This window comes from Notolepis coatsorum (assembly GCF_963971535.1).
Source record: "Notolepis coatsorum genome assembly, chromosome: 5".
NCBI classification, from domain to species: Eukaryota; Metazoa; Chordata; class Actinopteri; order Aulopiformes; family Paralepididae; genus Notolepis; species Notolepis coatsorum.
The window spans coordinates 38,300,825-38,372,913 of NC_140169.1; positions in this window are offsets into that span (position 1 = coordinate 38,300,825).

The following is a 72,089-nucleotide window of genomic DNA, read 5'->3' on the forward strand; positions in this document are numbered from 1 at the left end:
AAACTGCCTGAATGTGAGCTGAGGAGCTGGCTCACATTTAAAGCTGCACCTGTGAACGATGTCACCCCTGAAGGCCACTTTGACGCTCTCCTAAAATTCTTTAAAAATGAAGAAGTAGTCCTTGAGGCGTTGGTGCAGCTAAGACCCTCAGAAGTATTCGAGAAGCCAAGCAAGCCAGAGTGGAAGACGTTCACACGAGCCACAGGAATGGTTGCGACTGGAGAAGAATGCAGAGTGTGTGGAGATGAGGAACACTGAGGCAAGATTTTCTTCTGCAAAAGGTTCAAAGCGCTCAGTCTGGCTGAGAAGAGAGACGTCGTCGAAAGGAATGAAGCCTGCCAGAGATGTTTGACATCTCATCAGAGGGATGGAGAATGCAGCGACAGGTTCCTTTGCAGGAAGTGCTGCCAAAAGGGAGAGACCTCCGACCACCACTACCTCATGTGCTCTGCAGGAGGGCAAAAAGGAGAGGAGAGGAGAATGGGAAAGCAAAGGGTGGAAACAAGCGGCATAAACACGGGAACACTCTCAGACGAGCAACAGAAGGCACTTGCTAACGTCTCCCCCGAAGCAGCAGACCAGATTTTAAGGGCATTCACCAACCAAACAACGGTGTCAATGAGCGCAAGCAGTAAGGGTGGTAGTCTCCGTGAAAAAAATTGCCTGAGGGAGCATCCTGTGCTTATGATGATCATGGAGGTCATGACAAACTGAGGGCAAACTATTGGGACCCTAGTAGACCTTGGGTCCGACACCAACTACATAACCCACCAAGCTGCCAAAAGACTCAGACTGAGAGGGGAGAAGATAACGTTGGTTGTGCATAGAGTTGGTGGAATGAAAGTGAGTCAAGAAAGACAGAAAGGTACCTGCTCAAGGTCAGGATGCGTATTTCAGAGGACACATGAAGTCCCCACCAGATAGTCTGTTATGGCCTGGATGAAATCGCCCGAGCAGGCAGAGTCGTCTGCTCGAAGCAGCTTAAAAGATTCTTCCCAGAGGTCAAAACAGAGGAGCTGGTCCGGCCAGCGAAGATCAAGCTCTTGATCAGCCACCGGGAGGGTCGGCTTGCTCCACAGCGGATGAAGAGAGTGGGAGACCTGGTGCTGTGGAACGGCCCACTAGGGAAGACTGTGGGGGGAAAGCACCCTGATCTGTTTGAGGAGATGGAGATGTCAATCCACAACTCTAAGACTAATTTTGCACACTCTGAGAGCAATAGCGATCACGGTGGACGAGATCTCCTGCAAGCTGGTAACCACCAAAAAGGGGGCTCAGAAACTGGACAAGGTCACGAGAGGAGTGGAAGAGATCCTCCCCGCTGGAGGCTTCTCTCTCAAGCCATGGGTTCAGTCCGGTCAAAGTGGGAGGCGTGAAAGAAGTCAGCCCAAGCAGTCTGGTGAGGCTTCGAGTCTGGCGCTCGAAACCCTGGTGTTGCCCAAAGCCAGAGAGGCTGTGTGTAAGCTTCAGAGGAGGGCATCCACAGCGGTTCTTCTTACTCGAGCCCAGCTGAAAAAAATTTCAAGTTCGTCCGAGAAGTCTCTGAGCAAGGCTGACAAGGCTCCCAGGCTCTCTGAGAAAGGAGGAAAAGAATGGCGCAGCCATCATCAATCTTACTAAACCTGAGAAGTTCAGCAGCTTGGCCAAGCTCTGTGGGGGGGGGGGGATCAGCTGGGTCAGCAGAGCGGTGAACAAGTGGCAAATCCAAGATGGAGCCATAGAGAGAGCAGAGTGGGAGGCCAAGCACTTGAAGCAAGCAAAGAGTGTGCTGATAAAGATTTTATCATTGTGCGGTTGAGAGTGTGCTGACCTACGGTGTGTATGTGTGGTTCTCCAGCTGCACAAAGGCAGAGCAAGAGGCTCTACAGAGGGTGGTGAAGGCGGCAGGCAGGATCGTCGGGACTCCTCTACCAAACATCACCTCCGTCTTCACCTCCCGCTGCCTCCACCGCTCCAAGTGTATCATCAAGGACGAGTCTCACCCAGCACATCACCTCTTTCAACTCCTTCCCTCAGGGAGGAGATACCGGTCCATACATGCCAAGAGTTCAAGATTTAAGAACAGCTTTTTCCCCCAAGCAGTCAGACTGTTAAACGCTCATTGACTGTCCCATCACATGCACCATGCACTTACCTGGACTTGATAATCACTGTTACCACTCATCATGCACTTTATTATTTAAAATATTCTGTTATGTACAGTGTTATATGTGTTATTCATGTATGTATATATTGTACTACAGTCTGTGGGAGCTCCCCTGAAATTTCGTTGTATACTGTGCAATGACAATTAAAAGTATATTATATTCAGAGTCAGATAAAGTGAGAGAGGCAGTTAACAAACATCATTGTCTACACAATGAATTGCAAGCCAAAGATGAGCAAATCAACTGCATCAACGTTCAAATAAGTCAAAGAAAGGAATTACTTGCTGGACTCAGTCAACAGCTGAAGGAGAATGATGCAGCCATTGCCCATGTCATGGATTCTGCCTCAATTGAAAGGCTGAAACATGCTGAAGAGAACAATGGTCTAATAGCACAGTTGGGAAGCATGGGATATGAGCACAGAAGCTCTCTGAAACAGCTGGAAACTATTCACTTGACTTCATAAATTGGTGAGCTGATGGACAATGGCCATCTAAGCAGAGCTTTTCAAGCTATCTAAAGAAAAAAATGCAATGGAGAAGAAACTTCAAGCTGCTCTCGTTGTAAGAAAGGATCTGTTGAAAAAGGTTGAAGATCATTGTAACTGCAATTTTTCATTTCCAATGTCCTGTTTTCTCTTGCCCGTTACTTCGCGGGTATGGTAGGGAGTGATCTTACGCAGTAGACACAGCAATGATGGATGTCCAGTCGTGATTCCAGGTTTAGGGGTGTTTATTGCTGAAGTTGCAGTTGTACATTAAATTTATTGCCAGTGTGGGTTCTGTAGGAATTATATGGTATTCTATATTTATTTGGTATTTCTTGGCTTCTGGTTGCTGAGCTGCTGAGCTTCTGTTACTGAGCTACTGGTAAGAACGGTGTGCTCCTCACTACCTGTGTCCCTGCTGATTACTGCACCTGTGACCTTCTAAATACCTAACCAGTGCTGTAAAATCTAAAACCCACCACCAGGTGTCCAATAATAATATTACAAATAATAAAGTAATATGCCACCATCATAATGGCTCCTACAATCATGAAAAGCAACAGCCTGTTAGCAATGGAACTGAGATTTCAGTTTTACAGAATAAATGGAAGACATTACATCTCAAACTCAAGCTGTAACAAAATAAATGTGACATTTTTGTCCTTGAAGGGGCATTTCTTCATCTTCAAAAAGAGGGTCTGTCCTCGATGCATGGGAGCTTGGGGCCGCCTTCCGAGAACTTTGTTTGGCAGCTAAAAAGGGAGTAGCATTCCCTGAGTAAACTCTGAACAGGCTTGTGTCCACCACCAAGGGAGAGTGTTTATCTGTTTGTGGTCTCCTTGGGTCTAAGGACCAGGATACCAAGTGGGAGGTGTGTAGCTTTCTATGGGGTGGTGGAGTTTAGGTGCACTTTAGTTCTGTGTGTTGTAAATAAGTTAATGTAAGTGTTGTTTTTTTATGCTGTGCGTTTAAGTGAATGTTGATTAGTGGTAGTTGTGCTATGATTATAATTATGTTTTCATTTCGGATGTATGGAGGCGCTTTATGCTGTGCGTTTTTGTGAATGGAGATGTATTTTTTATTCACGTGTGATCCGGGGCCTTAGCGAGGAGTGGGCTGTAATTGGTCGAGATACGTCACGTGGTGTCAGTCAAAGTTGTAAACAGGAAGTTGCAGGGAATTTGACAGCCAGAGAAGGGAACGAGAGGCAACTGGTGAGTGGATGTGAGAGTAAGCGACTTGTTTCAGAATGATAGTAGTGTTGTGGTGGTTATTGACTGAATGTGTGTTTTGTTTCAAGGTTTCTAACCTGTTGGAGACAAATTAAAAAGGCTTTCGACAACTGAGTGGCATCCTGTCCATCCCTTCACCCCAGCTGCGGGCGTATAGCAGCACACTACTCCAACTCTCCGCCCTCCAGCTACTACCAATTCTAAACCCACTCCTGCTCCTATCCTATACCCAACTTGGACTCCTGCTTCTCCTACCGTTTTTCCCTTGGATTCTCACTCCCCCCCCCCCCCCCCCCCACCGCCTCTCATATACTCCTGCTGATCTTCACTCGTTCAATAACAATTACCGTCTCCCTGCTGCCACTGCTGCCAGAAATGCTGGCATTCACTGTCGCCGTCGCAACATCCACCGAGGCCCCCGCCTAAATCGAAACCGGACTCTCCACCTCCCTGACGGCTCATACATCCCCTCTTCCTGGACTACCTCTCGCCCCCCTGCCACCCCCACCCACCGCACCGCTAACCTCGCTAACCTCCGCTCCTTCCTCCCTGCTCCCCCATCCATCTCCCTTGCACTCCTGAACACTCGCTCTCTCTCAAATAAATCACCCCTGATCTCCGATCTACTACTAGACAACAACCTTGACCTACTCCTCCTCACTGAAACCTGGCAACAGCCCTTGGACTTCTACTCCCTCAACCAAGCTACCCCCTCAAACTACAGCTACATCGCCAAGCCCCGCCTCTCTGGCCGAGGGGGGGGTCTTGCCGTTTTCCACAAACACTCCCTATCCATTACTGAACTGAACCTAAATCTCCCTCCCATGTTATCCTTTGAATACCTCGCCTTCTCCCTCCCCAACTCTATCACGGCACTACTTCTTTACCGCCCTCCAAAGCCTCACCCCTCTTTCCTAACTGAACTCTCTGATCTACTGACTATAGCCTCCACTCTCTCCACCCGCCTCCTACTCACCGGTGACTTCAACATCCATGTTGACCAACCTAACTCAAACCTCACACCTGACTTCCTCTCCCTCCTTGACTGTTTTAGCCTCACCCAGCACATCAACTTCCCCACCCACAACAAAGGCCACACACTCAACCTTGTTTGCTCTGCCTCCCTACCCATATCAAATCCTCACCCTATCCCATTCGCACTCTCTGACCACTACTGCATCCTTTTCTCTGCTCCCCTTCCCCCACCCCACCACTCCAAAAAACGCACCATCTCTTTGACACTCAAATCCATTGACCCTCTCACACTGTCCCAGTCCATATCCTCTGCCTTTCCCCCTGACTCCGCCCCCTCTAACCCCGACGACTATGCCCTCCTCCTCAATTCCACTCTCTCTGACTCCCTTGACTCACTGGCACCCCTGAAAACCATCACAGTCTCATTCACCACCTCCTCCCCCTGGTACACTCCGGAACTCCTCTCCATGAAGCAGACCGGCCGCCAACTTGAACGCCTCTCACCATCCACGCCGACCTCCACAAACAGCACGTCTCCTCCTACCGTGACGCACTTCAAGCTGCCAAATCCGCCCACTACTCCACCATCATCAACAGCAGCGACCGCAACCCCCGGACCCTCTTCACCACTGTCAATAAACTCCTACAACCCCCCCACAATAACTCACTCTCCTCCCCTGACCTCTGCAACTCGTTTCTCCTCTCCTTCAATAACAAAATATCTCAAATCAACAGCACACTGACCGCCCGCATCGCCAACTCCCCCACCCTCGCCCCCCCCACTATCATTTTCCCCCCACCTGACTCCATCCCTCCCAGCCCTTTTACTGCCTTCGCCCCAGTCGACTCCTCCTTCATCATGGACCTCATGACCACCTCCAAGTCCACTACCTGCTCCCTTGACCCCCTCCCCACTACTCTCACCAAGGGCTGCCTCCCTGCTCTCATCCCCCACCTCACCGCCCTCTTCAACCAGTCACTATCCCTAGGCCACGTCCCCTCCCCCTATAAATTCGTCGCCGTCACCCCTGTCCTCAAAAAACCCACCCTCGACCCATCCAACCTCTCCAACTACCGCCCCATATCCAATCTCCCTTTCTTCTCCAAAACACTTGAACGCATTGCTGCCTCCCAACTCCACTCCCATCTCCAGTCCAACACCCTCTACAAACCCCTTCAATCTGGCTTCCGCCCTGCTCACAGCACTGAAACTGCACTGGTCAAAGTAATCAACGACCTCCTCATCTCCGCTGATGCTGGTGCCCTCAACATCCTGATCCTACTAGATCTTAGTGCAGCCTTTGACACAGTGGGTCACTCCATCCTCCTCCAAAGGCTGCACCAACTGGGTGTTGAGGGCACAGCACTTGACTGGTTTTCTTCCTATCTCACTGACAGACATCAATTTATCTCCCTCTCTGGCCACACCTCATCCCCCTCCCCAGTCACACAGGGGGTCCCCCAAGGCTCAGTCCTAGGCCCCCTGATCTTCATCTGCTACATTCTCCCCCTCGGTCACATCATTCGCAAATACAACCTCAACTTCCACTGCTATGCTGACGACACCCAAATTTACATCACTACACAATCCCCCCACAGCCCTCCCCTCAGTCACATTGAATCCTGCATCACTGAACTACAAACCTGGATGACTCATAATCTCCTCAAATTAAATAGCGACAAGACGGAACTCTTCATCATCGGCACAAACACCACCCTCACCAGATCCGGACCCATCACACTCACCATCAATGACTCCACCATCACCCGCTCCCCCCTAGTCTGCAACCTCGGTGTCATCCTCGACCCCACCCTCTCATTTGACCCACATGTCCGCTCCATTGTCAAAACTTCATATTTTCACCTCCGCAACATTGCCAAAATCCGTCACTGCCTCTCCCTTCCTGCTGCTGAATCCCTCATACACGCCTTCATCTCCTCCCGCCTGGACTACTGTAACTCCCTCATCACTGGCATCACCTCCCGCTCCCTCCATAAACTGCAGATTAGGGGTGCACCGATGTATCGGTCGGGTATCGGTATCGGCCAATAAGTGCCTTGTTGACTGCAATCGGCCGATAAGCTCGAATGTGCCGATGGCAGTAGCCGATAAATATCCATCAATTTGTGTAGCGTCAAGACAAAAAAAAGTTCACTCGCGACCTGCACAACGCCGTCCCCAGTCCCCCCCCCCCTCCCCCACACACACACACAAGCTACTGCATCAAAGTTACTACTTATGATTAACAAGGCATTCGTTTTGTGGCATTAATGTTATATAGTTAGTGTTACACGTTCAATAACATCAGCATATTATTTACCCGAACGTAGCAAGCGTTCATACTAGCTCAGTTCCTTCCGTTGCTCACAGAGCCCTGAGTTTTACCCATTCTGCAATCTGTTAATAACGTTTTCAATCAGACACATGTATAGAAAGGCTTTGTTTTATTATAACATTAGTTGCAGTAAAATCATTATGCCTCATTTAAGTCATCCTGCGGAGCTAAAAGCTAAACGTCAGCCGCGCCGCCATTGTTGTTGTTGTAGAAAAGCTCTCGTCAACTCAAAATCAATGGCGGACAAAAGCCGAAGTAAAAAATGTATACGCGCTTGCCGATTGGTGGTAACAGCAGAGGCGGGTGCAAGCAGTGTGTGACGTAATTGGCAGAATCGACTGTCAATCAAAATGTCATTGGTTGAGACAATAGTATCTAGCTGCATCCCAGCAGGTAGACCATGCTGGGAGAACTAGTATCTAGCTGCAGCCCTGCAGAACATACTGGGAGAGAGATAGTGCTATTTCTTGATGTTTCCTTTTTTTAAGTAAGTAAAGAGGCCTATGTTCATATCGGTGAGCACAATTTGTAACAAAAATATACAGTAGTTTCATAAAAAAAAATAAAAAATATTACAAAAAAAGAAATTAATTACAAATGTTTTTTTTTTTAAATATTTAAAAAAAAAAATTTGCCACAAATATCGGTATCGGCCGATTGTATTAGTTGAACAATCGGTATCGGTGGCAAATTTTCATATCAGTGCATCCCTACTGCAGATGGTCCAAAACTCAGCCGCCCGCCTCCTCACTAGGGCTGCAACTAATGACTATTTTGGTAGTCGACTAATCTGTCGATAATTTTTTCGATTAGTCGACTAATCGAAAAACAATTATATTAAAAAAAAATTAAATAAAAAAATAGATATAATTTTTTTTTCACTACCTATCTTTGTGAAAGTGGCTTCTCAGCTCTGGTCCAGCTGAAGACAGAGCAGAGGAACAGATTGGACATTGAGCATGACCTCAGAGTTGCTTTGAGACTCTTGCCAGGACCAAACAACATCCCCAGTTATCCCATTAGTTCCCCCAAACTTACTGTCGGTCTGTTATGTTAAGCTAAGAAGTCTTCAGCTGGCTGGACCAGAGCTGAGAAGCCACTTTCACAAAGATAGGTAGTGCAAAAAAAATAATAATAATAAATAAATAATTTTTTTTTAATGACTAATCGACGCAACAATATCTCGTCAACGATTTTTCGATGTCGATTATGTCGACTAATCGTTGCAGCCCTACTCCTCACTAACACCCGGTCCCGCGAACACATCACTCCTGTCCTCCACTCCCTCCACTGGCTCCCGATCAAGGAACGCATTAACTTCAAAACACTACTCCTCACCTTCAAAGCCCTCCATAGCCTGGCCCCCCCCTACCTGACTGACCTCCTTCTCCCCTACCGTCCCACCCGTTCCCTCCGGTCCTCTTCCACTCTTTCCCTCACTGTCCCATCATCCAAACTCAAACGTTTCGGTGACCGGGCATTCTCACGAGCTGCACCCCGACTCTGGAACTCCCTCCCTCAGACCATCAGAGACTCTCCCTCACTCTCTACCTTCAAATACAGATTCAAAACCTACCTGTTCTCCCAAACATTCAACCTTCCTTACCCATAACCACCCTCCTCCAACTCGCCACCATTTCCCCCTGCCCTACGTTCTCTCCTCTCCTGTCTCCCCTACTCACTCCCGTATTTGTTATCCGTTACTCGTGGTTTTATGTTTCCTGTGTATTGTGGGATAAAATCAATTTATTTATGTCCCTAGATACATGTATTCATGTCTTCCTATTCTGTGGCCAAACTGAGGTGTCACAATCTATTTGTTACCGGAAGGGTCAGTGCAGCTGTTGGTAAAAAGCCACACAGCCACAAGAACTGATGATGTGACGGTTTTGGCTGACCACTGACAGGGAGCATTGTCAGGATCTAGAATAATGTATAATACCTATGAATCAATCCATTTATCAATTATAATAACCATAAGATATCTACAAATGTCTGTACCATTAAAATGTGTTATTATGATATGGTATTAAAACAGGCATATGTGTCACCATGACCCCAGCTGTCTGAAACTACCAGGAGACAGATGTAATTCTAGACCCTTGTCATTTCAACTGTTTACCTTATATAGACATTGTTTAAAGTCCTGAACCTTTCTTCATGCTAATTTGGAAGAACACCACCTCATTCGCTCAGAACACCAACCAGCTGACTATAAAAATGACAATGTGATTCGGACAAAGGAGACTTCTGCTCGGCCTTCACCAAAGCTAAGTTGAACTCTCCACTCTCAGCTGTTTGTGTAAATACTCTGTAATATTGAATATTCACTCTGTAATAAATATTTGATTGCTAACACCCTCTCCTCATCTTTCAAGGTCAATAAAAGAATATGCCTTATCAGATGGTGACCCTGACGTGATTGACCTTGACGTTAAGGACGGACGAAAGGCAACTGGCAAACACTCGTAGAACGGATCCATTTAAAAACGGTGAGCCAGAGCCTGTTTAAACTCAAAATCTGCATAGATTAACTATTGTACATTATAATCTACGAGTGTTGGTCAGAGGCCCTGTCCGTGGGGTGATTTCTATAATTGGCTTAAGCAAAATGGACATATCAGCAAAGGAGTGAATAGACAATATTACAACCCCGGGTTTTCTTATTTTCTATTTTTAAGTCCTGTCGAAGGCCTGCAGCAGTACAATTAAGAAATCTCTCCAGAGGTCTATAGGAAAAGACCATAGTGTAAACCGGTAACCAAAAGACCTTAGGGCCTGGCTGTAATACAGGGACTTGAATCCTGCCAGAGTTATTAGTAGACAAAAAAATAGGATTGCTGTTCTGAAATGCGTTGGAATTACGAGCAGATTACGAGCGAGCGATTGATCTGCCTCGCTTAGTCCTGTATTAGTCTCTAAATTGCGTCAGCCAACTGCAATCCTAGTCTGCAAAATAAGCTTAGTCGATTAAAAAGGTTAGTGATAATCTTGATAATCTTAACTGCATGACGTGTAAACAGAGAGTAATTGGGTAGGTATTATTATATGTTCTGATGGTGTGAGCAATGGCTCAGAAGCAGTGGTTTTTAAACCTAACAGTGTCTATGCCTTGAAAACTCATGGAGTTCTCAAGATCAGGTTACATTGCAGTGATTAGGGAAGGGTGGGTTAAAAGACAAATCTCAACAAGAAAGACTGGATGAAATAGACATTCTTGATGTATTTGATTCTATCAAATATTAGAGAAGAAGTCAAAAGCATTCAGAGGTGTCAAGATTTACACAGGGGAAAGGGGGGAATAGCATAGGCTTGACTGGCGAATTGGCATAAATTGTTGTCTTTTCTAACAAGCAAGCAAGCAAGCACGCACGCACACGCACACACACACACACACACACACACACACACACACACACACACACACACACACACACACACACACACACACACACACACACACACACACACACACACACACACACACACACACACACACAAAGGGCATTATTGCCCTTACTAGCCTATAGTGCAAACAGATTACATATAGGAACACACATCTATAGCATGACGGTGAGATTCATGAGTCTGGAATGCATGGTGAGTGTGAATAAATGTGGAAATTGTTTTTTGTCTGCCTGTGTTTGAATAGAAGATCCCGGGAACAATTTAGTCGTGAATGAATGTAAAAAAGCTCCTTAGTTAATTGAATAGTCACTAATCAAACCTTGTTTTATTAGTTATTTTGAGCATGGCTCAGTGCAGTAAGTCAGTGTATACACTGTAAGCAGGAAAAGCAGTTATTTGCGCCACAAGTAATACGATCTCATAACAGGGAGTATCAGATGTCACTCACCTCAGACACCTCACACCTCCCCTGTATTCTTCAAAATCACCCTTTCACAATCGGTGTAAGCAATGTTAATATGGACTTCTGTTATGTGTGAGTCAATGATCACACCCGGGTTGTACCAAAACGTACATACATGTCCAAAACACTCGCTTGTTAAGAGTCCACACAACTGTTCGCTTGCGTATATACAACAACAACATAACTTCCGGTGCCCGTCGTAACTTTTCACGCTGTCACACTTTATTCTTCAAACGTACTTCCACTCTGACACAAGGCAGCCAAACCGGAGTTTAGCCTTGCTAAATTGAGCACACAGCAAGCTTCCGGTTTAACAAAGTAAAAGTCCCATAGATCATTACACCGTATAACTAAAACATTGGAAATCTAAGTTCCTTTATAAAATTATAATTAGGAAACTAAATTGGATCCTTTACAGTCTGTAAATAACATTGGTCCCATCACTCAAAACATTTATTTCCGTCGTATCTAGACGCCCCAATAACAGAGGATGAAATAGCAGAGGTTATTAGGAAATTGCCGTCCGGTAAAGCGCCGGGGCCTGATGGTCTTACAGCTGAGTTCTTTAAATGCTTCTCAACAGAGTTGACACCTCTACTGCAGAGTATGTATATTGAAGCTTTGGATAGAGGCTATTTACCCCCCACCCTATCACAGGCCTTGATATCTTTAATATTGAAAAAAGATAAGGAACCCTCCGAGTGCAAGAATTATCGTCCAATTTCCCTGATTTCCCAGGATGTAAAAGTGCTTTCCAAAATACTGGCAAACCGTTTGGATGGAGTAATATCCTCCCTGGTGCATCCTGACCAAGTTGGGTTTATTCGCAAAAGAAATTCGTCTGATAACGTCAGACGCCTTATCAATGTAATGTGGGCAGTCAGTAGCGATAATGAATCAACGGCCGCCATCTCACTGGACGCGGAAAAGGCGTTTGACAGCGTAGAATGGGAGTACTTATTTTCAACCCTGGAGGCGTTTTGTTTCGGTCAGACCTTTATAAAATGGGTGAAGTTGTTGTATAACGCCAAGGTTCGCCCCTTTCTCCTTTGCTCTTCTGTTTAGTGCTTGAGCCCCTTGCAGCAGCTATACGTAAGGACCCAAGTTTCCCTGGAGTTACAGTGGGGGGCACGGCCCAAAAACGTATGCTTTATGCAGATGACATTTTGCTTTTTGTTACAGACCCAGGCAATGCTGTACCCGCACTACTCAAGACAATAGATACGTTCTCAAGATTTTCAGGGTATAAGGTTAATTGGTCGAAGTCCTACTGCCCCAAATCACTATTTAAAGATGCCTCCTTTCAGTGGCCTGAAAAGGGTATTCGGTATCTAGGGATTCTTTTCCCCAAGCAAGTAAACGACATTGTTAGTGTCAACTTTGACCCACTACTAGGCAAAATCTCAGCGGATGTGGAGAGATGGGCTCCCCTTTAAGATTAAAAAAAGATTAAGATTTGTTTATTAAGGACAATGCAAATTAATGAACATCATTTACATGTGTATGCATAACATCACAGCATGATAAGGACGTAAATATGCCGGGAATAGCACAGGGCTAATTTCCACCTGTAGTCCTAACATAAAACAAACACAAAACGGACCATACAACGTTCATTCATAAAAACTGACATCACTGACATGACCACACTAACATGACATTCAGTCAGTACAACATCACTAACATAGCGATTACTTGTCACTATGGGGCAAGGTTAATGTTCTTAAGATGATGTTCTTAAAATTGTGTATATGCAGATCCCACTTTATGTGGAAGGAATGGATAGACAAAGGCATCCTCACCCTGGGGGACCTCTATGAAGACGATGCATTAAAATCTTTTGAAAAACTGATTCAACAATATCAGCTGGCCAACAATCAATTCTGGAGATATTTACAATTGAGGCATCTTCTCATAGGCACATTTGGCTCGCCACAGACCCTCCCCCAGGGTACAGACCTGCTGAAAAAGATTTTGGCTATTTCTGGGTTGGGACTAGGCTTTGGCGGTATGCCGGTATCACTTTTTTCATACCGTTATACCTTGATTATATAATACCCCGGTGTACGGTATTGAACGGTATGACTTTCATTTTCATCAGCGGGGGTGGGGGGGGGGGGGGGGGGGGTGGCGGCAACCCGTGTTACCAAGTAAACAAGTCGCGGAGATGGCCAGTTAGCCCGCAGCATCCGAGTGCTACTATCATTAGCTCTCAGAATGGAGCCACTAGCCAGAAGCCCGCAGCATCCTAGTAATACTAACGTTAACTCTCAGAATGGTAGCCAGGAGCCCCGCAGCACCCTAGTACTAGTAACGTTAGTATTGTGTATTCAAAAACACACCGGACTGCGACGTAACGTTTTACCGTTTATTTGCTTGTTCCACCAGTCCACAACAACACACACTCTCGTTACCACAACGTTTTACGGTATTTTCACAGCACTGTCGCAACATTACCGTAAAGCGTGACCACCGTTGTGATACACATACACAACAGTTAGCTCTCAGAACAGCCAGTTAGCCCGCAGCACCAGGCAGCAACGGTAAGCGTGTCTCGACTCTCATTTAATTTCCAGTGAAGTGGGGTTTCCCCTCCTCCTCCTGTGTACTCCTCCTGTGTATAGACAACCAGCTCTGCGGCTCGCTGCCTCGCTCCACTAGTGACTCGAGGACTGGTCTCGCCCTCTGCTGGCGCGTGTGTGCAGTGCACTATAACCAACCACTGTTAAAACTCTGTTTCACTGTAATATAAACTGAAATGGATCTGTGATTTTGACGGTATTGATTTTCAATACCGTCGGTATCTCTAAATACCCCGGTATACCTTAATACCGTCATACCGCCCATGCCTAGTTGGGACATGAGGCCTCGGTCTACTATTCCATGTTTATCGACAGGGAGGGCAGTGGGATATCCTCTGCTCTCAAAATAGTCTTGGAAAAGGATCTAGGGGTCACATTTGAGCAAGAGGACTGGGATATAATCTCGGGGATCCCCAAACAGGTGTCCAGGGATATTAGAACAAGGCTAATACAATTCAAGATCTTCCACCGCATTTATTGGACCCCCTCTAAAATGTATAGACTGGGCCTGAAAGAGAACCCAGATTGCTGGAAATGTCAGACAGGGGAGGGGGACCTAGTCCATGCACTCTGGTCATGTCCGAAAATCAGAGATTTCTGGAGTAACATACATGACTACATCACAGAGGTCACAGGGACGGAGTATGATTTCTGTTCTGGTTTATATATCCTGGGGGATCCCTGCAGTCTTAGCCATATCGCAAAGCCCCTAGCTGATTGGATACAGACTAGTATTATGATAGGCAAACAGATCATAATGAGAGGCTGGAAGGCACCAGAAGGCCCGTCATTCCGAGAGTGGAGTGGAGAACTGGGTAGGGTAGCTGCCTATGAGAACATATCTTTTAGTTTAGGAGAGAAAGGAGACAAATATATTAGCAAATGGGGGAAATATTTGCAATTTCACTCACTATAAAAGGAGGGGGGGCACACTTGTCTAAGACAGCGACGATGCACATGAGTATATAATACCTGACAAATGCACCATGTTTATGTCGACAAGAATGACTATGTTTTAATGTAGTTTTTTTTTTTCGATTGGTGTTTTCTTTTTGTTTTGGCATTACTTCCCATTATATTCTCGGCTTAGTCTAATTTATCTTTCTATTTTTTATTTATTTTTTGTTATGGTAGAATCTTTCGTTTATTTAGGTTTACTTATTCTAATGTCTTTATTTTTATTTTATTTTTCTGTCTTCCCCCCCATATGGGGGTTATCAGTGTAACCTAGACGTTAGGGGTCTAGGTGTCTATGTTGTCCTTCAGGACTGACCCATGCTGATGCAAAATATGTCATTCATTGTATTGTCCTGAAGTACTGTGTGCAAAAAGAAAAAATATGCAATAAAGTATAAGTCATAAAAAGACATTATTCGTTTTTGCAGCTGAACATTGGCTAATTAGCTATCATGCTTCATAACACGTTTCAGACCCTGTTGAACTATCGCTCTGACTCAATAGTATCTGCAGAACGTCAGCCCCAGCACTCTCAGGCCCCACGCTGAATGTGATTTGACCAAAGCAGAGTATACACACAGACAGTGGAGCTGTTTGCAGATAGCGAGCATTTTGACTTGTTGCATGGTGGCGATGTCTTGCAGACAATAAAACTACAAGTATAATTATATAATATATATATTTTATAAAAAAAAAAAAAAAAAAAAAGATTTTTTTTTTATAAAACCAAAAACCAATATCGGCAGTGGTGCAGTCGTAATATGGGAACTGCCCAAACGCCACGTGCACGGTATCGGCCGATATGGCTCATAGACGATCGGTGATCGGTGGCAAAAAACGTGATCGGGGCATCCCTAGCTACAGAGCTGCTAGTTAAAGGCCTTAACCAAATAAAAATATGATAACTTTTCTTTCTAAGGGGGGGGGGGGGGGGTTATTTGTGTTGAATGTTGTCCAGAGCTGCCAGACTCATTGTTTAATTTTCATTCTCAGGGTATCTGCAGGTTTAGCCTAGTCAGATTTAATGCTTTTTAAGACTTTTTAATGCCACTCAGAATTCAATTTAATACCAATTTCACAATAACAAAATGACAAATCATGCAAGTTTAGGGACACATTGGTCCAAAGATGTTTATTAAAACATAACTTGGAAACTTAAAAATCTTGAACTTAAAGGAGTAACTGGATTGGATGAATTTCAACAAAGGGGTGACCAAACATAAATAGCAAATATAGCTATACAAAATATACCAGGGGCCAAGCAGCAAGTGCAACAGCCACTGTCAGAACACATAACTATTAACACCCTCCCCAGGGTATCAAAAAAGTCAACCAACAAACAAGATTCTTGTGCCGGATCTCCTCTCTGGTAAACAAGAATACCCTGAAGACTCTGGCAGGAGCACTCATTCAAGGGTACTACGACTATGCTTGCACCTCATGGTACCAAAGCACCTCAAAGGCCCTAAAAACAAGATTACAAACATCACAAAACAAACTGGTCAGACTACTGCTTAACCTCACTCCTAAAACCCACTTTACCCCTGCCCACATTCAAAACCGCTCTTAAAGAGCACCTACGGGAGGCTGCAATTAGAAACTGGGCACCGTAAATGTCCAACCCCCCCCCCCCCCCCCCCCCCCCCCTAATGTACAGTCTCCTCCCCATCATATGTATATATTTTCTGTTAGGATCTCTGGGTAACAGTACTGTATATTTGCATATCGTATATGTCACAATTGTAACACTACAGTACTATATAGTATACCTGTATGTCATGTATGTCCCTATGCCATAAATGTCATGATGTCATGTATGTTGAGTATGTCATAAATGTCATGTCACTATAATTGAAAATGGGGGACCCTGATGTAAACAAGACACGCGTCTTTCTCTGGTCTGCATCCCCTTAACAATTGTGTGTATTGAGCCGTACTGTATTGTACCCATTCTGCAATCTGTTAAATAAAGTTTTCATTCATTCATCCAGTTGTTTTGTTTTTGAGGTTTTGGTTGAATGAATGAATACTTTGTTTAACAGATTGCAGAATGGGTACAATACAGTACGGCTCAATACACACAATTGTTAAGGGGATGCAGACCAGAGAAAGACGTTTGTCTTGTTTACATCAGGGTCCCCCATTTTCAATTCATAGTGACATTTATGACACTCAACATACATGACATTTATGGCATAGGAATACAGGTATATAGTACTGTACCGTTACATTTGTGACATATACGATATGCAAATATACAGTACTGTTACCCATAGATCCTAACATACATGGGAGGATACTGTACGTCATTAGGAGGGGGTGGGTGGGAGGAAAAAATACATAGTGGGTGAAGCTCTCATCGAACATAAACACAAACGTGTCCTTGTTTACATCCGTGAATAGATTATTTTCAAGTTAAGACCTCAGCTTCAAGCTTTGGCATGGAGCTGAATGTTATCCGGACTTCTGTTGGTGCAGATGTTATAGTCCTACCTGATGGCGCAGCTGGTGTGGAGGCAGGCGGGGCCGAAAATAAATGCGAAATAGTAGTTTGCACAGGCGGGTTTTGCAGAGCGCTCAGCATGTGCGACGCGACTGCTCTTTTTTTTTGTTGCAGCGGGGCTTGTAATGGTCTTTGACTGGGACCAACCATCGCGCAAACAGTGGATTGTCGAGCCAGTTCTCGTTAAATTGGCACCTTCCCATATTAACGAGTGCAAATGCTAAACTAAACTAAACTAAACGTAACGTTAGCGTTATCGCTTCGCCTTGCTAACGTTAGCTAGACTCCGTTGCTGAAATGGTTCCCCGGCCAACACATTACACAAGGAGTTGTGTTGGTTCCGCCCCATTCCGGTCTGTGTGATTCTACAACACGGTCAATGAAAAGTCAAACTTTATCTCCCGTTAACCGTTTTCCCCCAGATTTCATAATAAAACATAAGATGACATGGCATTTTATCTTTCCTTTCTATGGCATTTTTAAGACCTCTGAAAATGGAATTAAGACATTTTAAGACAAACTAAGGCCTTAATTATTGATAAACAAATGTAAGACCTTTTAAGGATCCGCGGACACCCTGATTCTAGTGTGCTTTTCCAGGCTGTTCTCATTATTTCAACATGTCAGGATCCACTCGTATAAATCAGACAGATATGAATAACATAACGCTGGTCTCGTGGAATGTACGCGGTCTTGGGCAAGCTCTAAAGCGGGGCAAAGTGTTTGCGCATTTAAAGTCTCTTAAAGCTGACATAATGTTTCTACAAGAAACTCACATAAAAGCTACAGAACAGAGGCGACTGAGGGCTAAATGGATATCTCAATACCTTTCACATCCAAAGCTAGAGGTGACGCTATTCTTTTTCGCAAAAATATCCCATTCCAGCTTTCCTCAATAGTCACAGATCCAAATGGCAGGTATATTATGATTACTGGAAACATACATTCGTTCCCCATCACGTTATTGAACATATATGGCCCAAACACTGATGATCCAAATTTCTTCCGCAAAGTATTTGATTTAATTCCAGACCTAGGCACCACTAATCTATTAATGGGTGGAGACTTTAATTGCTACCTTGGCTTGACCCATATCTTGATAGACTCTCCTCCCGCACCCCAACAGCCATAGCTTCTGTCCTAACATTAAATAATTTAATTAAATCTAGAAACATAGTAGATATCTGGAGACTACAACACCCAACGGACAAAGACTATTCGTTTTTCTCGCATGTCCATAAGTCATACACGAGAATTGATTATTTTTTAGTGGATGCAAAATTAATAACTAACATTGTGAATAACGAGACAATATGCAAATAAGGTAATAATAATTCATTTTATTTATAAAGCACTTTTCATTCATGCAGAGTTCCTTGTACTTCTGATTAATGCGCTGGTGTGTGTGTGTGTGTGTGTGTGTGTGTGTGTGTGTGTGTGTGTGTGTGTGGATCTGAAAAAGTGGCCAGCAGACATGATGCTGGAACACGTGTGCACACACACACACACACTTGAATAATTATAATAATAATAATAATTATTATTTATTTATTTATTTGGTTCCACAAATATGTACAGGTGTTTGTACGCATTACATCAACATCCTCATCCTCCTGGACCTCTCAGCTGCTTTCGACACCATCTCACACTCAATCCTCCTAGACCGCCTGGAAAGTGTCCTTGGCATCACTGGTACCCCCTTGTCCTGGTTCACATCCTACCTTACCAACAGGTGGCAGTATGTCTCCCTCGGGGGGTCCAGGGTGTTCCCCAGGGTTCGGTGCTAGGTCCGCTCCTTTTTATGATCTACCTCCTCCCACTCAGTGATATCATAAGGAAACACGGCCTCCACTTCCACTCTTACGCAGACGACACGCAGCTTTACCTCCACACCAAACCCTCGGCTCCCCTTCCTCCCCCCTCCCTCACTGCCTGCCTCCAGGACATAAAAACATGAATGACCACCAACTTCCTTCAACTCAACAGCAAGAAGACCGAATTAATAGTTGTAGCCAGGGGAGGAAACTAACTTTTTGGCTTACCAGCCAACTGGCGAGTATCCGATTTTTTTTACCAGCCAAACAGATTTTTTACCAGACAAAAAAAATCGCTAATTGTGATAATTACTTCTTTGTATGTCAAGCCGTGTCAATGTTGTGTATGCATCTGGGTAGGCACACTGTGCCTTTAAGACAGCACGGTGGTCTTACGACAGTGCTGTGAAGTACCGTCAAGTGTTGTGGTAACGTCAGTTGGGTTGGTGTGCTGTTGTGCACAGTGCACTGGTTGAGCTAGCCCCTTTCGTGACTGCGATGTGCAAGCCAGGGGCTTTTGAGCATGAAATAAAATGTCTAACCATACGTCGTAGTCCGGTGCTTTTTTGGAAACATTATAGTCATAACAGATACACCTAGCTGGCTGCTTTGAGCACACGGGGCTAACGTTAGCTAGCTAGCAGCTATAGCTAAAACGCTAACTAGAAGCTAACCACTGTATACAGTTCCAGTAGACTAACATTACACCTCTGTGATTTAAATGTGTCCTTAGTAACTTATACTCGAGGGTTGTACTAGGGTTGGATGCAGTTCCCCGTTGGTCAGTCTGTCTGTTTTCCATCTTCTGCTGTGTTTAACGTTATCTGTTTGCGAGTGCTCCTGATAGCTAGCCTAGTACCGCGGGACTTTTATTATTATATGTCCGCGGGTTGGCCAGTACTGCGCAAACGTTTATTAAACATTATATGTCCGCGGGTGGTCTTGTGCAGTGCTCTCGTGGCACTGTCAACTAAAGCGAACACTCAGAAGACGCGCACCGTTTGCCAGTGCAGTGATTGCAGAATGTTTTATTTTTTTGTATACTCGCCAGCAGGGGAGGAAACTAACTTTTTGGCTTACCAGCCAACTGGCGGGTATCTGATTTTTTTTACCAGCCAAACGTAAAAAATACCAGCATTTGGCCAGTAAAGTGGCCTAATTTCCTCCCCTGGTTGTAGCCTCCCCAGCCCTCCTCCAAAAGATCGACCACCTTGTTCTCTCTGTGGATGGCTACTCCATCTGCCCCTCCACGGAGGTAAGGAACCCTCTCATTTCACCCTCACGTCAAGTCTGTCACCAGATCCGCCTTCTTCCACCTGAGAACCATCTCCCGCCTCCGCCCCTCACTCTCTGACACCTCAGCGGAAACACTCATTCACACCTTCATCACTTCCCGCCTCGACTACTGTAATGGAATCCTTCTTGGTGATTCCAAGAAGGTTCTGGATCGCTTACAGTACGTCCAAAACTCTGCTGCGAGGGTCCTCACGCGCACCAAACCCTGGCAGCACATCACCCCCACCCTGCAAAAACTCCACTGGCTCCCCATCAACTACCGAATCCCCTACAAGATCCTCCTCCTCACCTACAAATCCCTGCACGGGTTGGCCCCTTCCTACCTGACCAACCTACTCCACCCCTACACTCCAGCACGAGGCCTCCGCTCCTCCAACTCCGACCTCCTCACCATCCCCCGCACCAGGCGTTCCACACTGGGAGACCGAGCTTTCGCTGTAGCTGCCCCCAGACTGTGGAACTCCCTCTCCCCCCCATCCGAGGCTCCGACACCATCAACCTCTTCAAAACCAAGCTAAAAACCCACCTGTTCACACTTGCCTTCACGCAACACAGCCCCGCTCCCAAGTAGCCCACCCCTGACTCTTTTAAGCCACAGATTCTGTTGTTTTGTTTTGTTGTTTGTTTGTTTTGTTTGTTCATTTCAACCACTTCATCCAATTGGACAGCACCTTGCTTCCTTTTCTTTTTATCTCTTATCTTATTTGTTTTTTCCTGTTGTTACTATACACATATTCATTATTTTGTTTTTTTTATCTTTTATTTTTTTCAAATTTTTTATTTTTCCATCCTTTCCTTGTACAGTGTCCTTGAGTCTGAGAAAGGTGCTTCTCTCTTAAAATCCAATCTATTATTATTATTATTATTATTATTATTATTATTATTATTATTATTATTATTATTATTATTATTATTATTATTATTATTATTATTATTATTATTATTATTATTATTATTATTATATCTATTTGTTATGTTGGTTTCTAGGTGTTTCTAGGTTGGTTTATAGCTTTCCCTGTAATCTGAGTCCACACCAGCGCTGCCTGGTCTCAGACTGCTTCTGTTATATCGGTTATATGGTTGTCCTTGTTTTTTTTGTTTTACATTATGGGCAAATAAAGAAAGAATTTGTCTGAAAGCATTTCTTGTTAAAGTTTGGATTTTGTGTGCCCTGTATGCAAGATGCATGTCCCTTGCCAGTCACATACCTATTTAAGTAAAGAACTGCACTACTTGTGGTTGTTTTTAGAGATTTTAGAGACGTTTTATACTCGTGCTACAAGATTTTGGCCTGTGCTACAAAACTATCAACCTCTGTAGCACCAGTGCTATGTGCAAAAAAAGTTAACGTACAGCCCTTAACCACAGTATTACATTAGCTACTGAGCTGCTAGTTAAAGGCCTTAACCACAGTATTACATTAGCTACCGAGCTGCTAGTTAAAGGTCTTAACCACAGCATTACATTAGCTACTGAGCTGCTAGTTAAATGTCTTAACCACAGTATTACATTAGCTACTGAGCTACTAGTTAAAGGCCTTAACCACAGTATTACATTAACTACAGAGCTGCTAGTTAAAGGCCTTAACCACAGTATTACATTAGCTACTGAGCTGTGTGTTTAGATTGTACTTCTATAGGTTTTTTACTTTACATACTGTATTTAAACATTACATTTAAACAAACACTGCAAGCTAAAGTTTGAAATCATTTTAATCGGTTTTATACAGCACACTTTACAATCCTGAGCGTTTGTTAACACTTGAAGGTTTTTGTTTCTAACAATCTGTACAATAAAAGTGTTTGTCTGCTTAACTTTTAGTGGTGCGACTTTATTAAATATGTTTGATAATCATTTAGAAGAAATCTGTAAAATAACAGTGTTTCTCTGCCGAGTTTTTAGTGCCATAACTTTATTGAAGGGGTTTGATTGTAATAATTTTGGAAAAACCTGCCAAATAACAGTGTTTCACTGCTGAACTTTAAGTTCGGTCACTTAATTGAAGGTGTTTCATCATAATAATTTTGGAAAAACTTGTGAAATAACAGTGTTTCACTGCTGAACTTTAAGTTTTGTCACTATATTGAAGGAGTTTGATTGTAACAATTTAGGAAAAACCTGTAAAATAACTGTTTCACTGCTGAACTTTAAGTTCTGTCACTTTATTGAAGGAGTTTGATTGTAACAATTTAGGAAAAACCTGTCAAATAACAGTGTTTCACTGCTCAACTTTGAGTTCTGTCACTTAATTGAAGGAGTTTGATTGTAATAATGATGGGAAAACCTGTCAAATAACAGTGTTTCACTGCTGAACTTTAAGTTCTGTCACTTAATTGAAGGTGTTTCATCGTAAATGTAGGGAAAACTTGTGAAATAACATACGGTTATCCTATAACCATAGTTATATGAGTATAGCAAGTGGTGCTCATCCATATTCGGTCCGGCCACTCGCTATCGTACGCGGGACTCGAGCTCGACACACTGGAGCGATCCGTTGCCAATAACTCGATAAACAACATGATTTGGACGTATATATTATTATACAACCTGGAAATGGATCGTATATATCAACATCCCATAATCGCAAACTTTCTGCTCCACGCTGACCACCCAACGGTCAGAGGAAGCTGCGGTAAGTTTCAGCGTGTTTGAATATTATGATCCATATAAACTGCTGTGATCTATGTATCGCCCATACTACATGAATGATTTAACGTCGGCCACGGACTTATAAACCCCCCCCCCCCCCCCTCCGGTCACCAGCAGATGATGAGGCATGATGCTTAGGACCTTGTTAGGGATGGGTACCTTTCACATTTGAACCGATACCGGTACCTGTGAATCGATACGGTACCCAACGGTACCTTTTTTCGGTACTTTAGTCTCAAGAAATTTAATTTACCTACCTCAGTCGTGAAAAAAAAATCCAAACTTCAAATAACTACAATTTCGTTCGGCTTGCCATTTCTCCGACTGCTTTGTTGTTGAATCAAGTCAAATCCTAGGTAAGCATATATTGTGCGTGTGAACGTTGACATGAAAAGAAAAAAGTAAAAAAAATAATAATAATTTATCTCACTTGATTCGATACTCTGTAGTACCGACGTGTTTCGGTTCGGTACCTCAAAAGTACCGAATTCGGTACCCATCCCTAGACCTTGTACAATTGAACATTTTACTCAGACGTCAATCGGTATCAAACTACATTTGATGATGTAATATATGTATTTAGGGCTATAAATCACGTTCTGCAGAATGCTGCAGAAAACGATAAAAACATATTTATACTTTAGACCGTATTTTAGTATGAATATGTGAATGAAAAAGTAGAACGTTGCTACATCCTAAACAATAGATACTTGACGTTGAATGGGCCATAGTAATGTCAATTTAGCAATACAATTTAAAAAGTTATAGCCCTGCAAAGAAGGGGAACATCTCCATAGACTTACAGTACTGGCAGACATTGGATTAAGATCAGAATAATCCCTGGCAGATAAAGGGTTAACAAAGAGAGGCAGAGTTGATTTTGCAGGTAAAAAAAAATAAATGTTTTTTTTAATATATATATATATATATATTCAAATAAAATTTTCCCATTCGAATCCCATGCCCATCGAACGAAGCTTCGGAGCTTCGAAGTATTTAAGACAGCCCTAAAGTAGTATATCATATTTCACTGCTTCATGTGAAAATGCTGTTTATGTGAGAAATGGCAAATGGACAAGACAAGCTGAATGACATAATTCTCCAGGGATCGTTTAAATCTGTTGTTTTGGTGCATTAATTTAGTCTACGATAGTGATTGATAAAACAGCGAGATGGCGATCCCATTCAACGCAGTGTCAGCCGAAGTGAAAGTATCCACACTTGGCACCAATGAGCGTTTATGTACTACACAGTGAAGTGATCACCCTTCCTTCTTTTATAGTTTCCTAGTTGAGAATAAAAAAAATGTGTCTTGTTAAATCCACGAGGGCTCAGTCCACAGGTCTGTTGCTTGGACATTGAATTGGGATGTAGCATTTTCAGGCCCAGTCCATCTGCTCTAACTGGGGTGTCCTCCATCAGAATCTCTCCAGAGGTAAACTTCTGCCTTCCATCTTATCTTGTTTTATCTTCACCTTTTATTTCTTTGGAAAGCTTTTCTTGCATTTATTTTTTAGATGTAGGGCTTGGATTTCTTCTTCAAATGCGTTTACCAATGTCCTTAACATCCGTCTTTGGCTGGCTACTCACACACTAACAACGCGTGACTCACAAGAGGAGTTTTCAAGGGGCAACGTATAATCCACTGTCCGTGGTGCTGAACTGGACAGTGGAGAGGTGCTGAACTGAAAAGTCTAATTTCTCTCTCTCCAACATTCAATTATACAAAAACAAAGACTGAAACTGATATTTATCTAACAGAGAACGTTTAATTCTCGTATCATAGAATTGTTGTGCATTTTACTAAATGTACTTGCCAATTGGCAATATTTTTATATTGTGTGGACCAGATGGTAAGCTTTGCCACGGGCTGCCAGTTGACATTGCATGACCTAATTAGGGCTGTCTTAAATACTTTGAAGCTTCATTCGATGGGCATGGGATTTAAATATGAAAATATAATTCTAGGAAAAAATATATATAAATATATTCATATTTTTTTCTTTTGCTAAATCAACTCTGCCTCTCTTTGTTAACTACAACAAGCAATGCTGTTTGTTATTTAAGATGAGGTCGGACTCGGCACTGACAGATTTGTCTTCATTGTGCTGCTTTTATAAAGCCTCAAATGACTGCTTACAATATTTCATGGAAGCAAAGTGTTTAGTTTGTCTAAGATTTAAAAAGGTTTAAACGTTACAGCACTGACAAAGTTGAACAAAGTGCTGTACAAGTCCCACAACATAAAAAAATATATAATAATTATATAAAAAAAAGTATTATTTTTTTTATTTATTTCGAAGCTTCGAATTAAAATCGAATCTCGGCCCCGAAGCTTCGAATTCCAAAAAAAAATATCAAAGCTCAGCCCTAGACGTAATAGATCCACAGTCACTCACTCGCTGCCAGTTGACATTGCATGACCTGTCCTCATGCTGAGTCTGTCCCCTCTATAACACTATGGATCCTTGATGAAAGAGTAACACAACCGTCCATGTGGAGGGTCTAACAAACTTTGAAGCGGACAGGAATTCAACGGCGTGTGTCAAGCTAGCAACAACAATAAGAGTTCCGGTCAGAATCTTTCAAAATAAAAGCTGCAACAAATATGTATTTTCCGCTTTTTCTGGATGATAATATAATTCATTGGTGTTTTTCTTAAAGCAATGTCGTCAGTAGAGGAATTTCAATCAATAAACCTACATTTTCTCACAGCGGGTACAGCGGAAATTATATTTAAGAAAGCATGCTAAGTTGTTGCATGAGAACACACAGTTTGATACAAAAAAAAGATTATAGGAGAGAAAGTTATATACAAATATACTGGAGCAAAGGAAGGAGAACGAGAGAAAATAAAGATATGAAAGAGAAAAGTAACATACTGATATCCTGATGGTCTGTGGGCTCCTCCTTCAGAACAGTGGAAATATCCTGATGGTCTGTGGGCTCCTCCTTCAGCACAGTGGACATATCCTGATGGTCTGTGGGCTCCTCCTTGGGTGGGTCTAGCGGGTCCTGAGCCTCTTCCTTTTTAATCATCAGTAGGTCGCTGGGTGGATCTGGGACAGAGGAAGACAGACACTAAGTATTTATATTGTGCCAGGATTATTAACTACGTATATTCATACTCTAGTGGTCCAGGGTTTTTCCTGCATAGATAAATTCCCAGGCAGCCTCCATACAAATAAATAAAATAAAGTGTAATCCTTACCATCAGAAAAGCCCAGTCCTCAGTGCCTGAGAGCAACAGTCTAATGTACATTCATGAAAGACAATGTAGTTGCTTTGATGAAAAATATACAAAAGCAAATTAAAAGAAATAAATAAAACTTCAAATGAGGCAAGTTTAATAATATCATGTTAAAACTTGCATTTTGTGGAGATTTACACAATACTTTCTTTCTCTCTCTCTCTTTCTAACACACATGCACAAACACACCATTTGTCCCTCTCCTTCTCTCTTGCTATCACACACACACATGCACAATTGCATACACATAGCCTTCACTATGTACACACACTACCCCCCCTCACTCTCTCTCTCTACACACATATGCACACACAAAGCTGTCTCATAAGTACGTCAAGTTCAAGTTTCAAGTTTCTTTATTAGTTGTCATACAGAAATACAGAATACTTTTGCATGAAATGCTTCTTTCTGTTTTGCTCCTGAGAGTGTGCTAGATAAAATAACAAGATAGTGTAAAATAGTATAATAGTATAATATAAGTATAAAATAGAAAGTCAAGTACGTAAACAAGTGTAAACAAAACAAAAATGTCCAATATAAATATATACAGTATATAGTATATGTAGAGTTCCGTGGGACGTACCACTAGAACATCACCAATTTCACAATTTTTTTTATGACAAAGAGACATCGAGAGGCTTCGTTTCTGACTTTTATCGCCATTTACTTATGTCCTCATATAAGGACTAGGGCTGTCGCGGTATGACATTTTCCCACTGGTGTGCGAGTGGCTAATCACCGCGGGATGCGGTGGTACCGCACTTCTATATATATAAAAAAAAATCTATTTTTTTTTATATATCCCATTAGGACCCACCGTGACACAGGTGTCACATGTACTTTACATGTTCTGGAAATTTCCATATAAAGCTTTATCCTTGATTTGACCTCATGAAGTGCCAAAGGCGTGAACACTTTGGGCAACGCACATGTACTTCCGCGTTTCTCTGATTGGCCAGCGCTCTCCTTCGTGAATACCAGCCGCTCTACGCTCGTTCCCTACGCCGGAGACATTTTTGTGGAGAGCCTCCAACGAGTGACGCGTCTCTCTTCTGACCAATCAGTGGTCTGCAGTGTTTCGCATGCGCTGCCCAGTCTTGTAAACAATAATTGCGTTGTGAAACCTGTGGTGCTCAAGTGCAACATCCCTATATACTATATACTCATGTACCATGTTCTACAGTAAGTGGGGAGTGTAAACGCTTATAGTTAAAGACAGTAGAGCTTGCGTTCTACAGTAAGTGGGGAGTGTAAACGCTTATAGTTAAAGACAGTAGAGCTTGCGTTCTACAGTAAGTGGGGAGTGTAAACGCTTATAGTTAAAGACAGTAGAGCTTGCATACGTTCGATAGGGCTTTGATTCAAACCGGTGCATGAGATGAGGTTCTATATGTAGAACATGGTACAGTAAGGCGGGAGTGTGAATGAATGAATGAAAAACTTTATTTAACAGATTGCAGAATGGGTACAATACAGTACGGCTCAATACACACAATTGTTAAGGGGATGCAGACCTGAGAAAGACGTTTGTCTTGTTTACATCAGGGTCCCCCATTTTCAATTCATATAGACAGTGTAAACAGTGATTCGCACCCCCTCAATGTACAGTGATTCAAACCCCCTCAATGTACAGTTTCTGACAGCTGGGCTGTGTTGTCACGCGAAATAACGTTATGAATAAAACGCGAAATAACATTATATAACGTTGCGTTATATAACATTACAATGTACAGTTGTGGGGAGTGTAAACAGTGATTCGCACCCCCTCAATGTACAGTGATTCAAACCCCCTCAATGTACAGCTTCCGACAGCTGGGCTGTGTTGTCACGCGAAATAACGTTATGAATAAAACGCGAAATAACATTATATAACGTTGCGTTATATAACGTTACAATGTACAGTTTCTGACAGCTGGGCTGTGTTGTCACTGGGCTGTGTTGTCACGCGAAATAACGTTATGAGTGAATCTGGTAGTTGTTTTGATAAATATGTTGTTTTGATAAATATGTATTCTACGCAGCCGAACATAACATTACATTTCCACGATTAACCTCGCTTGGCGTTTGAGTGCCGTCAAAAAGAAAATGCGCATGCGCGCGTTACCGGCGTAGGGGGAAAGAGGGCTGGCCGATCGCTGGCCAATCAGAGAAACGCGGAAGTACATGTGCGTTGCCCAAAGTGTTCACGCGTCCCAAAGGGCAGGGCTGTACGTTAACTTTTTTTGCACATAGCACTGGTGCTACAGAGGTTGATCGTTTTGTAGCACAGGCCAAAATCTTGTAGCACAAGTATAAAATGCGTTATATTTGTAACAGTCACAAATGTGCCTATTGTATTTGTGTTATTTAGTTGCAGTGCCATGTTTGGCTGTCATTTTCATGCTGACAAGTTGACGTCACACAGGCAGACACGTTACGTGTAAGGAATTATGGGATTTGGTGTTGGGTGTATGGACTCTACTAGGGGTGGGAATCACCAGTTTCATCACGATACGATACGATATAGATTCTTTGGACAACAATACGATATTTGCTGATATATGCCACGATATGATACGATGCAGGTGCCTGCAATCGATATGAGACGATATCATAACATAAGCCCATTTAACACAATCAGTAACATTTAGATCAACTCAAAAAAGGCAACGAAAATATCATTTGACATTTTTATTTTTGACCTCTTCCAGACTTTTAAAGGAAAAACAATCTATTGTTTTTAATACACATAGACCTCCTGTTCACTGTAAAGTGCCACGTTTTGATATATTGAGCTTTAAACTTTAAGTTAAATGTTTTGGAACTCGCAACCGTTTTATGTTGCATGATCATGAACACATTTATTTTGTATTGTATTTTTTATGTTTAAATATCAACATTATCTGTCCACCCTCAGTACATTTACTATCAATATAATATACTCGTCTGACTTCAAGTGATCTTTCCAAACGCGCACACACACACACACACAGAGAAGGGAGAATGTCTGCCCCCTCCTCCTCACTCTGCTCGTCTGCTGTTCTCTCTATATAAATATGGCTATGAACAGCTTGTTGTTAGCTCATGCTAACGTAACGTTCATTTCGGACTTTATGACGCGAGGATTGCAAAGCATGTTATATGCATTTGACCCGTTGCCGAATAAAACAGCAGGGATTTGTTTTGGGTCGCGACAAGACTATCCACTAGCTCTGTTTCAATGTCCGCGTTCCAAACGCTACTGCTGCTGAGACGAGTCCTGCCGTGTTGTGAGCTGAGCCGAGCGGATATGAGTCACTGTACATTGAGCTCGCAACTCGCGGGGATATTGTTCGCTAGGGATTATGGGATTTGGTGTTTGATATATGGAGTCTTACGCAGAAGGGACATTGTATTTAATCGCACAAGACTACAAGTACCAAGTGGATAGCGGGCCATCGCGGGCCATCACACCAGTGCTATTGAAGTCAATCCTTTCATCGCACAGACTGACGTCAGTGTCGCACGTGCAACATATATATCGCACTGTACAACCCTGCCAAAGGGACACCGGTGGAACATCCTGGTGGGGTCATGTGACAGATCATGTGATGTTGTGCTTCCATAAACCACCTTTCCACAATGCTGACTGATGGTGGTGACTAAATGACAGAAGTAGCTAGCGTTCAAAAGCTAGATTATTGTTGCTAAAAGGTAAGATTTGCCCATTTAAGAATAATAATGCTTACATAACATGTTCTTTATTATATATAACCTGTTGTGAACACATTTCTTGAATAAAATGATAAAGAAAACAATTGATAAAAATCACTGTCGAAACTGTCGAATCACATCGAAACTGGCCCCTACAAATGTCCTAACCTAGTTGTACAGTAAATGACCAAGTAAGGCTTTGTCAGTATTCCAATGTACAGTGTAAAATGTGTGTCCCCCCCCTACCCCCTATTTAGTTAATATATTTTATATTGTTCAATTGTTCAAAGCATATTAAAACAAATAGTCATATTTCAATTTACTAGTCAAGTCAAGTCAAGTCAAGAGTTTTATTTGTCACGGCATACGAGTATACAATAAAATGCGGGTGGTCTTGCCCGCAACGATGTGCAATACAGTAGTACAACATATAATGGAATCCAATAAACAACATTGTGCAATAAACAGGTAGCATAGTGGGACATCACGGTATTTGTACATAGTTATTTACAGAGCATGAAGGACATGCTAGGTCCCTTGGTAGTGCAATACACTGTTACTATACTATTTTTAAAGTGACCTTTCCTTTGTGGCCATAAGTGTGTGCGTGTGCAGCATGAGTGAGTGCTTTCTCATGTTAAAGTGGCTGCTAGTGTGCGAGCGTGCACAGCGTGCGTGTCGTGTGTGTGCTAATGTGTGCTTGTGTGTGGAGAGTTCAGTGTTCATTGTTCAAGGCTCTGATGGCCTGGGGGAAGAAGCTGAGCCGAAGCCTCTCTATCCTAGTAGCTGGTTTTCGCAGGTGTACCCTGTAGTGCCATGTAGTAGTACCCTGTAGTGCCATGTAGTACCCTGTAGTGCCATGTAGTACCATGTAGTACCCTGTAGTGCCATGTAGTACCCTGTAGTGCCATGTAGTACCATGTAGTGTCATGTAGTACCCTGTAGTGCCATGTAGTACCATGTAGTACCATGTAGTACCCTGTAGTGCCATGTAGTACCTTGTAGTGCCATGTAGTACCATGTAGTACCATGTAGTACCCTGTAGTGCCATGTAGTACCCTGTAGTACCCTGTAGTGCCATGTAGTACCATGTAGTACCCGGTAGTGCCATGTAGTACCCTGTAGTACCATGTATTACCCTGTAGTACCATGTAGTACCATGTAGTACCCTGTAGTGCCATGTAGTACCCTGTAGTACCCTGTAGTGCCATGTAGTACCATGTAGTACCATGTAGTACCATGTAGTACCATGTAGTACCCTGTAGTGCCATGTAGTGCCATGTAGTACCATGTAGTATCCTGTAGTACACTGTAGTGTCATGTAGTGCCATGCAGTGCCATGTAGTGCCATGTAGTACCCTGTAGTACCATGTAGTGCCATGTAGTATCCTGTAGTACCATGCAGTGCCATGTAGTACCATGTAGTACCATGTAGTGCCATGTAGTACCATGTAGTAGTAGTACCCTGTAGTACCATGTAGTGCCATGTAGTACCCTGTAGTACCCTGTAGTAGTGCCATGTAGTGCCATGTAGATTTTGATTGGGATACAGTCTGGGAGAATGTCCGGCTATCCCCGCACAATCCAGATCACCAACAGATTCATCAACATTTTATTCACAGGACTTATCTGACCCCTAGACGATTGAATCGAATGGGTCTCAAGCCTGACTCTCGATGTACCTTGTGTCCAAACGGGGCTACCGGAACATTTATGCATATGTACTGGGAATGCCCTCCTGTTGAGCTCTTTTGGGAAAATGTTACTTCTCAGCTCTCAGATATTTTCTCTCTGACCATACCCGTTTCTCCTTCTGTATTGCTACTGAATGACGTGTCTCAATTGCCGACCTCTACACATGTGAAAAGACTGAGGCAGGGGTTACACACAGTGTTTTTGTGCTCGTTTTTATACGTTTTTGAATACGTTTCATGTCCCTTTTACACAGAAATGCGTTTTTTGGCATTTTTTGGTGGATACGGCTGAAACGCTAAATTGTGTTTGCGTTTTGGAGAACCCCTAAAAAAACGCGCCGACAACAGCCGTGTAGTCTGCACGGAGCCGTTGTTGCGAAAACGCCCATGCGCAGTAGATACCATCTGCGTGCCCTCCGGTGACAACAGAGTTTGTGTGTGTGGGTGTGTTTGGGACAGAGCTCCCAGCTCCGTGTCCCTGTGTCCCAAATAGCTGCAGCTACCATGTGTTGTCAAGTTATTCTTATAAGGACCCCAGTCCAAGCTACAACAGTCTGCATTCCCTTAACAATTGTTTGTATTGAGCCGTATTGTATTGTACCCATTATGCAATATGTTAAATAAAGTTTACATCCATTCATTCTGCTAGCATATAGTATATAGTAATGTTACATTTGTGACATATACGATATGCAAATATACAGTACCGTTACCCATATATCCTAACAGAGATTATGTACATTAGGGTGGGTGGGAGAAAAAATATACATACGGTGGGGAGAGAATATACAGTGGGGAGGAGACCGTCTACAGATACACCTGTGATGTTGCTACGGAGTTAAGCTAATAAAGGATACTCACAACCACAGCAGAGGACTCACATATTTGTACTGTGAAGTAACACGACAATGACAAATGTGTTGTTTCTGTTTTTCTTTTTGACATAGTTGCGGAACACGGAACAAGTTAACAACTCACCACCGTCTACAGCCCCCGCATCATACTGTAGCCTAGCCAGTCTCTTGAAACACTGCTATCTTCAAACTTCCATCCTCTCGTAACTTTCTTTTGTTGGGTGGTGCCGCTCATCCTTTTCGTCTGAGAACACTGCGTGCGTTTTCTTTTTAGTGGCCGGCTTACTCCTTCCATTATCGTTATTATGCTGACGTTAGCTAATAACTATGTGTTGGGGATAATGGTTCCGCACGGACCATATTGTTTGTTACATTGCTGTCGGCAAACTCGCTCAGAGTGTCAACATAGTGTTGACATTGAGTTGATGTTAGCTGCTAGCTGGCTATCCAAATCCACAACAGCCAGGCAGCCAACCGTACAAAATACAGTCTCAGCCAATCACACCGATTTGTACAGTTAGTTAGCTCCACTCCATTGCGAAATAAAAGTTAGCCAGCCAGGACAGCCCGTATTAGCAAGCTACAGTTGCTAGGTAGCTAACCGTTAGCCACCCGAAGAACGGTAGCTAGCTAACGTTAGCCACAGCTTCAAAAACGAATTTCAATTATGTTATGAGCTATCAGCTAGCCAGCTAGATAACGTTAGAGAACGCCTCGTGTAGTAAACTAAAGTGAATAGTTTACTGGGCCATTGTTTAATGCTTCAGTGGTGTTAAAAGAGGACCTGCACGCTTGCTATCTTCGGTGCAAATGATACGGGTCTGTGACAAGACAGGTCTGTGAGGGGGAGGGCACTGTGAGCAGTGTGTGTGCGTCAAGCTCACGTTTGATTGGTTAGAATGGTCAAAATGCCCTACGCATCTACAAACATATTATACCAGGTAGCCAATTCCGTCAGACTCTAAATCAAATTGACGGAAAAAAAAATAAAAAAGACTGAAATCCGTCTGGAGACGGAACGCTTTAATGCATGCAAAGGCATTCGTTTTGTGGCATTAACGTTATATAGTTACACGTTCAATAACATCAGCGTATTTACCGGACCATAGCAAGGCAAGCATTACTCAATTCATATCTCCGTTCCTTCCTTTGCTCAGAGCGTGCCGAGTTGTGCCCATTCTGCAGTCTGTTAATAAAGTTTTCAATCAGACAAGTGTATAGAACGAAGGGCTTTTATTATAACATTCGTTGCAGTAAAATCATTATGCCTCGTTTAGTACTCCTGTGGACTGGAGCGCTGGTAGTCCACTCCGGCGGGGAGCTAACGTTATTAGCCTTGTTGTGAGCTCTGATCATTGGCTGACATACAGGAAGTAAAAAAGAAATACACGCTTGCCGATTGGTCGTAACAGCAGAGGCGGGTGCAAGCGGTGTGACGTAATTGGCAGAATCGACTGTCAATCAAAATAGTTGAACCTGGGGCAGGCCAACCTGGCCGCGCAGGTTCTCACCGGGGAGAGTGTAGCGTGTGGGAGGCCACACTATCTCTCCTCAGATCCAACCCTCGCTGAGCAGGCGCCCCGGCCGAACTGTAGGGGTCACTGTCCACAACGCCCAGGACCCACCCTTCAGCTTCCCACCCCCTGATACAGCCAATTGTATCAGCGTGAGAGGACAGCCAAGCTGATAGCAACGCCGGGAGCTGGATTCGAACAGGCGAATCCTAGTGTCTCCCGGTGTTGGTGACAAACGTAATCTCCGTGCGCCACCTGCCCCCCCCTATGTAGCTATGTTAATAAATTCTGAATGGCATTAACGTTAGCTGGCTGGCTACAACGAATTCTCACAAGCTGGCATCGTAAAATATCAACACCAGCCATGGGTATACTGTTTTCTAAATTGTGGAGGCTTTTAATCGCCAAGGTAAGAGGATTTGAAGGCATATGCTATGGAAGTCCCCTGTGGCTCCACTTTGTTGAAATGTACATAATATGGGCTATAGGATAACCACCGCTTAATTCGCGATTTTTTATTGGTTTGTCATGACAAACCAATTACATAATCCAACATATGTGTAAGTAACTAACATATTCCAGTTAATGGTATATTTTTTTAATGATTCGTTACCGCGAAATCAATACTTCCATTTGTATAAATTACGTTAACTTGAGGATAGTATTCCTGCCTGCGGGACCAATATTATTATATGACAGCCCGCCCCGATTCACTAACCAACCAATCAACGCAACGGTTGTTCAGATTAGATTTGGGTGAAAGGTAGGCATGGCATAAGAGAGAAGTCAGCGAGTGAGAACTCCACTGAGAATTGGATCATGTTTTCCGTCTTTGATCGGTTTTCACGATCGGTGAAAATAAAGCATCATCGGTAGGGATGCTCGATATTGGCTTTTTTACCGATACCGATATTGTCCAACTATTAATTTCCGATACCGATATCAACCGATATCACATTTTAATGCCGATAGCGGCCGATAATATCGGTAGGCCGATAATATCGGACATCATTTCTATAGAAATGTAAAAAAAAGAAATAAATAAGAAATTTGAAAACAGATACCGATATTTTCCGATATCACATTTTAATGCCGATATCGGCCGATAATATAGGTAGGCCGATAATATCGGACATCCCTAATTATCGGAATTCACCTATCTCATATTTATACTGAATATCGGCCGATACCGATCGCTGGCCGATCGATCAGGGCATCCCTAATGTAGCTGGCCACAATGACCACAATTGTAGCTAAGGGGCTACACAACCCGGACTGTATTAAAGATTGTTTAGATTAAACCACTACTAAAGAATATTAATAGCCAGACAGTATAGTTAGACAAAATGGCGGACACTCAATTGACGGCGCGGGGACAAGGATACCTGGTTTATAAGCATTTTAATAGTCATAGCAACATACATCTGAATTATCACGGTTCTCCTTTAATAATAGAATGTCAGAGTATCAAAGTCAGCGGTAATGAATAGTTCCTAGGTTACGGATACTCGACCGGAGCTCTGCAGGGAGTGAGAAGAAACGAGGCGATACTGGGAAAAGCAAGGGTAGCTGGAGACGATGGTTTCCCTCTGGAGCTCCAAGCTCCGGAGGAATTGTAGACTGGTCGGATAATCCTGTCGTCGCTGGAAGAAAAGGGGTCTCGTACGGAACCGGTCCTTGTAATCCTAGCGCCCGATGGCAGGGTTAATAGCTATTAATCCAAAGGCCCGTTGGCATAGATGGTAGCTAGCTAGCTTCGTTTGTACTGGAAGCTAACCCGCAGACGGTCTTCAATGAGTAGTTATATCCAAACGCCGCTGGGTTTAACTATACGTTTCTCCACGTTACTTCGCTTACACAAGTCACTATACTGCGCCAATAATAGCTCTACAATATTATAGTCGTATCTAAGTAGCCATTAGCCATCTGTAACGATACACTGCTGGTAGGTCTGTGTACAACTGTACCGGACGTATCACGCTCTCGCTCTGCTGCTTCTCCTGTTCTGATACTGCCGACTCGCGGCTGCTTGCACCATCCACCATATATATACTCAGACTGATTTCTATAGGGCTCAGCCGATTTACCTGTCCGGAATCAATGCGCCTGCTATGGGCAAGTCTGAACTTGTCTGAACATGTCTAGAACCATGTCTGGGGGGCTCGTCACTGGCGCCTCCAATGTCAAGGGCGGGACCCAATGAGGCGAGCGAAGAATACTATTATGCAAACGGATGGCGTAAAGATATATATCTTATATATATAAACAATATACAAGTTATACAAAATAATAAACGCAGACTTTCAGTGTTAATCTGGACCTTCAGAACAGCCGCCCCCTAATTAGTTCGCACCTAATTAGTAAATAAAATGGGGGCACAGATTAACATTAAGGGTCAAGTCAACTTCTCCATAATGTGCTATGGGGAGTCGGAAATAATCTATAAGGTCAGTGGGTTATCGTCGTCGTCAGGGGGGTCAGGGAACGCAGGCAGCTCTACCAACTTGGCTACTGGTCTGGTGTAGGTTCGCCCTTGGACGATGACTTCTGCCGCTCTGACCTTCCCATCGGAACCGTTAGTCACTTTGCTCCCACGGCCGGCTGGCCACGTAGCTCGGGGCAGTGACTGGTCTATTATCATCGCGACGGTACTCACTGTCAGGTTGTCCCTGTCTTTAACCCACTTCTGACGGGCTGGAAGGGAGGGTAGGTAGCGTAGGAGGAAGCGGGCCCAAGACTGGTCGGCCAGTACTTGGTTGTGTCTCCACATTCTCCGTCCGTTCATTCAGTCCTGTCTGTACACTGTCTGAGAAAGGGCAGGGTCCGGCCGCACCATCAAGAGGTGGTTTGGGGTGATGGGTTCGATGTCAGCTACGTCGCTTGGAGCGTAGCTGAGGGGCTTGGAGTTCAGAACTCCCTCTTCTTGAGCCCGCAGTTCCCTCACCAGCATCTTCGCCCGCAAGCGCGAAGCCGAGCGCGACCGATTACAAGCGCAGATAATGGAGCAGCTGATCACCAGGGCAACACCCCCTCCCTCCGCACGGGGTTCCAGGGCCTCGTCAAGACAAGGGTCAAGGGCACCCTCCCCTACCCGATCAAGCGACCCTGAGCCCGACCACCAGAGAGAGCCTATACCCCCCTCCGAACTCCTTCCCCGACCGGTCCACGCGAGACCCAGCTACAAGGAAGAAACGGTCTACACCGCGGAGAGGCTAAATAGACGACTACAGGATCTAGAGGACCTGCCAGAGGAAGAAGAGGGAGAGGAGGAGAATCAAGCCCGACAGCAGCACAGTACTCCACAGGACCAGGAGGTCCAGTACAGCCCAGGCTCTACCCCCGCGGCTCTGCACTACAGACCCCCGACTCAATTCACGGGTGAGCTTGACGCACGACCAGCCCCGAGGAACAGCACCTGGATACGCGGGCCATGGTACCCAGCAGGTACCAGCCCACCAAGAGGCGTAAGAGGAGACTCGCCTAGGAGGCCTCTCTTCCAACGCTCACCGATGTGCCAGCCATCCATGGCATCATACATTGGCACACCGACGTTTCCGGACTTCACCCACGAGAACAGAGCACAGTACACGGAGCTACGAATGTGCTTAGAGACAATGATGTCCGATGTAGCTGATGAACCGTACAAGTACGCTATCCTACTGAAGCACCTCAAGGTGCCCCGAGCGCACAATATAGCGCTGGCCTATGCCACCTCTACTACCCCATACACAGCGGCTCTAGCAGCACTCGACCAAAGATATGGACGCATATGGGACTACGTAATACAAGAGATAAGGCATATTGACCGCCTACCCCCAGCCACAGACAATCGCTCACTAGATGACCTGTCTATCAAGGTACAATCCCTGGTAGGGATGCTGGGGGCGCAAAGAGAAAAGGGTATGCACGAACTGTACGCAAACTCTAATGTCGAGAGGATTTTAGAGAAGCTTCCGCCCGCCCGACAAGAGCGCTTCAGGCGGCAAAGAGACCACCGTGATCCTAACGGTCCCGAGCCATCCCTCCTAGACCTAGCCGACTTCCTGGCGAGAGAAGTCAACAGCCTACGGTTGGATACGTTCATGCGGAGCACCCCAAGCTCCAGAGAGGGACCTATGAGAGCAAACGATGGCCGAAGATTGGTGACCGTCATGCACCAATCAGAATCAGTACCGAGCAGCAAGAACCACAGTACCCCCTCGATGAAAGAGAAGTGGAAGATGGTGTGCCCGTACTGCGAAAAGGAACACTGGTTGTCACAATGTGACACATTCAAGAAGATGACCGCCGACGAGGTGAGTCAATGGATAAAGTCCAACCGACGCTGTTACCGATGTGCGCGCAGTCACATGGCAGCCGATTGCCGCTTAAAGAAGAGGTGTAGTCGGTGTGACGGAGCCCACCTAGATGTCCTACACGACAGTAACAGAAGAAAGCCTGCACCCTCAAGCAGCACAAAGGCAAGTGTTATGTACATTGACCCCGCCAGCAGCGGGGGCGCCCGGGTGCTCTTAAGGTGGTCCGCGTAACACTGAGTTACCAAGATAAGGTCATGGACACTTACGCCGTCCTTGACGACGGGTCAGAGAAGACCCTTCTCCTCGCGTCCGCTGCGGCCCAGCTGGGGCTGCGGGGGAGCGAAAACCAGATGACGGTTCGGACAATAAGAAGAGATCTAAAGACGATAAAGGGCGAGAATGTCTCCTTCACTATCGCAGCAAGCGGGCAGCCAGAGAGACGGTATAGGATTACTAACGCTTTCACCAGCCAAGAAATAGGCCTGTCGCAGTACACCTACCCCATCGCCAAGCTGATGGATAAATATGTGCACCTGCGTCAACTACCTATACCGCTCATAGACGGTGCCACCCCGACCCTGCTGATAGGCTCCGACCATGCAGACCTCATCGTCCCGATAGACCGGGTCCACACAGGGCCCAGAGGCTGTCCTGCAGCAGTCGAGACCCGCCTAGGATGGACATTACAAGGCCCCCTCGCTAAGTCTCTTAACCGAACAGCAGCCACTAACTGCCTCCACTCCAGAGTGACAGAAGAAGACACCACCCTCCTACAGCATGTCGAGAGGCTATGGACACTAGAGACAATGCCCTTTAAGAACGAAAAGAAAGACATTCGTTCCAAGGAAGACATTTATGCTATAGCCCTCCTCGAGCAGGGGACAAAGAGAGTCAAAGTCAACGGAGTGATGAGATACGCAACTCCACTCCTGAGGCGAGAGGGTATGCCTACCTTCCACGCCCCAAAAGAAGCGACGGAGCGGTATCTATTGAACACAGAGCGGCGCCTAGCCAGAGACCCCGCTCAAGAGACGGTGTACCGCGCTGAGATTAACAAGCTAATCACAGCGGGACACATAAAGAAAATTGACATTAAAGAGGCCGATCAGACGACCGAATCATGGTACGTGCCGCACCACAAAGTCCACCACAACGGCAAGGATCGTATTGTGTTCAACTGCAGCTACCAGATCGGATAACAAAATCTGAATAAAGAGCTCTTGCCCGGCCCAACACTCGGCCCCTCTCTACTAGGCGTGTTACTACGTTTCCGCCAAGACAAGGTGGCCATCAGCGGCGACATCAAAGGGATGTTCCTGCAGGTGAGACTAGTGGAGGAGGACAAGCCCCTGCTGCGGTTCCTATGGAGAGAGAGGATCGGGGATGAGCAACCAGCCATCTATCAATGGGAAGTCCTCCCTTTCGGAACCACATGCAGCCCATGCTGTGCTACGTTTGCACTGCAAAAGCACGTCACAGAGGACCCAGCAGCTGATGAAGAGGTCCGACAAAGTGTAGGAAATAGTTTCTACGTGGACAACTGTCTGCAAAACGTCTCGACGCCAGAAGAAGCCGAGGCCCTTCTACTCAAGCTCCGCGCCTCCCTGATCAAAGGCGGCTTTGATCTCAGGCAGTGGGCCAGCAGCGACCCGCAAGTATTGCGCATCCTCTCCCCCGAGGACAAGGCAGCAAGCAGCGAGACCTGGATGGCGACCATCCCAGGAGAAGCCCAAGAAATGACATTAGGACTAGTCTGGCGCTTCAAAACAGACTCGCTCCATTATAAACACACACCCCTGACCAAGGAGCAGGGAAGGTCGACTGCACTACCAACCACCAGACGGAGTGTATACAGAACACTCGCCAGACAATATGACCCGTTGGGATGTATTCTACCTTACACCACCAGGGCAAAGATGATTGTAAGAGCGTTATGGGACAAGGACCAGGGCTGGGACGACCCCATACCCGAACACCTTGCATCCACATGGAGAGAGTGGGATACGGAACTCAGCTCACTCCCAGGTGTCAACATACGCCGCAGCTACTTCCCACCCACAGTGAGGTCGGAGACGTGCCAGATGGACCTGCACGTCTTCAGCGACGCCTCCGAAGTAGCCTACGGTTCGGTGGCCTACTTGCGTGCCCGAGAGGAGGGAGGAGAAAAACATACTGCTTTCATCCTGGCTCGCTCAAGAATAGCCCCACGAAAGCAACAATCTATCCCGCGTCTAGAGCTCTGCGCAGCCCTAGCAGGAGCGCAACTCGCCACGTTAATCCAACGTGAACTCACCATTCCGGTGCAAAGAACAATCTTGTGGTCAGACTCCACGACAGTACTCACATGGATCCGGTCTGATTCGTGCAGATACAAGGTCTTCGTGGGAGTCAGAGTCACAGAGATTCAAGATTTAACAGAAGTAGCAAGCTGGAGGTATGTGGACACAAAACACAACCCAGCTGACGTCATCACCCGGGGAATGTCCCTGGATGACCTCACCCGTCACAACCTATACAGTGACGGGCCAGAGTTCCTCAAGCTCCCGGAAGAAGAGTGGCCTACACCCACCCCACGGGAAGCGAGTAAAGAGGAGGCCGAAAACAAGAAATCTATGTTCTGTGGATTGAACACACTCGTCTCCACAGACCCCGACATAGACGATTGCCTCACCCTAGAGAGTGCGCAGCTAAAGACATTCCTGTGGCACCACCCAGAGGTTCAGCTCACTACTGACATTACAGCAGCTGACTACGAAGAAGCAGAACTTCTTCTACTACAACGAGCCCAGAGCGACTCGTTCCCCGATGAGCTAGACTGTCTACAGGGAGCAAAGCCCGTCCCATCAGACAGCAGACTGCTCCACCTAGCCCCCGAGAGCGACGCCCATGGTCTCATCAGAGTGGGTGGTCGTCTGCGGAGAGCTCCAGACTTACCGGATGACGTCAAGTACCCGATAGTCTTAAACAGCCGACACAAGGTCACAGAGCTGATCATAAAGAAATACGACGAGGATGTGCATCACGCCGGGGCAGAGAGAGTCTTCGCGGAGATCAGACGTCGTTATTGGATACTGCAAGGGAGAGAAGCAGTGCGGCGCTTCCAGCGAACCTGTCTAGACTGTCGTAAGTGGCGAGCGCAGCCCAGTATACCCCGGATGGCTGACCTACCTCCCTGTCGCCTCCGACTCGGCGACAAGCCTTTTCACTCCACCGGTATGGACTGTTTCGGCCCGCTGTATATAAAGAAAGGAAGAGGAACCGAGAAGCGGTGGGGTATTGTATTCAAATGCATGACCACCCGAGCGATGCATATAGAACTCCTTCCAACCATGAGCACAGACTCATTCCTTATGGCCTTCCGAAGATTCACATCGCGGAAAGGCAAACCGTCTATATTATTGTCTGATCACGGGACAAACTTCAAAGGCGGAGAAAGAGAGCTGAGAGAGAGCTTCCAAGCTATGGGCCCAGAACTTAAGACCCACCTCGCTCCATCCCAGATTGACTTCCAGTTTAATCCCCCGAACGCACCTCACTTCGGTGGAACTTGGGAACGAGAAGTACGTTCAATAAAGACAGCCCTGTACGCCGTGCTTGGGGCCCAGACCGTGGCGGAAGAAGTCCTAATGACAGTCCTCACGGAGATCGAGGGAGTATTGAACTCAAAGCCCCTCGGTTACGTCTCAAGTGATGTAGCAGATGTCGACCCAGTCACCCCCAACACACTCTTGATGGGGCGGCTGGACCCCGCGCTACCACAGACAATGTACAGGCCTGAAGAAGCGAACGGCCGAAGAATGTGGAGGTACAGTCAAGTATTGGCTGACAAGTTTTGGAACAGCTTCCTACTCCACTATCTACCGTCTCTACAGACCCGCCAGAAATGGGTGAAAGAGAGACAATTTGACAGAAGGAACAGTCGTCATGATTATCGACCAGTCACTACCCCGAGCTATGTGGCCGGCTGGCCGCGTAAGCAAAGTGATCACCGGTGCCGACGGAAAGGTCCGAGCAGCCGAAGTGCTCGTCCAAGGACGGATCTACACCCGACCCGTGGCGAGGCTAATAGAACTGCCAAGGCTCCCCGATACTATCGATGACGACCATGACCCCATGACTTTGTGAACTGCCCGACCCCTCACAACAGACATTGAGTAGTGGACAGTGCGGTTAATCTGTCTCTGCTTAGCTAATTAGGTGGGACTAATTAGGGGGCGGCTGTTACAAAGGATCAGATTAAACCGAATATATATATTTATTGATTGATATATATTGCATAGTATTTGTATATCGTTTGATATCCCTTGTATATTCCTTGTACATATACACGGAATATCCCTTTAGCCCAGACCATAATATTTCATTCTCCTATTGGACAGCGGTCCACAGGCGCCAGAGCCGTGCCTCCAGAGTCAGGTTCAAAGCCACCGTCAAGACATGTCTGTGCATGCCCGGCCTTGCCCAGGGATACGAGACAGAAATGATGTTGGTACTAGTTTGTTCACCTAACGTATAAATACGGCGCAGGTGAATACAGAAGCACTTAGTCAGAAGTCAGAGTTACCCAATAAGTTGAAGCCTCACCCACGATACTCCGTGCGGTGAAGTATGGCCTGTTTGGCCCCAAAATAGAGCATTGAGACCGCGTGCGAATTAATAACTGAATTGTCAGAGTTTGGCGCTATACCGTCGAGTGAGACATATTTCTATTAAGTCAGTAATAGTCTATTTGTGTATAGTGTATCGTGCGGCTAAAGTTCTACAGTGACCAGCATCACCAACGCTTCCTCGTATCAGCTAGAGTGCTTATCCAGGCTGGGCTGCTTTCATGGCGCTTTCACCCGAGGAGACCTAGACGAGAACCGTGTGGACATGTACACTGGATTAATCTACCCGACGACTACATAGCCCTTTGCGGCTGGATTATATTTGTTTTGGTCCTGTGATTTATGGAGCGGAGAATCGCCGACGCCTACACGTGTTGGATTTACCCTGTGAGGAGACCAGTCGAGTCTGCGCCTCAGAGAGCCTGAGGCCGGCTAGCTTTCTTCACTGTGGAGCTACAGTCTACGGAGAACAGCTGTATTCGTCTGTGGATCAAGAGACTATTGCACCGTCTCCTGTACTTGGAGTCTCCTTAGTCATCGTTGACCAGACTCTCTACTACCGACAGATCCTCTACCCCTGCTGGCTTACAACCAGGGGGACCCTTCCAGTATCTCCCGCTATATATTACTAGTGTACCATAGATATAATTCCCTAAGATTCAGGTTGTATAATTACCTCCTGCGTAACCAGAGAATGGACATTCATTATTGATTTGCCTACGCACATTCCGTTGCCTTATAAGCGCATCCAAAGTAATACAGAGAAGTATATTATGTACCTTTTGCTGCAATAAATACTTGATTACACCTTGGTGTGGAACCGAATCATTGTGGGAAGTGTTCATCATATTTATATATCATGTACTGTATGGCCAGTAATTAAAGTACATAAAGCGGTAGTGGTTTAATGATACCATACTTATCAATACAGTCAGGGAATTGTACCCCTCAGTTACAGTTAGGGATGGGTACCTTTCACATTTGAACCGATACCGGTACCTGTGAATCGATACCGGTACCCAACGGTACCTTTTTTTCGGTACTTTAGTCTCAAGACATTTTATTTACCTACCTCAGTCGTTAAAAAAAATCCAAACTTCAAATAACTACAATTTCAACAATTTTCGGCTTGTCATTGCTCCGACTGCTTTGTTGTTGAATCAAGTCAAATCCTAGGTAAGCATATATTGTGCGTGTGAACGTTGACATGAAAAAAAAAAGTTAAAACCGACGTGTTTCGGTTCGGTACCTCAAAAGTACCGAATTCGGTACCCATCCCTAGTGACCGTCCCACCCAATGGCTGAATTGGAGTCTGGAGAGAGTGTGGGTCTGCAAAATGTCGCGGTCCTGAGAGTGTCGGTGCTGTGGTCCTGCAGTTGGATGCATCTCCAGCCGAGGCTGCAGAGCGGAGCAGCTCACTCGAGTCTTGCGAGTCGCGCTGCCTGTCACCTGTCCGAGCGAGGCCGGCTGTATGTGTGACGTCAGTCACTCGAGTAGTCAGAAGAAAGACCGCCAATATTACTGATACAAGTTGTTTAGCTAGCTAAGAAAAACAAGGAAATGGAGGCAAAAAACTGGAGGAGAGGGGGACGTCACGTATAGATGTTCAGAGGAGCGCCTCTTCAGCAAGTCTGGCCCGACTATTATTGAGAACTGAATCAGAGGGTCGGTTTGTTATAATAACAGAATACACAGGGAGTATCGCCGGGACACTGTCCAGAGGGAAGGGGGCAATATAATCCGAAGGCTAATATCCCCAAAACCAGAGGTGAGTTTAATAAGATTAATAACAAAATGAGCTATATATAGCCTACCGTCTGCGTCGAATATGATATAAAGGCATTTAAATAATAAATACATTTCTTTAATTGTAATTAGCAATAAAAAAAATGTTTAATACTTTCTATTAACAGTGTATTGAAGTTATTTAGTCTATGAAGAACGAATGTAGGCTACAAACTGCATAAACATCTGCATCATTATCTGACACTGGATTGACTGATATATTGTTAGAATCAGCTTGTTGATGTAACAGCCGTCTGTTTCTCTAATGCACACTGGTTGCCATTTGTTTTATTCTATCAAGGTTTATATTTTTCTTCACATCTTACACTACTGGCCAGGAGAGTCGATTGTCTTGGTTTATTTATTGATTGATTGATTTTTATTGTGGAGTAAAAGACAGCATCCAAGGGATAAAAACATGAGAAAGTGCAAGCACTTATTTCCATCATGGTCCCAGATTTTGGACATGGACACACACATCAACATAAAACAGAGCATATTTGAGTCAAGTATGAAAAAACGTATTAAAAATGGAAGATGAACAAAACAATTATACAAGATTGCAGAAGGAGATGTTATCGAAAAAGAAGGAATGTGAACTTACATATATCCTGATAATCTGTGGGCTCCTCCTTCAATCCAGTATAAATGTCCATAGGTGGGTCTGGAGAGTCTAAAGTCTCTTCTTTCTTGATGTTCAGTAGGACGTCTTGGTCCCTGGGTTCTAAAGAAGTCATCTTCTACTGGAGCTGGAGTCCAGAGTGTCTTCCTGTAGGACGTCCTGCCCCCGGTCAGAGTGAGTTCCACCAGGTGAGTTCAGGTAGAGAACTATGGAGAGGGGATATGGTAAACTTTTGTAAAGGTTTGGACTTTTTTTTTTTATCTATACTTTAAGTGTATCTATAGTGTATCTAGGACTGTGAAGCTATGCATCCCCCACCCTGTATTCCCCAAGGAGGGGATCAATAAAGGATAATCTTATCTTAAACCAACAGGCGATCCAGTCTCTGTGTCAGACTGAAAACAAAATGTGGATATTCTGACAGCTTGGAAAAGATTATCAGGAGAACAGACGTTATGAATATAACTGTATGTAACTAAGAGACCATGAATAACATCTCTTGTTGTTTGGATTCATGTCCCCAATGTCTCAAGATCGTAGTTAAAATATGTAGGGCAACAACATTCACCCTGACGCCTTGGAAATAACCAAGAGAAAGCCTTTGTTAGGACACTGGGAGGCCCGGTTTCTTGTTAACAAAGCACACAAAAAGTTGAAATGTGCGCTTTTATTTTATTTATTTATTTATTTACGATGAATTGAAAATGGGGGACTCTGATGTAAACAAGACGAAAGTCTTTCTCTGGTCTGCATCCCCTTGACAATTGTATGTATTGAGCTGTACTGTACCCATTCTGCAATCTGTTAATAAAGTTTTCAATCAATCAATCAATCTATCGTTCGTCTTTACCTGCAGGTCTGGAGTGTTCTGGTTGGACAATTAAGACACAACCCGCTGACCACCCCAGAAATTGTAAACAATACCCAGGATGTATGATGTAATGTAACATCTTCCGCTTTATATCTATGACTATCTATGAATATCAGCTAGAACAGGCTGCTCTGTGTAGGGGTGTGATCGTTAGCACAGAGGTTAGTAGATTATGTCTGTGTTTCAGCCTCTGATCTTTGCTTACCAACTCAACGGCAACACTCGAGAAGGGCCACGTGCGTGGTGTAGAATCTCAAAACAATATCATCAGTAACATAAGTATTCTCCGTGATATCTGGTAGTAGGCCAGTGTGTTTTTCTGCAGCAATCCCGCAAGTAAAAGTAGCTGGAAAACAAAAACATCGATCGGTGAAAATCAAAATTGCTCGAATATAGTGGACTTCCTGGTTACTTGATCGGCATTTGTTTTCCCCCAATGGGCAACAAGGAATATAGAGAGGAGGTGGGTTCTCGGAAGTATTTTGCACCTATCAATAACTGCGTTATTTGGTCGTGACAAGGCAGCAACGCGTTATTTTTTTTCCTAGCCGCATTTCTGGCAGACGCTCTCTGATTGGCACTGACTGGCGCTCTCTGATTGGCCACTGACATGTTTGCCCAATCGCGTGACGAGCTGTGTCTTTGCCCATTTCCGCGTCGAACAGCCTGCAAACTCCCTGGCGTTCTACATGCTCTAGAATCTAGACAAACTCTAACCTCTAAAGAGTGCCTAGGCTTAACCAGTGTAGAAACAGGCGTCGGACAATCAGAGAGCGTCTGCCAGAAATGCGGTTAGGAAAGAAAATAACGCTTCTGTGGCAGCCAGCAGTTTGAGTATCTCACTCATAGATATATATAGAGAACACTAGATAGCTTGCCCGCGCTGCCGGCCAATGGAGAGCGACGTCACTGAACCGCTGCCATCTTGGGAGGGTCAGCCTTGAGTGAGAGTGAGTGAGCTGCACAGACAAAAATACTCATAACTCGCTGAAATATTGACGGATTTACAAACGGGTTGGTTTATTACAAGCATTATTAACGTGGCTATGATTCAAGCGGTTTGTAAAAATAAACATCTTTAAATTTATTTATTTTTATAAGTAGGCTATTGTAGTGCCGAGAGATGGGAGTCGGAGACGGTAGCTCGGTAGAGCGAACAGCTTTTATTCAGTACACAAATACAACATGCTACGGCCACGTTGCGTGCAGAAGACTGACTCGTGGTGGCAGGCAGTGCCACCTCATATAATGTCCGGGCGGAACTCTTGTTCCTAACAATAGTTCCGTGGGTGAATTATGTACCATTAACAATCACTACACAAGCCCCCCCAGAATTCAACCATGGTCAAAATCTCCACGGCGGGGAGAGACCACGACCCGGCCGCGGCGTGAGCGGACAACCCGGGGCGCGGTGCAAGCGATTGCGCCCTCCACGGCGCCCGGGGGCATGAACCGGCCACGGTGAGTGCGGAAAGCCAGGGCCGGGGAGGTAGGGGCGGCGCAAGCGCCCGTGTCCTCCCCGACACCCGGGGGCACAGACGTCGACGAGGCCAACGGCGGCTCCGTCGTTGGCGGGTCCCGGGGTAGCGGCGGACGGCCTCGGCGGGGGGAGAGGGCCAGCTCCAAGGGCTGGGAAATGTCTACGTGGGCGGGTTCAACCTTGTGGTGGTTGTACCCCACCTCAAAGGCGAGCCTTCGCCAGTCCTCAGGGGCCTGTGGGCTAGGGTGTCCGGTGGCTAGGTCATTCAGCAGCGTCGGACCCGAGTGACCAATCGCGACGTCCTCCCGGCGTAGACTGGAATCTGCAGTCCCGAGGGCCTGGATGTCGTGGTCGGAGGCCTGTTCCGAGCCCCTGTTGACGTAGTCGAGGTCCGGCTGTACAGCTCCGACGACGACGTTGGGCTTCTCGGCGACGTGTCTCGCGGCGCACTCGGAATCGTACGTGAGCTGTTGTCGTGCCGACCATGGCTCCGCTACCTTTGACCCAGAAAACGTGAGGGGTTCGTGGTCGGTGAAAGCTGTAAGCAGGCCGCCGTATGCCGCCTCATCGCGGACACATGCCAACGACGCCCGTGTCTGTGCATTTATTAGGCGGCCATGCCTAATGTCCACGAGGAGACCGTGTGCACCCAGGAAATCTGCCCCGAGTAGTGGGAACGAAATGTCGGCCGTGATGCAGTCCCACGTGAACCGCTGGCCCCCAAAACACAGTTCCACGGTCCTTGTACCGTAGGTGCGGATAGGGGTATCGTTGGCGGTCGTCAGGCGTGGACCTCTATTATCGCCGGCGGTGTCCTCTTTCGTAGCTGGCAGGACGCTCCTCTGAGCTCCGGTGTCGCAGAGGAATTTGCAACCGGAGAGTGTGTCTCTAATGAAAAGCAGCCGGTTCGACATACCTGCGCTCACCGCTGCTACTGGGCGCAGGTGTCTGCGTTTATGCGTTATGCCGAAAGTGCAAGGGGAACGGCATCTTGTCGCCCTCGCGCCGAAACGTGCGTGGTAATAACACCGGCCTGCGGCAGCGCTGCTCCTGATCCTCCTCGCCCCTCCCCCCTGCGGCGTGTAACCGCATGTCGAGGCTATTAGCCCTGGGGCAAAGTCTCGAGTGGCCAGGTAGAAGCGGTCAGCCTCTTCTGCTAAAGCACGGGGATCCACAATGTTTGTATTGGCCAGCGCCGTCTGTACCCGTGGCGGCATGTGTCTGAGGAACAGCTCTTTAAATAAAAAGTTCGGCTGCTCGGCGCCCAGTAGATTCAGCATCATCTCCATATGCGCCGACGGCTTGCTGTCTCCCAAGCCACGTATATCCAACAAGCGTCGGGCCCGCTCAGACGGCGACAGCTCAAAAATCCTGAGTAGGTGCGTCTTAAACGCCTCATATCTATTCCGTGCAGGCGGAGCTGTTATGAAGCCTACCGTCCTCGCCGCTGTAGTGCTCCCGAGGCTCGAGACGACGTGGTAATACCTCGCGGCGTCGTCGTCAACCCCTCGTAGGGCGAACTGCGCCTCTGCCTGCGCGAACCACGCCGCCGCAGAATGCTCCCAAAACTCCGGCAATCGAATAATAACGGCATCGTTTGCCATGTTCGGTTCGGTCCCTGATACTTCAGCGAGACCAATGTCGGGGTCACCAGTGTAGTGCCGAGAGATGGGAGTCGGAGACGGTAGCTCGGTAGAGCGAACAGCTTTTATTCAGTACACAAATACAACATGCTACGGCCACGTTGCGTGCAGAAGACTGACTCGTGGTGGCAGGCAGTGCCACCTCATATAATGTCCGGGCGGAACTCTTGTTCCTAACAATAGTTCCGTGGGTGAATTATGTACCATTAACAATCACTACACTATGCAGTATCATAACTACATCTTTGATGTTTATAGCAAACCAACCCGTTTGTAAATCCGTCAATATTTCAGCGAGTTATGAGTATTTTTGTCTGTGCAGCTCACTCACTCTCACTCACGGCTGACCCTCCCAAGATGGCGGCGGTTCAGTGACGCTGGTGACTCCGCCTTAAGCTATCTAGTGTTCTATAGATATCTATGATCTCACTCTCACAAAACGTCCCTCCTCGTTTGCCGTCGTCGTCGACGTTGCCATAGAGACAGAATCAACTCTGCCATGGAAACGGGGCACGGATGACAAGCCCCACTTCAACGTTGTGTGTTTTTACAAGTTATATTTAAAGTTTATTTGATTGGATAACGTCTGAACAAGGTAAGGATATGCATTATATTATTTAACGTTAGATGACCAACGTGGAAAGATGCATGCCGATAGTGTTACTCGCATAAATAATTAGCGAAATATACGATTTCGTTTTCCAGCTAACTGTTTGATTGATTGATTGATTGAAAACTTTATTAACAGATTGCAGAATGGGTACAGTACAGTACAGCTCAATACATACAATTGTTAAGGGGATGCAGACCAGAGAAAGACTTTCGTCTTGTTTACATCAGGGTCCCCCATTGTTCACTAAACTGTCAACGACCGACAGACTGATACGAAATTGGCAAAGGACCTCCTTTTGGTAAGATAGGGATCCACATCTGAGAAGTTAACTAACGCTAAGATGTCAGAAGCATTTTCTATGACCATACTCATACAATCCCGGCCACTTATTTGTCAAACCCTTTTCAAGTTGTTGAAATGGTCCAACTTCTCACAATAACAGTGTTATGATGAATCAAATGCGACTTGTAGTGAAAATAACATCTTGGCCCCCAGTAAATTAGATGAAAATGTATTGTCATCATACAGCACAAATACAGTACAACAAAAATAAGTTTGGCATCCAACCAGAGTGCAAATGTAACAGCAATATACAATGTACAGGTGATTAAACTGAGTACAAAATATACAAATTAGTAGTACTGAGTGTAGTAATAAGATGTAGGCTATTTTACTAATACTTATTATACTTATGTACAGTGATACAGGTATAAAGACAGTATGGTAAATCAAATCAAATTTATTTGTAAGGCCCGACAACACACGTTACTGTCCCCATGGGCCGGACACGTCTTCTTTAAACAAGTCAAGAAGAAACATAACAATAAGTCAAGAACAAAACAAGAACACTATAAGGTCCAACAAATTTAAAATAAATGAATGAATGCAAGCACTCCCAGACATACCCCACGCGAAGGTAAGGAAAAACTCACTAAAACCTAACAATAGGGGAAATGCACCACAGGCAGTGTGGAGGAGAGAAACCTTAGAAGGGCCATTCAAGGGGGGATCTCCCTTCTTAGATGTCGGTGATAGTAGTGTTGCAGACTAACAGTTGGTAAGCATGCACTCATGTGTGTAGTGAAACACAGATGAGTGCATGCAATAGCAACTGAACATTTTGAAAAATTAAAGATAGAGCTGATAGCGATAGCAACTGAACATTTTGAAAGATTAAAGATAGAGCTGATAGCGAATCTATTTGAGGCACAGGGGCGGCGCAAAGAGGGTCGCATCCTCCCCGTCTTAATCACGGGACGTTCAACACTCCGGTCATCGCTCCGAGACAGCCGGAGACAGGGAGATAGGGGGCGACGCAGAGAGGGTCGCAACCTCCCCGACATCATCGCGGGACGTCCAGCACTCCGGTCACCACTACGAGACCGCCGGAGACAGGGAGACAGGAGGGCACGCAGAGAGGGTCGCATCCTCCCGGCCTTCATCACGGGAAGTCCGACACTCCGGTCAACACTCCGGGACAGCAACTCACAGGGAGTCAGGGAGACGGGACAGGCGTTAGACAGCTTGCGTGATTGTAGTGGGCGGACATAGCAATAGATACAAGTGGTAAGCATATATGTGAATAGAGTAGATATATGAAGTAAGCATATTATGTGAATAGAATAGAAGTACTTAACCCAGCAGTAGTAGTCATACTGGCCAGCAGTTTAGCTAGTGTATGTACATAGATATAGTATTACTATCTACAAATATGTAAAATGTCTATATAGGTAAGTACAGACAGGTGTGGAGGATAGGTATGCCTATATATGCGGTGAGAATAAATATATATATCCAGAAAGGTCTTTATTGCCAAGTAGTTTTCACATACAAGGAATTAGCTTTGGTCGTTTTCGTGCGACATTGGCGGACAGACATTAACAGACAATAAAGAGGTGGAGTAAGATCAAATTAAATATGAACAAAATTAAGAACAATAGAATATAATATAATTATGAAATACAATAAAATATTATAGGCCAAGGAGAGGGTCTGTGATAGATTTAAGGTGTGTAAGCACAAGGTGCAAAAAATTATGGATAGACTCAATAGTAAGGAGTGATGTTCCGGTGATGCATTGGGCGGTTTTCACCACCCTCTGCAGTGATTTCCGGTCTTAGGCAGTGCAGTTGCCGTACCAGACTGTGATGCAGTATGTGAGTATGCTTTCTATGGCACACCGGTAAAAGTTCACCAGAATCTGAGGGGACAGGTGGGCTTTCCTCAGTCTCCTTAAGAGTAAGGGTACGAAGAGGTGCCCGTGAGCCTTCTTGACCAGTGCTGAGGTGTTGAGGTTCCAAGCAAACTTAATAATGGTGTTGGTGCCATGTATAGGAGTGCAGTTGTGAGTGGAGAGGGAGTAGAGGAAGGGGTGTTCATGTTGAGGGTGGAGGAGGTGAGATTGTCTATCCTAACAAACTGAGGTCTCTATCTTAGAAAGTCTAGTATCCAGTTGCAGACAGAGGGGTTGATGTCAAGGTCCTTGGTTTCCACAAGGTCACCATGTTTGGAGATGAGTTTGGAGGGGATGATGGTGTTGAATGCTGAGCTCAAGTCAATGAACAGTATTCTCACAGTATTGCTCTCATCCAGGTGGGAGAGGGCGGAATGTAGTGATGATGAGATTAGGGATGGGCGTGAGTAATCTATTAATCGATTACTCGTAGCTATGAGAAAAATCGATCTTAAATTATTAATAATTTTTATGAATATATATATATATAATTTTATTTGTTTCACATGTATGTGTAAGATTATAACTGTTTGTTGTTTTCTTTAAACATATATGTGAATGAACAAAATTAAGTTAAAAAAAAATATATATATATATATTATAATTTATTTATTTTTTTTCGTTTTTTTTCCCCTTTACGAGTAATACACGCTCACTCGAGTATAGCATGCGATCAATCAATCTGGATATTTTTTTTAAATGCGTATCCCTAGATGAGATAGCATCCTCCTGTTCTCATGGTAGGCAAATTGGTGACTGTCCAGTGAGGGTGAGAGGCCAGATTTGATGTGAGCCATGACCAGCCTCTCGAAGCACTTCATGATAATAAATGGAGGTGAGTGCAAGGGGGTGGAAGTCATTAAGGCTCGATGGAGAGGAGTATTTTTCGGCACTGGCACGATGGAGGTGGGTTTAAAGCACGGTGGGACAACTGCCTGGGCTAATGACACGTTGAAGATGTCAGTTAAGACCCCGGACAGCTGCTCAGTGCAGTTCCTGACCACTTGGCTGGGGATGCCATCAGGGCCAGCTGCCTTACGTGCATTAGTCCTGCTCAGTGCGGTACACACGTCAGTGGGGGAGAGAGTGAGGGGTTGGAGGTTGGCAGGGAGGGCAGCCTTGATAGGTGCCTCCTGGTGGTCCCTGTCAAAGTGGGCATACAAGTTATTGAGCTCATCAGGGAGGGAGGGGTCAGTGGTTGGGGGAGAGCTGTTGGTGAGTTTATAGTCTGTGATGGCCTGGATGCCCTGCCACATGTCAGGGGTTGGAGTTGTTAAAGTTATCTTCAACCCGTAGCTCAATGGCCCGCTTGATTCCCCTATTCAGGTTAGCCCTGGCTGCATAGCTGTCAACATTGGGATTTGAACAAACAGAAGATTTCGCCCCTCCCCGCCCCCTCCCAATGTAGTCTCCTCCCCCTCGTATGTATATATTTTCTGTTAGGATGTTTGTTGACAGCTGCTCTTTGCTGAGCTGCCTCGTCGCTGCCATCTGCTGGTCAAAACCTGTATGTACCCAAGGACTGGGTGAACTACTAATTGCTACATTAAATTAATCAGATACCTGGTTGAAAGTGAAATGCTGTGTACATCCCTGCATTAAATTAATGGAAGTGTCAGTGTTTCTGTAGAGGAGATGGAACGCCTGCTCTTGTCGGCACTGTGCAGCCGTGGAATCGCAAGGCCATAGATTTAGAATAGATAGAATGGGCACATTGTGGTGTATCATAATTAATTTGTTGAATACAATAGGATTTTTATAACGTTGACACAAATTAAGGAATATTTACACTAAGTTCTCTTTTACCTCTTATTTAATTAATTCATTAATTTAATTGTAGGTACTGTTTATATTCTACATAGTCCTGTGTGTTGTATATTGTGTCCTATGTTACTTTTGTGTTTATTGTCTCTTTCTATACACCGTGGGAAGGGGGGCACGTAATTGAATTTTTCTGTATGTCTTGCACAAATTGGAAAATGACAAAATTGACTTTGACTTTTAACATGTGTCTATAGTGTCAGACACTAATTGTAAATGTTAAAAACGGATACTGCTGTAATATAAAGTGAAATTCTACCATGCCTCAATGTATCACTCAGGCGGCGCGACCAGCCTGTTGGACAGGGAAGGAGGATCTGCAGCGAACACTTCATTGCCTCGGATTATGTTGTTGGGGTGGGATGTTTGTCCAGAAGACCACTAATCAGCTGAAGCCGGACGCGGTTCCCTCGGTCTTTGACAGACAGACCGGCCCAGGCAGTTCATCGTCGCGGAGCATTCAGCCTGCTGGCTACCTAGATCCACTTCAACCAGCCGAGCGTCGGGAGCTTCAGCAGCTTGTCGATGTGCTAATAGCCTCGGCAAGCTAACGGTAGCTGGCTACACAGCTTGTCGGTGTGCTAATAGCCTCGGCAAGCTAACGGTAGCTGGCTACACAGCTTGTCGGTGTGCTAATAGCCTCGGCAAGCTAACGGTAGCTGGCTCCAGGCTATTAGCACATCGACAAGCTGCTGGAGCTCCCGACGCTCGGCTGGTTGAAGTGGAGCTAGGTAGCCAGCAGGCTGAATGCTCCGCGACGCTGGTTGAAGTGGATCTAGGTAGCCAGCAGGCTGAATGCTCCGCGACGCTGGTTGAAGTGGATCTAGGTAGCCAGCAGGCTGAATGCTCCGCGACGCTGAACTGCCTGGGCCGGTCTGTCTGTCGAATACTGAGGGAACCGCGTCCGGCTTCAGCTGATTAGTGGTCTTCTGGACAAACCTTCCACCCCCAACAACATAATCCGAGGCAATGAAGTGTTCGCTGCAGATCCTCCTTCCCTGTCCAACAGGCTGGTCGCACCGCCTGAGTGCAGCCAGCCTGAGCCAACGTGCCAACAACACTGTTTTTTTCACTGGTAGTTTGTGGAAATTAACCAACTTTCCTCTCTTTCACATGGTAAAATTTGTTTGAACAGCCAGGAGCAATACAAACAGAACCACCGCGGTCCCGTTGTTTTGTAGGCAACATTTTATTTACTGACTGACCCATTCACTATAGGCAGCTAACCAGCAGTGTATACACCAAACCAGCCCCATGACGTCAGCCATGACGTCAGCAACAAAATGGCGGCACCCATGTTGAAAACAGGGATATTATATTTGATTTTTCAGACAAATAAAATAGATTTCACATTTGATTATAGAACCCTGTCTTACACAAGGTACACAACAAACAAACTAGGATCACATTGTTCACTGCTTCATCTCCACTTTAAACATACACTAAATGTTTTTTTTTATCCACTTTTTCTCCCATTTTCTATATTTTCTCCCATCCCAATTTCGTATCATCCAATTCAACCCTCCCCTGTCACAGACGCTGTTTCTTGCCTCCCACAAGCCGGCTGCAATGTGGACTAAGTCATACATAGCACAAGTCCCCTCCGGTACTTGAGGTAACAGCAGTCGCATCTTTTCACCTGCGCAGCTCGATCTCTCAGTGGCGAGGAGTAACGCGTGGGAGGCTCACGCTGCCCCCGACACGTCCTGATTCTACTGCGCAGGCGCACCAACCGACCTGTAGGAGTCGCTGTCCACAACGCCCGATCCCCACCCATCAGTTTCCCACCCCCTAATACGGCCAATGTGTATTAGTACGGACGACCAGCTAAACTGAAAGCAAATGTGGAGCGCTGGGCTCGAACTGACGAGCCCAGCGTCTCCAGCATTTCATGGCGAGCGCCTTGCCCACTACGCCACGTAGCCGCCCTAACATACACTAAATGTTAATGTTAGAAATGTTAATTTCCATTATTTCCACCATGTGCAACATTTCCTGAACAGCAATGTCCATTCTATCTAGAGATGTTCCGATACCATTTTTTCCTTTCCGATCCGATTCCGATACCTAAGCTTTGGGTATCGGCCGATAGCGATACTTATCCGATACCAGTATACATTAAAAAAAAATATATATTATATAAATTATACTTTTTTTTTCTTTTTTTTTCATATACTGTTTTATATATACTGTTTTTTAGTAATAACTAGAAAGTAATGGTATTTATTCAACAACAGGTGATTGTATAGATTTGTATTAGTATCATTAATCAATGAGTATGGGGCTGCAGCACTGCAGATATACCCTACTCCAATGATCCACACGGACATTAGACGGTGTTGCACTCGCTACCCAGTGGCTCTGCAGATATACCCTACTCAGTCTGTAAGCTAGTAGCAGATAGAACGTTCATGTTGTGATTTTCGATGCAAAATAAATATTCAACATTCTCCTTTGAGACTCCGCCTCAGACTCTTATCCTTTGGCACTTGGAACTTGCTGTACTTTGCTTGCAGGTCTGCAGCCATTATTGCTTGATTATGAATAGCACCAACTTTAGACACGGTATCGTTATCAAGCTAAGCTAGCTGACCTAGCTCGTCTTCCCGCATAGACATTTGATAACGTTAGTCAGCTAACGCTAGTCAGTAGCTACTTAACTTAAATACGATTCACCGTGGGTGCATTATTGTTGATAGACGGTCACGGACAGTGTCAGGTCCTGGAGAAAGGACAGGCGATCATCTGATTTGATGTAACGGGCGGATGTTGTTCCAACTAGCTAGCTTTTCAGCTGTTAATGCTACAGTATAATAACACCAGCAAGCGAAACACATCCGAGCTCCCCGTCACACGCTCTGTCGGGGACAATGGAATTTAAGAAAGTGTATCTGCTGTTAAAATGACAAACAGCATCACACTTTAAAACACGTTAATTTTATAATCCTCACTCTCCGCAGGAGATAAATTACGTCATGGGATCGGAGGCTACAATTTACGTGTATCTGCCGATACCGATACCAGCATTTTAGGCCGTATCGGCGGCATTTCCGATACTGGTATCGGTATCGGAACAACTCTAATTCTATCAACTCCAAATCTGTGCTATGAGCTCAATTCTCCCGGTGCATGCAGAAGTAGAATTGCTGTCTTGTTTTGGATGAATGAGTATAAATGAAAAACGGAAATCTTCTTTTATTAAAGTAGTTTTGACTTGTGATATAGATAAAGATATTGTTTCATTGTGTATTGATTAACTTTACATTCGCTCTTCATTACTTTACAAAAGTTATACTGGCACATGGGTCTAATACAGCAATGGATTATGGGTAAATGCAACGTTAAAGGAAAACTCCAACATTTTGGGGAATTAGCTTATTCAACATCTTCCCTGGAGTTAGACAAGAAGATACATACCTTTTTTGTCTCTGTGCGTGCAACCGTGCATTTAGCTTTGGGAACAGTCGCTCCGTTAGCGTAACTTAGGGCGTTTTCACACCTGGCTCGTTTGGAGCTGTTGATCCGAAACCTGGAGCGTTTACCCGCTATTTCGGTTCAGTTGGGCATATATGAACACAGCAATCACATTCTGTTGCGGAACAAAACAAGCGGACCGAGACCACCTAGAGAGGGTGGTCTCGGCGCACATTCCAAACGAACTCGACGCGACTCGTATGCTGTGAGAATGCAATTGATTTAGCAAACCGACACAATAATAATAATAGTGAGCCGTGGGTCAACATGGAGCAGCGATGACTCGGTACACTGCCTTGTTGATATTTGAGCAGACGATCACATTCGTCAGATGCTGGAGAACACGCAAGTGTACAGAAAGTTTAGTGGCTGTAGTGACGCTGCAACAGCAGCACCGTGCGAGACCAACACCTCCTCTCTCTCTCTCCGTCTCGCTGACTCTCTCTCTCCCTCTCTCTCTCACCGAGAGAATGAATGTGGACTGTTCCATCGGGGAGCTTCGGTGGTAATGTGAGTGGCTACAGACCGCTGCACTTAAATATAAACATTAGTCTACCTGGAGACTCAATGAGGTAATTGTAGATGTCGCCATAAGACGCTTCTGGCCATTTAGTGGGATCATTGTTTCATTATCCTGGTCGGCTGAAAGGACACTGGCCACCGAAGCTCCCCCCTCTGATGGAACAGTCCACATTCATTCGTGCGTCATCTCGCGTCTCCAGACTCTGTGGGCAATCTGCGCATGTGCATGGGTAATAATAGGTGCTTTAAAATGGGCTTTTTCGCTGCCGATTTAGTTCTGATCGATTAGGAATGGCTCGCGCCGTGTTCAGGAGATTGAGGCGCATAAAAGACTATTCGATCATGTCTCCAGCACCCCCACAGCCGTATCTGCAACCACTTACATCACGGCTCTGATCCACATTAATTAATTTGCTCCCCCGCTCTCTCCTCCCCGGAGATTCAGGGTTGGGGGGGGGGGGGGGGGGGGGGCACACCCCAAAATCTGACCAATGAGTGATAGTTTGCTCGCGCATGCGTTTGTTTTGGTCCGTGTGAACACAGCCGTGTGAACACAAACGAACTAAGAATCAAGTGCAACAATTGTATCATAATAGTCCCTGAATCGGAACAAAGCAAACGAACTACAGGTGTGAAAACACCCTTAGCTTCATCACTGGAAGTGGGGGGGGGGGGGGGGGGGGGGGGGGGGAGCCTGACGTTCCCTTACAGTGTATAGTTCAAGTTCAAGTTTCTTTATTAGTTGACATGCAAAGATACAGAATACCTTCACATGGAATGCTTTTTCCTGTTATGCTCCTATGAGGATCATAGGACGCTTGGATCATACACATACAGCTCATTACAGTAATATTCCACAATTATTACATTTTAGATAGTAATAATGGTACAGAGCCTTGAGACAAACATATGCATATTCACCACCGCAAACAGACTGGCAGCCGTCATAGGCAGCGCCATTTACGGAAGGAGGGGGGAGTGGGTTGGAGTTGTTACAGGGCTGTAGGGGGGGGGGAGTGGGAGGGGGGGGGAGGTGGGGGGGAGTGCACAAGCCAAGTCCTGGGTGGGGGAGGTCTCCCTCACACGAGGCAGCCGTCAGTGCAGCGCCAATGCAGAGGAAGGGGGGGGGGGGGGGACTAGGGATTGGGGTTGTGGGACGCCGCTCGCCACTCTTATCTCCCAGAGAGCCTTCGACTCCAGAGCTCTCGGTTCGACCTTGGTCCAAGAATTTGTTTTGGCTGACTGACTGGCACAATTTATCCCAGCCACGTCCCTTTAAATTTGATTTGAATAGAGTGGAATATAACTCTATTGATTTGAGTGGAGTGAGTTTTAACAACTCCGTCCAAATGACTGAATGCATTATTAGTCCAAGTGTCCAAGTGTCTTATCAGTTCATTTTGTTGATTGATTGAAAAGTTTATTAACAGATTGCAGAATACACTCCAAATACAACTCCAAAACGCTCATGTAAACATGTTGTGACCTGTGTATTCACCACGTGGAGAAATAAAAAATAATTAAATTAGACAATTACGTTTTATAAGCAAATATACTCAGATTTTTTTTTTGCTTAACCACTCCTCTGGGCGTAGTGATTTCAGTGCTACCTGCTAACGTCGAGGGAGGCGGGCACTGAGACTGCCGGTGTCTGGCCAGTGTTTACATTTTCATTTCATTCAAAGCATCCGAACCGATTGAATTGAAGCTATCGCTACCTGCTCGCTCAGATATCTCAACTTTATAATCATGGTGCATTACTGTTTTGTAAATGGTTGTGATAATCTAGAAGGTAGGCCAGGTGATCCCTTTTCTTTTCATACAATTCCAAAAGATCCGGAAAGGATGAAGACATGGCTACTTGCTCTGAACATGGATCTCAACACACCGATTGAAATAATTAAAAAAGGAGTAGTTTGCTCAGAACATTTTGTAAATGAGGACTTTCGCGACACAAGTCTACTGAAATACCGAAATACAACGCGACGTTATCTGAAGGATACAGCTATCCCATCCATCGGCATAGCAAGGCGAGGAGAAAGTGAAAGAGGGACGGCGGTGAGTTTTCAGTGATTATTATGACGATTGTTTACTTTTATGAAAAATTATTAAAAATGTTTATTAGCAACGCCGAGCTTTCAAACCATCCCGTATCTCTGTTCGAAACCCTTGTGCAACTGTGAGTACCATTGACATTTCTCTGTGATACTTGTATAACGAACGGTTCGGCCAGAACCAGTCCTTCATGGTCAACATACATTGGTTTCCTATTGAGGAGCAAGTGACTGTGGATTCAGTCATGAAAGGGGCTACTCGTAAATATGGTCAGGTCTATGAAGTCTGAAACCTACAAAATTGTTATATATTCTTATAAAAGAAGGGGAAAAAAACGGAATACATTTCATTAGTGGTTATTTACATGTGTCTATTCATGACGTCCAACCCTCTATTTTTATAATGTGGCCTACAAGACCGTCTAGTGTAATCTGCAGTATATTATGAAAACACATCAATGATTTATGAACAGTATTATGATTCTACAATTGGACAATGCAAGTTATACACACACATATGAATTGCATTCCAAATATATTGCCTTCATGTATGTATTATGAATAATAATTAGTGCTGTCAGGCGATTAAAACATTTTAACTAATTAATTACAGGATTTGTAATTAATTAATCTAATTAATCACATTTTAATCGCATTACCATTTTATGCCTCATATTCTATATTCTATAATCATATTTCAAATTGCATGTGTCCAGATGGCAGAATTCAGTACTGTATCTACAAAACCTTCTGTTTAATCATCTTCCATCTATTAATTTGCTTAGATTTTTCAGGTCTGGTCAATTTGAGCATGGTGTTATTCACAGTCAAAGATAAAAAAAATTTATTGATATTCTCATTTGGTTCATTACAATTTACTCAAAATAAAATGTTCATTCAATCAATCACCGTGCAGATTGATTGATTGAATGAAAATGTTATTAACAGATTGCAGAATGGGTACAATACAGTACGGCTCAATACACACAATTGTTAAGGGAATGCAGACCAGAGAAAGACTTTCGTCTTGTTTACATCAGGGTCCCCCATTTTCAATTCATAATGAATTGTAAGTAAGGGTGCAACTTGCACCGTGCAATCCATTCTTTGTGGATCTAGCCCACAGTATTTCTGACACTGGGAATACATTCCCTGAGATTCATAGATGTCCCTAGAATCGAGGCGGCTAGGTGGTGTAGTGGTCTAAGGCACTCGCCACCAGTGTGGAGACGCTAGGATTCGCGTGTTCGAATCCAGCTCTCCACATTGTTTTTCAGTTTGGCTGGTCGTCCGCAGTAATACACATTGGCCGTATTACGGGGAGGGAAAAACTGAAGGGTGGGGATCGAACGTTGTGAACAAGCGACTCCTACAAGTCGGTTGGTGCGCCTGCGCAGTAGAATCAGGAAGTGTCGGGGGCAGCGTGAGCCTCCCACGCGTTACTCCTCGACACTGATAGATCGAGCTGCGCAGGTGAAAAGATGCGACTGCTGTTACCTCAAGTACCGGAGGGGACTTGTGCTATGTATGACTTAGTCCTCACTGCAGCCGGCTTGTGGGAGGCAAGAAACAGCGTTCGTGACAGGGGAGGGTTGAATTGGATGATACGAAATTGGGATGGGAGAAAATATAGAAAATGGGAGAAAAAGTGGATAAAAAAAAAAAAAAAGATGTCCCTAGAATCAGATACCAAGAACATGCAAATGGACCATATTAAAAAAAATCTGTAAATGTGTATTCTACATGCTTATGGAATGAATGAGATACCAAAAAAAAAATTATTATAAAAAAAAAAAAAATTGTAATTAATTTTGAGTTAATTTTCATAACGCGATTATTTGCTGTGTAATTAATTAATCAATCTAATTAACGCGATAAACTGACAGCCCTAATAATAATGTGTTTTTATCCATGTTCTGTCATTCATCATTAGGGTGACCCAGAAGTGGTGGATCCTACCAACTTGTTTTCTAGTGTACTAGGGCTGCAACTAATGACTAATTTGGTAGTCGACTAATCTGCCGATTATTTTTCCGATTAGTCGACTAATCGAAAACCAATGTAAACAACAACAAATTTTTTTTTTTTTTTTTTTTTTTTTTTTTTTTTTTTTATAATTACCTATCTTTGTGAAAGTGGCTTCTCAGCTCTGGTCCAGCTGAAGACAGAGCAGAGGAACAGATTGGACATTGAGCATGACCTCAGAGTTGCTTGTCTACCATCACCCCAGACTTTGAGACTCTTGTCAGGACCAAACAACAACATCATAACATGATGATCCCATAGCAAATTAAAATAATGACTCATGAAACATTTGAATTTGGATCTTTAAGCCACTTTAAATGAAAATGTATTTGAAGAACAATACAGCAATCACTCATAACAAGATAAATAAATTAAATAATACAAATTAAAGTGGAAGTGTACTTTAAATAACTTTTGTTTGCTGTGTGTGAGAGGAGTCCGTGTGTGTGTATGTGTGTGTGTGTCTTACTCTGATCGCTGTGTGAGTGAGAGGAGTGTGTGTACTGTGTAATTTGTGTGTGTGTCTTACTCTGATCGCTGTGTGAGTGAGAGGTGTGTACTGTGTAATTTGTGTATGTGTAGGTGTAGTCAACGACGGAGTAGGTGTAGGAGTCAATGTCAGTATGGGAGTCTAGGGTGGTCTGGGTGGCAAACGTACTCCAGTCCGTGTGTTGGAACCGGTGCTGTAGCTCAGGACATATTTAGTTAGGAACAAAGAGATGGTCAGATTGTCCCAGGTGGGGGACGGGAACAGATTCATATTCATCATCAGCTATATACAAGAGACATGACATTTGGGGAGAACAGACTTTAGGTTGGAATGATTCAAATCTGCAACAATAAAGGCTGCCTCTGCGGTGTGCGGAAACAGACAGAGAATTGAAGTTGAAAGACAGTTGAAATTGGGCGGCTAAGTGGCGCAGTGGGCAAGGCGCTCGCCACCAACGCAGCTCTCGCCGTTGCTACCAGCTTGGCTGGTCGTTCATACTAACACAATTGGCAGTGTTAGGGGTGGGAAAGCTGGTGGGTGGGGATTGGACGTTGTGGACAGCGACTCCTACAGGTCGGTTGGTGCGCCTGTACAGCAGAATCAGTAAGCATCGGGGGCAGCGTGAGCCTCCAACGCGTTACTCCTCGCCACTGAGAGATCGCGCTGTTCAGGTGAAAAGATGCGACGGCTGCCTCCTCGTGTACCGGAGGGGACACGTGATGCAAGGCTTGGTCCTCACTGCAGCCGACCAGTGGGAGGCATAGTCTAGCAACGTTTGAGACAGGGGAGGGGATAATTGAAGGGAGAATTGGCGAGGCGAAATTGGGATCGGAGAAAAAAAATAAAGACAGTTGAAATTGTGAGAAGTTGGACCATTTCAACAACTCTGGTGTAAGTGTTAAGTTATTTCTGGGCCGAATAAGTTACCCAGAATTTATGTTTAGGTATTATTAAGATCTAGCAAACAGGATGTAGGTACTAAGAAACTTTTAAAATTATATTATATAATGCTAATGTTAGCTACTAGTGTCCAGCTGAAACTGTCTCTCTCTCCAGGTATGTTGCCTGAGGTGCAGGGACACAACCCACTGGGCGCAGCCTCTCCATGGACCTCCAGCCCCTGTGGGAAAGAAGCCAAGGTGGGATACAGTACAGTACCTCTAAGATAGGAGGATACAGTACAGTCTCTAAAGTAGGATACAGTACAGCCTCTAAGATAGGAGGATACAGTACAGTCTCTAAAGTAGATACAGTACAGCCTCTAAAGGAGGATACAGTACAGTCTCTAAAGTAGATATAGTACAGCCTCTAAGGTAGGATACAGTAGAGTATCTAAAGTAGATATAGTACAGCCTCTAAAGTAGATATAGTACAGCCTCTAAGGTAGGATACAGTAGAGTCTCTAAAGTAGATACAGTACAGCCTCTAAATGAGGATACAGTACAGTATCTAAAGTAGATATAGTACAGCCTCTAAGGTAGGATACAGTAGAGTCTCTAAAGTAGATATAGTACAGCCTCTAAGGTAGGATACAGTAGAGTCTCTAAAGTAGATATAGTACAGCCTCTAAGGTAGGATGCAGTAGAGTATCTAAAGTATATATAGTGCAGCCTCTAAAGTAGGATACAGTAGAGTATCTAAAGTAGATATAGTGCAGACTCTAAAGTAGGATACAGTACAACCTCTAAAGTAGATATAGTGCAGACTCTAAAGTAGGATACAGTACAGTCTCTAAAGTAGATATAGTGCAGACTCTAAAGTAGGATACAGTACAGTTTCTAAAGTAGATATAGTGCAGACTATAAAGTAGGATACAGTACAGTCTCTAAAGTAGATATAGTGCAGACTCTAAAGTAGGATACAGTACAGTCTCTAAAGTAGATATAGTGCAGACTCTAAAGTAGGATACAGTACAGTCTCTAAAGTAGATATAGTGCAGACTCTAAAGTAGGATACAGTACAGTCTCTAAAGTAGATATAGTGCAGACTCTAAAGTAGGATACAGTACAGTCTCTAAAGTAGATATAGTGCAGACTCTAAAGTAGGATACAGTACAGTCTCTAAAGTAGATATAGTGCAGACTCTAAAGTAGGATACAGTACAGCCTCTAAAGTAGATATAGTGCAGACTCTAAAGTAGGATACAGTACAGTCTATAAAGTAGATATAGTGCAGACTCTAAAGTAGGATACAGTACAACCTCTAAAGTAGATATAGTGCAGACTCTAACGTAGGATACAGTACAGTCTCTAAAGTAGATATAGTGCAGACTCTAAAGTAGGATACAGTACAGTCTCTAAAGTAGATATAGTGCAGACTCTAAAGTAGGATACAGTACAGTCTCTAAAGTAGATATAGTGCAGACTCTAAAGTAGGATACAGTACAGTCTCTAAAGTAGATATAGTGCAGACTCTAAAGTAGGATACAGTACAGTCTCTAAAGTAGATATAGTGCAGACTCTAAAGTAGGATACAGTACAGCCTCTAAAGTAGATATAGTGCAGACTCTAAAGTAGGATGCAGTAGAGTATCTAAAGTAGATATAGTGCAGACTCTAAAGTAGGATACAGTACAGCCTCTAAAGTAGATATAGTGCAGACTCTAAAGTAGGATACAGTACAGTCTCTAAAGTAGATATAGTACAGACTCTAAAGTAGGATACAGTACAACCTCTGAAGTAGGATGCAGTACAATAAGTTAGTTAAAGGGTTTAAACACTCCCCCTCCTAAATAAAAGTCACAATAACATTACCATGTCAATTAAAAGAGAAATATAAGTCTTGTAAATAAGAGAAGACTGAGGTAGATCTGAGGGGACGTAGATCAGCTGGTGAAGGGCTTTATAGTTGAGTACCAGGATTTTGTCATTTATGTTGACAGGCTATAGGGCGACAATAATGTGGTCAAGAGGCATGGTTTCTATCTTCAGCCTTTAATCGACGTGGTTTATTTATTCACATGGTATGAGCAATAACACATGAGTCCTTCTCTGTGAGAGGTAGGTGGGGGAGAGAGATCAAGTAGGAGGAGACATCCCTATTTATACTCGCCACCTGGTGGTGTCCCGAGTGGCTCCGCCTAGAGTGCCCCCTAGTGGAAACGGTTATATATGCAGTTAGACAGTTAATAACAATCCTACCTAGAACCTCTGACTTCAACACACCCACTTAGGCTTGTATTAGCATACTGGGTAACTTCATCGAAAAACATTTTACAAAGGAAATAATATAATCCAAAAACATCAAAAGAATATGGCAGTCAATATCTACATACCAAACATGACCTCTGCAAATCTCTTCAATTTCAATTTGGAAGCAGGTTTCGTCATAGCGTCTGCTACCATGTCGTCCGTTGGACAATAAGTCAGTGTCATCCTGTCACGACCGTGCTAAGTACACTGGGCTGATGTGTCTCTGTTTCTACACACCTTACTCTGGAGTCCAGCTCTGGCTCCTCTGTCTGTGTCTCGCCCTCACACGTGGTCTTTGTGACAAATTTGACTAGCCTGTGTTTCTGCACTCCCCCTTTACCGGGATAATAAACCAGGAAAGCGGGGCTTCCCTTGTCATGCCCTGCAAAGAGTCCTTTTTCACATCTGGACTCGAGCTTTCCTCTGTCCTGCAGGTACGCATAACACACTGATCCAAATCGGTGCATTCTGGCTAGATTACACTTCTTTCCTGTCAGTGCTGTATACGGGGTGGTGCCCGTGTGCTTATTAAAGCACCTGTTTCTGGTGTAAGCGGCTTCTTGCACTGCATAGTGCCATAGGCTCTTAGGTAAGTTACTATCTACTAGCTTACACCTAGCCATCTCGAAAAGAGTGCGCCATTCCCTCTCGGCCACTCCGTTCTGGTGTGGGGAATATGGACATGACGTCTCGTGTCTTATCCTGTTCCTCCTCAACAGTGATTGGAACTCTCTGTTTGTGAATTCGGTTCCGTTGTCGGACCTCAAACATCTTACGTTACCATACAGGGTTATGTCTGCCAGGAATTTTTGTGTGTCACTCTTTGCTTTAAGAAAGTAAACAAACACTGCCCCTGTGCACACGTCTGTAAAATACTGTACATCTAAAGCCTCCTATGGACTCGTTTCTTACTGGCCCGGCAAGATCTGTGTTAACCAACGCAAGTGGTACCTTTACTCTTTCTGTGGGATTTCTGTTTCTCGATTGAGCAAACTTCCCCTTTATGCACACTACACAATCAGGTCTACGTTTTTCACCTTCAATGTGCATGCCCTCTGTCACTGCTTGCGGTTTCAGTAAATCCTCGTAATTACAATGACCCATAATCTCATGCCATGTCTGAATATCGTGGCTGACAGTTACTTTACACATATCATCGTCACCATTACACTTGTCGTTGTCATTACACTCTGTTTTCAGGTAATACATTCTCTGATACACCTCTGTCAAATTGCGTACCGTTGGGTTCTACAAGAAAATGTTTACCTTCAATGAAGAACACTCTGGCACCGTTCGCAGTAGCAGCTATTACAGAGAATAGTCCTTGTGGGAACGATGGTACGTAGAGAGCGTTCTTTAACGTCACTGTACGCCGGCGCCCCCCGCTGTCCGTGAGGCATACCTGTGTGTCTCCTGTCTCTTTCGCCAACCCGTAGGTGCGCTATCCGTCTGCCAGATCCATGCTGTGTCTCTCCGGGCGGAAGGTTCTGTCAAAGTTCTTGAACCGACTCCTGTCGTTGATGACGTGGGACGATGCACCTGTGTCCACGATCAGTCCCTTCCTTTGGGCCTGTTGCAGCTGCGTTGGCCTGGTGACGTACGCCGTCTGCGCCCTGGGGATGAAGCCCTCTCGTTCCGCTACTCTCCAGTCGTCGCCTCGATCCATCTCACGCTGACCATCGCCGCCATCTTGTCCATGCGCGTGTCGCACGCCCTCGGCGTGTTTCTTCATGCACGCTCTGCCTGCGTGCCGCGTGGATCTGCAGAAGCCACACCAGACAGTCCTCGTGCTGTTACTTCTCCGATGGCCTTTCTCTCCGCATCGCCAACACGCCAGCTCCGTCGTGGGCCTGGTCTTTTCCATTGGCGTCGCTTCAACACCCTCTCTCCCGCCTCCGCGGCGGCTGGGTGGGTATCTTCTGAGGCCTCGAAGTTTCTTAACTTGGCCTTGAACTGTCTCAGCGTCATGTCCGCTGAACCGTGTGTTACCAAGAGTGTGAACGGTTTGTACAGCTCCGGTAGTCCTCTCATCATCATCGCCATCATTAGCCCATTTATATTTTTGGATTTTTCATATGTGTAACGTTTGGGGTTTTGCTCTCCTCAGGGAGCAACGCCCTAGCGTTACCTGGTGGTATTTGACCTGTCTCTCTGCCCTAATTGCATTCATTGGCACCTGGTGTGTCTAGTTAAGGTGGCTTTATATGCTCTTCCGTGTCACTACTGACACCGTGAGTCGATCGCCAGACTATCCGTGAGTACACCTATGTGAGTAACACTTATCGCTCCTGCCATGGAGGATACGTTTGTTCGCCATTTATATTAATTTCTGTGTCGTTGCCTTATCGATTGTATAACTTTATTATGTGCTTATTAGGGCTGACCCCTATTCGTCGAATAGTCGACTAATCGGTCGAAAGGAGCCGTAGTCGACTGCCAACCTCTTACTTGAATACACATTTTAAATTTAAATTTTTTTTTATCATTCTTTCCAAAAGAAAAGAGGCCTAGAAGCGTGGCTAACGCTAAAGGCACGCATACCAGAGGCTAACTGCCTACGAAAACAGGCACAGAGGCACTGAAAGAGGATTTCACCCATCTAATGAACACACTAGACTAGACAAATATCAAGATGTATCCATCAGTGGACCAATTGCATGCTTTTGCAGAGGACAAGAAGCCTTCAGTCGACTCATTCAGACATTAAGCACCCCCCACAGCCCAAATGGAATGATAAAAAAAATTAAAAAATAAATATCATATCATAGTCGACTATCCAAATCCTTAGTCCAAATCTCCCCCCCCGCTGCTGAATCCCTCATTCACGCCTTCATCTCCTCCCGCCTGGACTACTGCAACTCCCTCCTCACTGGTATCACCTCCCGCTCCCTCCATAAACTGCAAATGGTCCAAAATCCAGCCGCCCGCCTCCTCACTAACAACCGGTCCCGCGAACACATCACTCCTGTCCTCCACTCCCTCCACTGGCTCCCGATCAAACACTGCATTAACTTTAAAACACTACTCCTCACCTTCAAAGCCCTCCACAGCATGCCCCCCCCCCCCTACCTGACTGATCTCCTTCTCCCCTACCGCCCCACCCGTTCCCTCCGGTCCTCCTCCACTGCCTCCCTCACTGTCCCGACATCCAAGCTTAAAAACTTCTGAGATCGGACCTTCTCTCGCACAGCACCCCGACTCTGGAACTCCCTCCCCCAGTCCATCAGAGACTCCCCTACACTCTCCACCTTCAAAGCTCGCCTCAAAACCCACCTGTTCTCCCTTGCCTTCAACCCCCCCCACCCCTAAACCCCCCCCTCCCCTCCAACCTGATTGATATCTGTCTCCAGTCCTTTTTTGTGCTATCAGGCTGTCTCCCCTGTTCCCCCCATGGTCTCATGTTCCTTTTGTTTTTGTTTCTTTGTTGTTTTTGTCTTTGTTTGTACCCCTGCTCCCGACTACTGTCAGCGACTTCGGGTTATTGAGAAGCGCTATATAAATTAAATGAATTATTATTATTATTATTATTAGTCGGGGACAGCCCTAGTGCTTATGTAGCACCGTCGCCCGACGTGTTTCTTTTGTGATGTGTTTTGGAGACAGCGTTTTCTCCCCTTTGCTTTCCCCATTTATTATATAGATCAGTTTATGTGTTTGTGCTATAGCGTGTTTTGGAGACTTGTTTTCTCCCCTTTATTTTGTCCACTGTAACGTGCATATCATTAAGCTACTCGAATTAAAAGGAGCAGTGCTCAAATTTGAAGATCCACCCCGTCGTTTCTGTTCTGCACTGCACCTGGGTCCAACACACCTACCAAACCATAACAATATGATGGTGCATCCCCAGATAAAATGTCACCATGACCCCCATGTGTGCCTTAAACTGAGCCATGTATGTTTTACAGTGTTCAGTCCTTCGGCGTCCTGCTGAGCTCCAGAGGCCTGGGGAGCTGCAGCGGGGAGCGTCCAGCCAGAGGAGCTGCTTTCTCGGGGTGGAGACGAGGCCGGAGCTGGTCTGGCATGACTGGGACCTGGGAAGAGAATTCACCAAGACCCTGGTGTTGAAGAATGTCGACAGCAAGCTGAAGAAACTACACTTCAGGTTACACACACACACACACACACACACACACACACACACACACACACACACACACACACACACACACACACACACACACACACACCAAGGAAACTATACAATAAGGAAGGTTATATTATCATACTGGTCATCGCGTCTTGCTCTTTGCCATTATGAGATAACTCTTATCTCCTAGCACCTACTGTGCTCATGAACAAACAATTTGCACTCATGCAGGACGCCCCTGCGTCCTGCTATAAGACGCCGGACACTCTACCTTCCTCTTTTTTTGTTTCCAACATGGACATTGCAGTGCACTCCGTGAACTAGTTGTTATGAAACGCAGGAAGAAATTACACAATGTTGGGTTTTCGCCGGAGGTTCACCAGCCCCTGGAATCTTCTTGGCACATCCTAAACAGCGCATCGGGCCTATCCTGGGGTTTCCTCATCTCGTGACAGCAGATCGAGGGACGTCGCACGACGGTAGCAGTCGAGCTACGTCGCGCACAGGTAGGCCTGCGTTGTCAGGCATTGATACTAGCATGAGTAATACTGCTCGTTGTCCCGTGAGACAGCTGTGTGCTGTATTGGCGCGAGGGGCAGGATATTTAGGAAAACATGGTCGTCATGACTCTGTTTTGGGTGTTTTCCCAACTATCCTAGTGCGCACGGCTAATGCTACAATGCTGGGTCTCCGTTCTTTGTTCCCCGCCGATGGCTGTCTTTACTAAAAGGTCTTCCCTCCTCTTAACCATTCATGCTGACGGTCAATCGGTGTCTAATGTTGGGCGTTTTGACAGGGGCTTGTTTACCATTTCATGGGTGGATGGGCTGAGGCTCAGGGCTGGTGTGCTTTTTGTGAATCTATGAATTGTGTGCGGGACTGGTGTTTTTCTCTGGTCTGCATCCCCTTAACACTTTGAATGCCCATCACGAGATATTTCGGGTTATCAGCCCGTGGGTTGAATGCCCATCACGAGAATATTCGTTTAATTTTTTTTATTAGCGATCTGAATTCATATTTCATCAACCGAGTCTACCGTTGGTAAGCCTGCCCCGCCAGGCGCTCAGATGTGAAAAAGCACCCCCTATCGTCTCCCAGATGGCAATGCACCCCCCTGGACTGAACCCAATGAAAATGGACGAGAAAAAAAAACTCCGGAATCCACACCCTACTTCTCACGCATGTAACCGGAGCCGATCAGACCCATCCCGGACCACCAGCACAGCGTGTAACATGCGCTCCACAGTACACGCGATGGATCAATAAAAGGATCGATTTTTGGAATGGCGATCAGGAATTGGAATAATCCATTTGGATACCATCTGATCTCAGGTAAGGAATCTATTTTTACCAGTCTTAGGATAATCAGACCCGTTTTCACGGAGATATAAGCTTTTCCCCTATATGTGATATGGCTGTTTTGACTGTGCGAGTGATCAGGAAATAAGAGAATCGATTTACAGCTTGCGGCACCAGCGTGCATACGTACACATATACTATCGATAATCTAGCGTTTATTTGAAAACGATTCATAAATAGGCCGAAAAATTACAACGTTCTAGAATATTACAGTACATCAGCGTTTATCAGGGATTCTTATTTTTTATTGAAAACGAGGGCTTTTCAAAATGCTATAAAACGGAAATTAACCAATAAAAAAACAAGCAGCTTCGACAATGTTGACTGGAAAATGAGTCATTGATAAGCGACGGGCAGATTAGACACATAGCCATAATTTAAAACATAGATTAGGCGATAATTTAAAACATAGATTAGGCGATATTAACGTTAACATTGAAGGCGCCCCCTGCTGGGCACTGAAAGTGTTAACAGTTGTGTGTATGGGCTAGCGCTAGCCCATTCTGCAGTGTGTTAGTGCAGGGGTTCCCAAACTTTTCAGGCCGCGACCCAAAAATAACGGGGTCAGAGAGCCGCGACCCCCACTATTATAGGAGGTACATTTTTTTTTTTTTTTTTAATAAATGGAAATGTATGGTTGAAACATGCACACGTTCAAACGCACACACACTAATAAGCATTGGAGGCTTTTAACCAGGGCCGGACTGGGGAGATCATTCAGGCCAGGAAATATAGTGCAAAATATAGCCCCAGTCAGGCCACTTTTTAAGCAGGGGGTCTGGGGGTCCCCCACCAGGACATTTCTTGTTACAAAGACTTCATTTCCTGCATCCTGGTGCAGGCATTTTTTTTTATTTGTACCCTTTAACACTTTGAGTGCCACTCACGAGATTTCTCTGGTTTTTTTATAGGTGGTTGCGTGCCACTCACAAGATTTCTCAGATTTTTATTTTTTTTTTGCGATCTGAAAAAATATTGCATCACCCGAGCCTACCCGAGTATAGCCGAGCTGCGCCGGTGATCACTGTGGAAAAAAGCGCCCCCTGTCGTCTCCCAGATGACATAAGTGATTTTGGAATGGA